General features: G+C 43.5%; 3 protein-coding genes and 2 long non-coding RNA genes across 9 annotated transcripts in view; 2 read left to right on the forward strand and 3 right to left on the reverse strand.

Annotated features, from left to right (window-relative positions):
• The window catches only part of LOC126990959 (glutathione S-transferase 1-like), a 7785-nt gene extending 456 nt beyond the window's left edge, over positions 1-7329 (reverse strand). Inside the window, exons 1-4 of the mRNA XM_050849588.1 lie at positions 7173-7329; positions 4967-5188; positions 4416-4554; positions 1-58 (exon numbers count right to left, since the gene is read on the reverse strand). The exon at positions 1-58 is cut by the window's left edge and continues 456 nt beyond it. Coding sequence (XP_050705545.1) covers positions 1-58; positions 4416-4554; positions 4967-5166 — 397 coding nt within the window. The 5' untranslated portion in view covers positions 5167-5188; positions 7173-7329. The remainder of the gene's footprint in view (positions 59-4415; positions 4555-4966; positions 5189-7172) is intronic.
• Positions 7330-13657: 6328 nt separating this feature from the next.
• On the reverse strand, positions 13658-27329 carry LOC126990994 (alkylated DNA repair protein alkB homolog 8-like). 3 transcript variants are annotated; one of them, XM_050849643.1, is made up of 11 exons: positions 27189-27329; positions 24342-24487; positions 23149-23383; positions 22712-22849; positions 22386-22583; positions 21399-21600; positions 19658-19842; positions 17779-17942; positions 17269-17358; positions 16900-17049; positions 13658-16780 (listed from the first exon to the last, which is right to left on the reverse strand). In XM_050849643.1, exons 2-11 carry the CDS (start codon positions 24450-24452, stop codon positions 16130-16132), a joined length of 2124 nt encoding a protein of 707 aa, XP_050705600.1. In that variant the 5' UTR covers positions 24453-24487; positions 27189-27329; the 3' UTR covers positions 13658-16129. The 3 variants fall into 3 exon arrangements, with proteins under 3 accessions (XP_050705600.1, XP_050705598.1, XP_050705599.1); XM_050849641.1 differs by having other exon boundaries at positions 19649-19842; XM_050849642.1 differs by having other exon boundaries at positions 19649-19842; positions 24342-24501; positions 27189-27271.
• A 2543-nt stretch (positions 27330-29872) lies between these two features.
• On the forward strand, positions 29873-41460 carry LOC126990988 (protein phosphatase inhibitor 2-like). Of its 3 annotated transcripts, none has more exons than XM_050849635.1 (5): positions 29873-30021; positions 32981-33148; positions 33881-33975; positions 34625-34765; positions 40915-41460. In XM_050849635.1, the coding sequence occupies exons 1-5, from the start codon at positions 29939-29941 to the stop codon at positions 40935-40937; spliced, it is 510 nt and encodes a 169-aa protein (XP_050705592.1). In that variant the 5' UTR covers positions 29873-29938; the 3' UTR covers positions 40938-41460. The 3 variants fall into 3 exon arrangements, with proteins under 3 accessions (XP_050705592.1, XP_050705593.1, XP_050705591.1); XM_050849636.1 differs by lacking the exon at positions 40915-41460 and adding an exon at positions 37328-37523; XM_050849634.1 differs by lacking the exon at positions 40915-41460 and having other exon boundaries at positions 34625-36591.
• On the forward strand, positions 37658-40744 carry LOC126990989 (uncharacterized). The gene is made up of 2 exons (XR_007744959.1): positions 37658-40315; positions 40414-40744. It is a non-coding gene; the product is annotated as an uncharacterized LOC126990989 (long non-coding RNA).
• On the reverse strand, positions 40374-40908 carry LOC126990990 (uncharacterized). The gene is made up of 2 exons (XR_007744960.1): positions 40597-40908; positions 40374-40515 (listed from the first exon to the last, which is right to left on the reverse strand). It is a non-coding gene; the product is annotated as an uncharacterized LOC126990990 (long non-coding RNA).
• Positions 41461-72089: the final 30629 nt, after the last annotated feature.

Below are 72089 nucleotides of genomic sequence, written 5' to 3' on the forward strand. Positions count from 1 at the left end.
CCACGAACTTCTCCAGTCTCTTGGGGTCCAGCTCCTGCCCGCCGAATATGAACGGGTACTGAGGGCAAGACGGGAAAGGGGAAGGGATTATTACGAAGTGGATATATCGGCGAAATCATAATCACCGGCGTTATACATTACCATTCTTGTTGCGGCGCCATGAATTTTGTTGAATCAGTCTAGAAATAACTATCACACCACAAGGATCAAGGCGCTATACCAATACGCAGCAACAAAACGAATCCTTCGTTTTCACATCGAGTAGAGAAAGTGGAGGGGAAAAGTACAGACGAGAAGGAGAGGAAGGAAAGGAATGGAATAAAGAGATTAGAGATAACGTGTGTGGGGTAGGGGAGGGAGTGTTGCTGAGATATGTCGCGCTGGTTGGCTGGCTTATCAAGGCTTATCAGGAGCCATCGCAGCCATCTTGACACCTCTCCGTGTATCAGCAAAACACGCATAGGCTTCTTTATCCCCACTGAGTTGGCTAATGACTTGTTTCGTTGCCTCCACGCGAGAAGCAATATGTTAACATTTTCTACCGTAACATAAAGATCAAAGTTGGACACCTGAATGAATAACTGACGCTAATATCGGTATAGAAAATGTTGTAATTGTTACTTTATTATCATCGCCATTAGTACAGTGGGATAGGAGGATCAGAATGAGACTCACGGGGTTCGCAATACGGGTATAAGAAGAACAAATCTATGTGTGGCTGGAGTAGGTAGGAAGACACCTACCGAACGGGCGCAAGCCACTCCCGGTGAGGTATATATGGGAGGTGAGAAGGGAGCTGAAGCCCTCCAAAGACCCTTCCCATGTCCTCACTAACCGTTTCCCTATTGTCTCACCAACACCGGAGAGTAGTTCAGCATGCTCTCTAAAGACAGATCCTCTCTTTATCCACACCACACTACATTCACACAACATAGGTATACACCTTTTCCCAAAATTAAAATTTCAAAATGGCGCACATACACCAAGCCTCGGAGTCCCCGCCTGGGGGGGGGACCACAAACTCCCCCAGGGAGGACTCCCCTTCTGGCTGCCGACCCGAGAGGTGTCTTGATAACTCCTCGAACCTCTTTCTTCTCAATTTCTGCAACATTCGCGGTCTTCGCTCTAATTTTCATTTTGTGGAACATCATCTCTCCTCCTCTAAACCTCACCTTCTCTTCCTTACCGAAACACAGGTTTCTGAGGCTACTGACAGCGATCTCTACTCTGTTCCCTCCTACTATCTCTATCCTATATATCAATCCAAAGCTGGATGTTGCGCCTACGTGCGCAACGACATCACTTGCTCTCGTGCCCACGACCTTAATTGACTCTTCTGAATTTTCCACCATCTGGCTAAGACTTCATTGTCACTCTATTACTAAATACATCTGTGCTGTTTATCTCTCACTTAACTCTACCAACTATGTAAAATTCTTTGACTATTTGAATTCTAAAGTGGAGCACATCTTGACCCACTCTCCCTTCGCTGAAATCTCCATCCTCGGAGATTTCAATGTTCACCACCAGCTTTGGCTTTCATCCTCTTTCACTGACCATCCTGGTGAACAAGCCTACAACTTTGCTATCCTCAACGACCTAGAGCAGTTGGTCCAGCACCCTACACGTATTCCTGACCGTCTTGGAGATCGGCCCAACATTCTAGACCTCTTCCTTACCTCAAACCCTTCTGCTTATTCTGTCAAACTGTTCTCTCCGTTGGGCTCCTCCGATCACAATCTTATTTATGCATCCTGTCCTATCGCTCCTGTACACCCTCTGGACCCACCGAAGAGGCGATGCTTCTGGCATTTTGCTTCAGTTCGGTGGGACGACCTGAGGATGTACTTTTCCGATTTCCCGTGGAATGATTATTGCTTCCAGGATAGAGACCCCTCTGTGTGTGCTCAGCGCATCACAGAGGTGATTGTCTCTGGAATGGAGGCATACATTCCTCGTTCTTTCTCTACTCCTCACGCTAAAAAGCCTTGGTTTAATCACGCTTGTTCTCGTGCTGTCAATGATAGACAGGTAGCTCACAAAAGGTACCAGAGCCTTCAAACTAATGCTAATTATGAACTTTACATTTCTGCCCGAAATCGGGCCAAATCTATTCTCCGACTAACCAAAAATTCTTTCATTAATAGAAAATGTCAAAACCTTGCTTTCTCTAACTCTTCCCGTGACTTCTGGCATCTAGCCAAAAACATCTCCTCCAACTTCACTTCTTCATCTTTCCTCCACTCTCAGTCCTGACGGCAACACTGCCGTCTCATCTATCTCTAAGGCTGAACTCTTCTCTCAAACTTTTCTAATAACTCCACTATGGATGATTCTGGGCATATTCCTCCTACTCATCCCCACTCTTACTGCACTATGTTTGTTATTTATTAAGATTCTTAAGAATGATGTTTTCTACGCCCTCTCTGGCCTCAATCCTCAAAAGGCTTATGGGCCTGTTGGAGTGCCTTCTATTGTCCTTAAAACTGTGCCTCCGTGCTGTCACCCTGCCTGGTCAAACTCTTTCGCCTCTGCCTGTCAACATCTACCTTTCCTTCTTGCTGGAAGTATGCCTTCATACAGCCTGTGCCTAAGAAGGGTGACCGCTCCAATCCCTCAAACTACCGTCCTATAGCTTTACTTTCTTGTCTATCTAAAGCTTTTGAATCAATCTCAACCGGAAGATTCAAAAGCACCTTTCCACTTCTGACCTTCTATCTGATCGCCAGTATGGGTTCCGCAAGGGCGTTCTACTGGTGATCTCCTAGCCTTCTTAACTGACTCTTGGTCATCCTCTCTACCCGTTTCGGTGAAACTTTGCTATTGCGCTGACATATCAAAAGCTTTTGATAGGGTCTGGCACAAATCTTTGCTTTCTAAACTACCCTCCTACGGTTTCTATCCTTCTCTCTGTACCTTTATCTCCAGTTTCCTTTCTGACCGTTCTATTTTTGCCGTGGTAGACGGTCACTGTTCTTCCCCTAAATCTATTAACAGTGGTGTCCCACAGGGTTCTGTCCTATCTCCCACTCTTTTTCTGTTGTTCATTGATGATCTTTCCAAAACGAACTGTCCTATCCATTCCTACGCCGATGATTCCACTCTGCATTACTCAACTTCTTTTAATAGAAGACCCACCCTTCAGGAACTTAACGACTCAAGGCTGGAGGCTGCAGAACGCTTAGCCTCAGACCTTATACTATTATTTCCGATTGGGGCAAGAAGAACCTGGTGTCCTTCAACGCCTCAAAAACACAGTTTCTCCACCTATCCACTCGACACAATCTTCCAAACAACTATCCCCTATTCTTTGACAACACCCAGCTATCACCTTCCTCAACACTAAACATCCTCGGTCTATCCTTAACTCAAAATCTCAACTGGAAACTTCATATCTCATCTCTTACTAAATCAGCTTCCTCGAGGCTGGGCGTTCTGTACCGTCTCCGCCAGTTCTTCTCCCCTGCACAGTTGCTGTCCATATACAGGGGACTTGTCCGCCCTCGTATGGAGTATGCATCTCATGTGTGGGGGGCTCCACTCACACAGCTCTTCTGGACAGAGTGGAGGCTAAGGCTCTTCGTCTCATCAGCTCTCCTCCTCATACTGATAGTCTTCTACCTCTTAAATTCCGCCGCAATGTTGCCTCTCTATCTTCTATCGACATTTCCACGCTGACTGCTCTTCTGAACTTGCTAACTGCATGCCTCCCCCCCTCCCGCGGCCCCGCTGCACTCGACTTTCTACTCATGCTCATCCCTATACTGTCCAAACCCCTTATGCAAGAGTTAACCAGCATCTTCACTCTTTCATCCCTCACGCTGGTAAACTCTGGAACAATCTTCCTTCATCTGTATTTCCTCCTGCCTACGACTTGAACTCTTTCAAGAGGAGGGTATCAGGACACCTCTCCTCCCGTATTTGATCTTCCTTTCGGCCACCTCTTTTGTTTCTTTATTAGGAGCAGCGAGTAGCGGGCTTTTTTTTATTATTGTTTTCTTTTTTTGTGTGCCCTTGAGCTGCCTCCTTTGTTGTAAAAAAAAAAAAAATGCAGACAGAACAGCCTTTGTTGAGTGGAAGGAAAAGTCGGAGAAGAGAGATAAGGATGCTAAAGACAGAAAGATGAAGTAGTGGAAGAGTAACAGCTGATGAAGACTCTGATACCAGGTTCCTCGTAATTTCGGGGGAGGGGGGCGAGTGGGGCTAAAAGCTCCCCTCAAAGTTATCTACATCGGCCTCAAAATGCTCATAAAAGTACTATTAAAAAAAAAATCCCAAAACTGCGTATGCTCGCTCCGCTCGCCACCCTTCCCCTCACCTCATGAACCTATGATGCCCTCTACCCCCCACCCCCCCACCCCCAGAAATCTGCCAAAATTACAGGCCTGTAGATAGACCCTTTGCGCTGCACTCACCACGTAGAGGCCGAACCTATCGTAGAGCGTCACATCGAAGTAGAGCATCCTGTCCACCTTGGCCCTGGCCTTGGGGTCGTTCGGGTACAGGCTGTCGTCCTTGCCGTACTGGGAGGCGAGGTAGGAGCAGATGGCGCGGCTGGAAGGCAAGAGTTAGGTGAGGCTCTGAAGGTTCAGGTTAGGTTAGGGTAGGTGAGGAGAGTTTCTGAAGGTTAAGTTATAGGTCCTGAAGACTAGAGGACGGAAGGGGGTGAACTCTGTGTGTGTGTGTGTGTGTGTGTGCGCTCGTTCATTACCATCATGGGCGTGGGACTATGAGAGCGAAAATTAAGGGATGCGAGGAGAAGAATAAGAGGAAATTTAATAAGTTCAGAGGATATGGTAGGGCGCAGGGAAGAGTATATGGAAAACAGATAATAGGTAAGGGAACACATCAACCATAATATATTTAAAGATTTACCACCACAGGCTCACAATTAAGTTATTGCGACGGAGATGAGCATCGAAATCACGAGCAGCAACACCATATACGATACGACTAATTAACTCACCTCTCCCACAGCACAAAGTCGTCGTCCACGAGGGTTGGGACGCAGTGCTGGGGGTTGAGAGCCACGAACTCAGGCTTCATCTGCTCCCCGGCCATCAGGTTGATTTCTTTGAGGTTGAGTTCGACCCCCACGGCCTTGGCGGTGAGGAGGGCCGAGCGGCACGGGGACGAGGCCGGCATCCAGTAGAAATCCAAAGGCATCTTCGTGGCGCGGCGTGAAGACCTGGCGAGATACAGAGAACATGAAGTGAACTGAACTGGGTAATGCAAACCCAGCGCCAAGGCAACAATGACCCATGTGGCACTAAGTTACGATGGAGAGTTACTGTAGTTATATTAAATGTAACATGAGAAGGCTGGAACTGATCTATACCAAGAGCTACCAAAGGAGACTATATGAAAGTATTATGTCTCCTTGGTAACGACAGTCCGCGTTGCTAGGTAGCCAAGGACACTTATTTTTGTTCCATGGCGCCGTCTGCTTCAAGGAATAATGAATTTGTTTAACATGTATAGATAATATAAATCGAGCAGCTGAGAGAAAAAAATTCATGTACTTATAATTCTGGTACTTTTAGTTGTGCAGGAGTTTGTTCAGCCATCAAATAATCTCGACTATTGCTACATGATAGTAACTATAGTCGAAACTCTTAACCCGTGCGGTAAACTTTGTGATTCAGCAGGCCCGGATACGGACGCGTCAACCGCCACGACACCCTTGCAGTAACCTCGCAGCACAGAGCCGTGAACGCGCACATATCGACCACCTTGTAGTGGAAAGGGCAATCATAATAATAAATTCACTGCTTCTGGGAATGTCTTGAATTATCCCCGAGTTAATCGATGGCTGTATTGTGTGTGCGGCCCACGCCTCACGCCTGCCTGGCAGGGATGTAGCCTTGAACACTCCCCCTAGGCACCCTGTGGTCAGCATGACTTGCACGACTTGCACAAGGACGCTCACATTCCCGAAGGACGGAAGGACATAACCTATCCTCATGGGAGAGTGGTGGGGGCAGGCATGACCAAGGAAAAAATGACATTTCTTTTATCGTTGGGCCTGACTGCATTCACTTGTAACTGTTGACGGGTATTGCAATGAATGTTAAAATGTAAACTCGATTCACTTCGCCATGGTGACAATTAAAGCAATGGATGACTGTATTTCGAGCACCATTCAATAAGGTGCTGCCATATAAGCCAATTTACAGCAAAACCGTACAATTAAAGCATCTTTTTTATTATTATTATCATTCTACGGTTCATTGTAATAAGTTCATAGCTCCCACAAACCATAGCTGGTACTATTTTTACATCAATTCAAAACACAGCAGCATAAATTCAAAACACAGCAGCATAGTACTACACAATCCCAGGAGGCCGCTACTCGTGTGTAACTCAAGCTCTGCCGTGAAGGCTGTCTGGCTTCATTTCCTTCCCCGGGAACAAAGCCTCTCCCCGGCCCCTACACTTGACCGCGTGCCTTCCTTCCCTCCGCCCCTTGCCACCCTAACACACGACCACCTTCCTGATAATCTACCATGCGTGGGAGAAAGTCAGAAATCGATGCCTATAATAAAAGAAAATAATCATGCTTCTACGTACACCTAAGCAATGACTCCTAGAAGTAACACACCCCAAAATTACCTTTACTCAACAGGGATATCAGAAAGGTGGGAGTTGGGTTACCGAGATAGAAACAACGACATTACGTTACTATGAACAGCGGTCGAGGTGTGAAGCCAGCCAGGAAACTACGTCAATATATTGCGAACAACAGTCAAGGTGTGAAGCCAAGGAGGAAATTTTACTACCATGAACAACAATCTAGATGTGAAACCAGGTTCGAAAATATACCTGTAGGCCTATACATTATGTTCCTTATAACATAGGCCTAAGGTGTTAATCCAGGTAAAAAGAATACCTGAATACATTTAACAGGTATCAACATCCACGTCAAGTAAGGAAGCATACCTACACTGCGTTTTTAAACCAGGTAACAAGCTATACACACAAACACTCCTTCCACCACCAAAAAGTAAGCCACTCCAAGTAAATCTACCCAAATACTCTGTAACCAGATGGGTCCACAGGTATTATCATCCAGGTAAAGGCAGATGAGGACACATACCTAGCCTACCTACACAATGCTTCTAAGATGATAAGCCAGGTAACTAATCCTACGAGCATCACTGACACTTAATTACCAACAACGAGGAGGAGAGCAGAGCGGAGTGCTGGTGCAGGCGCTTGTGACTGGCGAGGATGCGACTGATCAGGGCCGGCGCGGAAAGGGAAGTGGCGTTGTGGTGGCGATTCGCCGGCTCGGGGCTCTCCGCCAAGGGTTATATAAGCAAAACAAGAATGACGCTTTTTCCCGGTAGCAAGGTTGGGAGGTATTACACAACGCCCAGTCATCCAGCGTCAGCGAGTCGGTCGGTCGGTAGATAGGTAGGTGGTAGGGTGACAGGGAAGATGTGTCACCGCCTTGAGACTCGCTTCGCTCACCACCGTTTCGCTGTAATGTGGTTGTTTTCCTGTTTGTTGATTTATATTCTTACTTTACAGTCACGGTCTTTTGCTGTACGTATCCGTGTCAAGGGGACTCTGGGTCTATGGAGAATAATTCTTATATGTAAACATTTCGACGGCCAAGCACACAATATTTGACAAGGCTTTCGTAAAGCCGTTTTGGGCATTTCCATGGGTATTTTTATAACCCCAGCGATAGTTTGACCTTTCTTCTGTACCATGAACGTGAAAACAACACTCATGAAAGCCTGATTAATCTCCTTTCCGGCCTTTGGAAATAGTTGATGTGAGAGGCGAAGCTTTGAAAAATACCGACCTATACTATGTAACTTGTTCTCTTTTCCCTTTTTTTACAACAACGGAGACGGATCAAGGGCACCAAAATGAGAGAGAGAGAAAAAAAGCCCCTGATGTCCTCTCGTGAATGATAATAATAATAGTAATAATAATAATAATAATAATAATAATAATAATAATAATAATAATAATAATAATAATAATAATAATAATAATAATAAAAGTAATAATAATAATAATAATAATAATAATAATAATAATAATAATAATAATAATAATAATAATAATAATAATAATAACAATAATAGTAATGATAATAATAATAATCAATGACCTACCAACCGTTGTATAAGAAAAAATGTATGCAGAAATTAAAAAGAAAAAAGTAGTTCTTTATCTCCCTTTTTAAGTCTCGGCAACCTTCTTTTTTTCAACTCTCACGATGATTCTCTCAACAAAGTCATTCAAGATGGAAACCCAAGTCATGGTAACTTATTGTGTAGTTATATACGTGGGTGACAGCCGGATCGAAGTACGTGTGACCAAGTGCTCTCTATCTATATATCATTCCTCTATTAAGGATACAAAAATCTTTCCTGAAGGGGTAACTTAGGCATAACCCCCAGGTAGCTATTTCATTATATATCAATTCATCATTCGACACTAAGATCATTTTGCCGCACAAGACAGCACTCCATCCTCATGCATGCACCCTTTACCTTCATAGTTCTTATGTAAACTGTAGAAAATATTATATTGGGATCACCTTGCTCTGATACCCTATAAGCGACGATCATCAAGGCGAGTTGTACTGCTTCCACGAATTCACTGTACACATGGCTTTGAAATTTTGATGATGCGTAACTGCTGATAGTTTGGGATGCAGTGCGATTCACCACGTCCTGATCACGATCGAGCTGGACTCGTCATCGCCAGCAAATAATATATCTCCTGGTTAGAGAAAGCTCATTGTAGTCGATTTCTGGGTACTGCTGGGACCTTTACACACCATACACCCCATCCTTCTTGCTCAAATGATAATACTTGGTGGGGGACAGTAACCACTACCTCAGCATGCCAGACCGGAGCCCGACAGAACAGAGCTTTATCCACTGGGCTGTCGGAGTATTTATAGTGATCCTCCCCCCATTATCCCTTTATAGAATGACCTTGACCTACACCAGTGTACCATGATGCAACCGACCACCCTTCCCCCCTCCACCCCCACACGGTACGGCACCGATGTGTGTGTGTGTGTCTTTTGGTTTTTAAAATGTAAATCAGCACTCTCTCTCTCTCTCTCTCTCTCTCTCTCTCTCTCTCTCTCTCTCTCTCTCTCACACACACACACACACATGCAGCATTAGTGTGGTCACCTAGACTGAAGAAAGAAATTAGAAAGTTGGAAAGAAAACAAAGAGCAGCGACTAAATTACCAGAAACTCAGAGAGAACATACTAATGAAGAAAGACTGGAAAAATTGGGACTAACAACACTGGAGAGCAGAAGAGAGAGAGGGGACCTAATAGCATTGTACAGGATACAAGAGGGACTGGAGAAATTGGACAGGGAAGACCTAGCTAGTGGAACGTGACAGAAGTGTGACAAGAGGCAATGGTGAGAAACTGAAGAAGAGCGACTGTAGGAGACATCAAGAAATACAGTTTTCCATACAGAAGCATAACAACATGTCTCACTAGCACAAGGGAAGGTACCAAGAGACTGGAAAAGGGCTAACATCGTCCCAATACATAGAGGAGGACGTAAGGAAGACCCGTTGAACTATAGGCCAGTGTCATTAACAAGTGTAGTAGCAAAGATGTGTGAGAAAATTATAAATAACAGATGGGTGGAGTATTTAGATTACAGCGGTTCTTAACCTGGGGGGCGTCAGTAATTTCTTAGGAAAACTTGGAATTTCTCTGGTTATATTTTGTTATTCTTAACAACAACATAGGCTATTTTTTTTCACAGCACAGGAAGCAGCTCAAGGGCAACAAAAGAAAGTATAGATAAAAAGGCTGCTAATCGTTGCCCACAAAGCGAAAAGTAGAGTGGCCAAAAGAGAGGTCAATTTCGGTGGAGAGGTCCTGATACCCTCTCCTTGAAAGAGGTCAAGTCATAGGCAGGAGGAAATACAGATGAAGGAAAATTGTTCCAGAGTTTACCAGTGAAGGGGATGAAAGAATGGAGATGCTGGTTAACTCTTGCATATAGGAGTTTGGACAGTATAGGGATGAGTATGAGAAGAAAGTCGTGTGCAGCGTGGCCGCGGGACGGGGAAGACATGCAGTTAGCAGGTTCAGAAGAGCAGTCAGCGTGAAAATATCGATAGAAGATAGAAAGAGAGGCAACATGACGGCGGAATTTAAAGGTATAAGACTGCCCCACACGTGAGATGCATACTCCATACGAGGGCGGACAAGCCCTTATATATGGAAAGCATCTGTGCGGGGGAGAAGAACTGGCGGAGACGATACAGAACGCCCACGAAACAATAGAAAAGTATCGCCTTCGTGGCCAAACTCAACCTCTGGAAGTGTTGAATTCAGCAGGGAAATACAGCCAGTTTTAGTAACTTGGAATCTGCTCTCAATCACGGTAACCTTGACTCTGAAACAAATAATCACTTATCTAACTGGCTTGAAAACAATTCATCAGACACTTCTTATATACAGATGAGAAGCATGAAGCCTGGAAATTCATCAGGAACCTATTTCAATGTGAAGTAGCTGATGTTTCGAATGGAGTGCAAGACGAGTTTCTTGAGTTAAAGTTCATCTCTACATTTAAAGAAGACTACAAAGAACTGGATCTTGGGACATTCTGGGTCAAGTACCTTCCTGTTTACTCTGATCTCACATCAGGCTCTTCGGATTCTAGCTATGTTCAGATCCATGTATCTTTGTGAAGCTGCACTTTCCTCGCTCGTTGCTTTCAAGACCAAGTACTGAAAGACTGAACTTTGAAGGGAACTTACATTGTGCACTCTCTCGCATTCAACTACGCATTCAAGATCTAGTAGCTAAGAAGCAGTGTCAAGTATCTCACTAATGACTAGGTAATTCATACTCAATAAAGAGACTAAAATCTTTTTTTTTTCATTTTTCTTTAAAATCTGTGAGGAAATTTTAGTCAGAGATGCAAGGGGGGCGTGGAGGGAAGGACCAATTCCTAGAGGGGGCATGGTAGTAAAAAGGTTAAGAACCACTGATTTAGAAGAAAACAGTATATTAACAAATAGCCAATTCGGATTCAGAGAAGGACGGTCTTGTGTATATAACTAATCTGATCAGCTTCTATTCAAGAGTAATTGATATAATACAGGAAAGAGGCGGTTGGGCAGATTGTGTGTATCTGGACTTAAAGAAGGCGTTTGATAAAGTACCACACAAGCGATTAATATGGAAACTTAATCATGTTGGAGGTCTGAGTGGTTCAATATTGGAATGGATTGTGGACTTTTTGACGAAGAGAGAAATGAGAACAGTAATCAGGAATAAAAAATCAAGCTGGATGGAAGTGACGAGTGGAGTCCCCCAAGGATCAGTGCTGGCTCCGATTATGTTTGTAACTTATATTAATGACATGACAGAAGGGGTGACAAGCTATATGAATATGTTTGCTGATGATGCTAAAATAATGAGGAGGGTGGCTAATGAAGATGACTGTATAGCCCTGAGCCAAGATTTCGATAGAATAAGTGAATGGTCATGCAAATGGGAAATGACATTCAATACAGAGAAGTGTAGCGTGATGGAGTTTGGTAAGAGCAGTAGACGAATATTGGGGAACTACTCTGAGTAATGAAAGAATCATGAAAAAAAATGAAGAAAAAGATCTGGGAATGATCATAACAGACAAGTTATCCTTTGTAAAACATATAGACCAGATAACTGGGGAAACATACAATCTTCTTAGAAACATAAAAGCAGCATTTACATATTTAGATGAAGAAATGGTGAAGAAACTAATAACATCGATGATACGTCCAAGACTGGAATATGCAGCATTGGTGTGGTCACCTAGATTGAAGAAAGAAATTAGAAAGTTGGAAAGAATACAAAGAGCAGCGACTAAATTACCAGAAACTCTGAGAGAACATACTTATGAAGAAAGACTGGAGAAATTGGGACTAACAACACTGGAGAGCAGAAGAGAGAGAGGGGACCTAATAGCATTGTACAGGATGCAAGAGGGATTGGAGAAATTGGACAGGGAAGACCTAGTGGAACATGACAGAAGTGTGACAAGAGGCAATGGTAAGAAATTGAAGAAGAACGACTGTAGGAGAGACATCAAGAAATACAGTTTTCCATACAGAAGCATAACAACATGGAACGGACTTGACAAGGAGACTGTGTGCAAAAACGATTCATGAATTTAAAGCCAAACTGGATAATAAGCGTACGTTATGGAGACGGGACAGCACGAGGCTAGTACGGCTCTTTTCCTGTGTTTCACAACTAGGTAAATACACACACACCGGAAAAAGTTCTGTGAGTTTGTGAAACGTTTTCTGGGGGCGCGCAAACCTATGATCGTGAATGAGCCCTGAAAACGACCATTTTTGTAAACAAAAAATCGCTCAAAGAACGTTTTACAAACGTTCGTGAGTGCTTCCAACAAACCTGAAACAAACCTTTCTGAATGCTTCCAACAAACCTGAAACACATATCTTTCCCCTAATAACCTGTATATATACGGGTATTGAGAGCAAGTGATTGCAAAATGCTGAGGTATATGGCGGGAATCAGGTGGCAAGACAGGGTGTACCTACAGTACAGACCTAGCTAACAGATGTGGAGTAGAGCAGTGGTGCTCAACCTTTTTGGTTGGCAGGGCCACATTAGAATTTAGATAGGCAATGTGTGATGAGGGCCTCATATTGACTGCAGTGTGAATAAGCATAGTAATTGATATATTCTACACACTGATAACACTTATTATGTTGTGTACCTATAATTATAATGTGTATGCATGAATCAGAATAAAGGTGATCATTCTATATTATGTCCAGATTCTGATTTCTGAGTGTTGTTCACTGTTCAGACGGTGTTTACAGTTGTACAAGTAAAGACGTGTACGTGACTCGCTAGTGTCCTTGATTTTCGTCAGTCAGCTCGCTATAATTATAGCCTACAGTCTACTACACATTATTACAAGCCTTGTCACTTGTGTAATAACCCTGCTAATTCATGGGTGTCGATTGTGAGGGGGACGGGGGGATATATATATATATATATATATATATATATATATATATATATATATATATATATATATATATATATATATATATATATATATATATATCCCCCTCACTTTTCACTCATGAAGCTGAAATGTGTCAATTCAAGTATACATTATACACGTAAGATCTTTAATATGCGATGACTAACTCAATAATAAAAAAAAAAGTGCAGTGCCCACCCACTAAATTATTTTTAGTTTCGCCCTGTATCTGCCTGTGCCCATCAAGAAGGCTGTTTGGGTCTATCATTTTTTTTTTTTTTTTTTTTTTTTTTAGGAAGGCGGTGCATGCCGCGCAACCACCCAGACGGCGGGTAGAGGGATGCCCAATGCCCAGTTTCAAGTGGAGGAGGCCCAACAACGGGGCTGGGGGTGTCGGAAAGAGCCCACCTTTCCACTCCCAATGGCACCGGATAGGACTCGAACCTATACACTCCAGCACCTAACCGGAGCGCAAGGCGGAAACTCTACCACTGTACCACGGGAACCTCCCCCACCCCACCCTTTTTTACTTCTATTTTCCTTGATGCCTCCTCGTGGTCTCAAACCTACTACTACTACTACTAATAATAATAATAGTGGTAATGGTTTGAGAATGAAAGAATCTCAATATCCAACGAATGTCTTTAATCTTCTATGACAAGACAGGATCGCCTCATAAAGACATGCTACTCACCAAGGTTTATTTATTGTCCACATTATAACAAGCAACAGAAATAGTCCTCTTCTATTCAGTCTACTACACCTAGAGAGGGGTCATGCAACAACATTATGCATGATCTCTCTCTCTCTCTCTCCTTACACACACACACATACATACATACACACACACACACACACACACACACACACACACACATTAGATGTATTTAGACTAACCTAAAATGACTAGAGCATAGTGACCAACCACTCAGATGACAAACAATATTTATTAATGGGTTCATAAGTTTGGAAATCTTAAAATATGCAACATGACAACATATACAACAACATACTGAGTAGCATAACGAATCAGTTCTGCGCACACACACACACACACACACTTCATAAAAAAGAAAGCTAATGGTATACATCACAGTGCCTCTTTGGTGTAGCTATTATCATGCCTTTATAGCTAAGAGTCTGTAGGCCTAAGTTTGATCCCAACCAGGGCAGTCAATACCCAGCCTACCTTTTGGGCTGGTCAATAAATAGGTACTTGGGGAATGTAATTATTAGTAGCCCTATCTCACCCTTGCCCTGTGTCCTGGGTAATGGTTCCTTGCCCCACACAGGCTCTAGGGTTACTGAGACTCACAGCTTGGCCTACATCCCCAACTTAACCTTTCCCATCATGCAGCAGACACCAGAACACTATGAGCCAACAAGAAACACTTGGGATCTCTTGTATATACCTTGTGCACTCAAGCAGCTTCCCTCACCATACACCAAGGTCACCACACGCACATACACATACACAATATTACGGAAACGTTAATCAGTTGTCTCTCTCTCTCATAAGTAATACAAAATCCACAGCCAGGAGTGGTATGATTCCTGTAACGTGTCCCCTACGCATACACCAATGAGGTCCCCCCCCCCCCCCACACACACACACACAACACTATGGAAATGTTACCAAATGGCCTCACTCTCCCATAAGTAATAAGTCCACAGCCAGGAATCCCTCTGGGCCGGGAGTCACATCAGCCTTGGCGTCACCAGGCTTGAGCATTTTGCAAGGTTGCCATGAGATTGCAATTCTTGCATTGCTTTGTCAGTGGTTAATTCAGTTTTGGCAAGTATCTCTACAAATGACTGGTATAAAAATGCTAAAAAGACTTCAGGCTACACTGTACAAGGATGGCAGTGCTGTGTTGGCAGTGAAAGGTGAGTTGATTAAACCTAGTTATCACAACAGGATCAAAATGTATGTACGTAGTATCCCATTTCATGATATATATTAAATGCTGAAGCTCACAGTTGAAGGCATTATGTTGAGCCGGGACTGCACCAGTTTTATTCTGCGGAGCGATTCTATCGGTGCCTCAGAACACTTTACTTCCACACAGTGATACCGCTCGAGTGCTGCTTTGTGGTGCCATTCCTTGAAGCTGCCATTTGCTCTATTATGGCCTGAAGCACACCACATTATTGAGGTTGTGTATCTCCTCCTAAGTGTCTGTCTTATAGCAGTCCCTCAGCTTTTCATATGAGCATGGACAGTGTTATTGGATCACTGTTTTCTTCTTCCAAGCAGCCTTGCAAGACCATGATATATACTGTTCAGTGTCTGACACACCTCATGGTCAGTAGAAATATATGTGGCTGTTCAGTATTATGCCAGACTCTTACCTTTGTCTTTTGAGATCAGCCAGAGCATGTTGGTGCCATGCATTAGCCTGAGATTTATTCTTCTCTTCTAAAACTGTTCAAGTTGACAAGTGCGCATTGTGATCAATACATTGCTAATGTGATTTTTCTATTTGACTAAATTCCTACAGCTATGATGGCATTTCTTGTGATGTCTACCCTCAGGAGTAGATCACCATAACAAATCTCCATCAGTACCTTATCAAACATGTGAGGCAGTGGGGGAAGGATCAGTGTATTGACCAATGATGTGACTCTCCAGCTTCTGTGTCCCTTGAATCTCCACAGGATTGTGTGGTTGCTGTGAACATCACAGTGTTGCTTAACTGGATAAATTAGTCTGAAAATTGTCACGATGGAGACAAAGAATGTTTTAAACAGATGCATAGCCTCATTGAAGGGTCATTATATGAGCTCACTGGGTGTAAATTATATACTTTTTCTGATAATATATAGATTTCTTCACCTTTTGCCAGCAAAATGAAAGAAATCATAAGGTTGGTTGCTGAGTAACAGGCAAATAAAAATGACAAACTTTGAGAGGCTCTTGGCTGCACTATTCTGGCCCTGCCATGATGCCTTCCCCCACTGCACCACTGTTCCCTGTGTGCTGCACCCCAGACAACTATCAGTTACCTCTTTCTCTCACTTGAAGTTTCACTATTCATTACTACACTAGAGTTGTTTGACATTGTAAAACGTTAATTACTGCAATACTAAAGAGTTTATTTCAACTTACTTTCTGGAAGATCACACACCAATTCCCTTCATCATAAAAAGACTTAGTAATTCTTACATTGAGTTGACTGCACAGTAGCTCCAGCTCTCCCTGCTTGAAGACATGATAGTATCTGTGGAAGACTTGATCAGCTCTGTTCTCAGCACAGGCAGCTTTTTTCCTGGATTTGGAGTGACAGTTATCGCAGCGCACGTTCTCCTGTGCTGCCAGAACGCCACAATTGCTTGTTATCTGCAGTGTGTCTACGCCCGGGTCACAGGTGTCTTGAGCCTTTTTGTTTCTGCAGCTGTGACTCACACCACAGCCTCGGTCACACCTCCTTCTCTCACACTTTGCCTCATACTTCCTGGGAGGCTTCAGCTTCCAGGGCACCAGCATGTCTTGCTGCACAAACTCTGTGCGGTTCACGTGGACAGGGAGGGAGGCAGCGCCCGTTTTGCCCGCATCAGCTCTGTCTTGAGGCTTGTTGGAGGACATACTTTCCTCATTGTTATCATCCTTGGCAATGTCTTCCTTGTTTTGCTTGAGGTAGGTTGACTTCTTGTCCCCATGCCGCTGCTCCATGGCCCACACGTAGATCAGGCCGCGGCCCCCGACACTCAGAACACGCACCATCTCCCTCACAGCTGCCAGGCGCCGGCCCTGAGGGCAACACTCTCAACACATGTCTCCAGACAGATGGTTACATTTGTCAAGGCCACAGAGTGCACAAGTATTGGCAAGTGAGTTTTAAATGATTATCTAAAATATTGAATTCTTACCTCAGTTGCCAGGTGATGAATGACGGCGATGCACACGACGGCATCAAATATTGAGTCACGGTACGGCAAGTGCAAGCAGTTACACGTCAAGACTTCAAAACCCCGCCCATTGCAGATCTTCATCAGCTCAAAGCTCGTATCACAACCAGCCTGGAGGGACAAGACAGATACAGGAACTTTACATGCATACAGGAATTGTTAAACTCTAAAATGAAAATATTCACAACATAAAATAACTGTAGACTTAGGTTGCAGAGGACACAGTTGACTGATAACCATAATGCTTCCTCCTTCTCTCACATTGCATGGCCACAAACTGAAGGTGAGAGAAGTGACAAAGCATGAAGTGTGACCTTTCTACAGTCTTACCTGGAACACCTGCTTGTTGTGGCCCATGTACTTGCCATTGCCACACCCAACATCCAGCAGCATGGACCCCAGAGGCAGCGACAATACAAACTGCAAAGATACAACACATGGATATACATTCCAAAGTGACTTCAATATCTCTATGTGTATATAAGAAAGTCATCGCAATCATCAATGTACTCTTTCTCTGGTTCTTTTCCTACACCCTAGTCATCAGTATTCTTTCTCTGGCTCTGTTCCTACAACTCAAACAGGTCATCATTATATTTTCTCTGCCCCTGTTTCTATAATTCACTCTAGTCATCCATGTATTCTTTCTCTGGCCCTGTTCCTATAATCTACTCCAGTCATCAGTATTCCTTCTCTGGCTCTGTTCCTACAATTCAAACTAGTCATTGATATATTTTCTCTGCCTCTGTTCCTATAATCCACCCTATATTCTTTCTCTGGCTCTGTTCCTACACTTTACACTAGTCATCCATGTAGGCTTCCTCTGGCTTTCTTCCTCACCTCCAGCACCTGCGGCCAAGGCTTGTGGCGCGTGACGCTGAAGTGCTCCGCTATCTGGTCATACACCTCCAAGACGTGTTCCTTTTCCAGGCGTGCGGCAGACCTGTCAGTGGGTGCCTCGCCAGGGGTAGTGGGGCAGCCCTTGCTCTCTCCCTTACTGCAGCCTGGCAAAAAGAAGACTCATATTGCCAAACGTTTCAGGCTCTTGTCAGTGATTAATTCAATTTTGGCAAGTATTTCTACAAATGACTGGTATAAAAATGCTAAAAAGACTGTAGGCTACACTGTACATAGCTGGGCAGGATAACAGAAAACCTTATTCCCGATAACCAATAACTGATAATGAAAAACCTTAACGGCGATAACCGATATTCGTTAACTAGAGACAAAAATATAGGCGATAACCGATAACCGATACCTGATATAAATCCACAATTCCGATACTAGCTAGCGATAAGTCCGATAGGCGAAAACGATACTATATTGATATTTCAGATAGAACAACATTGATGAATTCAAATTTTCATTATCTGTATTTTAGGAAACTTACAAAACCTTAAAACCACACGTTGACACGCATATATGGACATTAATACTAGAAATGTTTGAACTGGTGTGTTATTTGGCGTCCCCACCGTCAAAATTGTTTACAAACATTGGTCTCAGTGAACGGTGCATGCTCAGACCAGCAAGCGTGAACCTGTACAGTCTCACAAAGCTTTTAAACCGTAATTAAGAGTTGGTGGAAGGCTGAATCAGACATATAGTACAACTATCACATCCTCGCTGTTTCTAGGACGACACTCTGTACGAGTTGTATTTATATGTACAGAGTGTCGTTCTATAAACAGCGAGGATGGTGGTACTGTATGTTTGATTCAGCTTTCCAGCAACTCTTAATGTGTTAAAAAAGCATTGTGAGACTGTACAGGTCTACACTTAATGGTCTGAGCATGCGCAGTTCACGAGAGACCAGTGTTTGTACACAAGCTTTTGACGATGGGACACCATATAACACAACAGCGGGTGCCTTCAATACCATGACATGCTCACAAACGAATATGGAATATCAAATTTGAGGCAGTGAATAATCATTTTTGATGCAAAGTTAAATGATTTTTCTCTATGATATATTGAATTTTGAGTAGCATAAAAAAAATAACCTAGTATTTTAATTTTCATGACCTAAGTATGAAATCTCATCACCGAAGATATTTCATACCCCGAAGTTTTTTCATACAACACCGGGCCACGCATGCGCAGTAGGGAGACAACATTTTTTTCCTGAGAGGCGGAAAAAAAGTAGCGATTATCGCTAGTTTGGTTACAAAAGTAACGAAGATACTGAAATATATTTAAATAAGTAGCAGATGGTCGATAATCCGATTTTGTTATCAGCGATAAAGTATCGCGATAACTTATCGCGATAACGCCCAGCTATGACACTGTAAAGGATGGCAGTGCTATGTTGGCAGTGAAAGGTGACTTGACTAAACCTAGTTATCACAACAGAATCAAAATGTATGTACGTAGTATCCTATTTCATGATATATGTTAAATGCTGAAGCTCACACAGAGAAGATAGTCTGGTTGTCAAGAGTGTTTTTCCCAATCACATCACAGAAGCCTTCCAAAACTACTGCTTTCTCTTTTCGTTCTTTCTTTTTTTTTTTTTTTTACAATAGAGGAAACAGTTCAAGGGAAAAAAAAAAAAAAAGGAAACTAATGAAAAAAAATATATATATAAAAAAAAAAGCCTGCTGCTCACTGCTCCTACGAAAGTCAAGAGGAGTGGCCGAAAAATAGGTCAGTTTCGGGAGGAGAGGTGTCAAGGTCAAGGTACTGGGGTCAAGAAACCAACAACACGCACCAAACTCACTCTTCTGTTTCTTGCTGTAAGAGTCGCAGATGTTGGCGTTGTTGCACGTACACTCCCCCTGCCGGATCTTCCTGAAGGTGAAGGAGATGCGTTCCCGGCGTGGCAGCAGCTGGAGCCCCGTGGCGCTGTTCCTGCTGGCCACGACGTCTGTCATGCGCGGACAGATGCCATGCGACCACTCATACCTTGGTGGATAAAATAGTGAAGGTAGAAATTATGAGTCATGCCTCACCCTTGTTGTTGCACCTAAGTTTATGAATAGACCACCTAATGTGTGATTTGAATATCTGAATATCCTACAAAAAATTTCGCTAGACGCTTCTCCAACAAAAGAAAAATAACGCGAGGTCAATTTCTAAGTAAATCCTGCACTGAAACAAGCACTTAAAGGATGACAAAGGCACAGGAGGATGTTCATTTGAGCATGTATATATGAGGCATTTAGCGTAACAGGGGCGACCAGATCAATGAAGGCAGCATATTCTGTTTTTGGCGGCATCTGGTAACTGAAATCTTACTGCATAATGTGGGGAGGCAAGTTAAGGTAAAAACGACCTTATAGTGGGTGATTCAAAGGCCTATATTTGCGTGATCTTATTGTCAAACTCGGCTGGAGTGGAACGTGTAGCTTGGCTTCACTTTAACCCCTTGACTGCAGATTTCCTACAAGAAGACATCACCAAGCTACAGGAATGGAACAAAAAGTGGCGGCTACAATTCATTGAAGGAAAATGTAAAGTCATGCACCTTGGGAGGGGATATCCAGCATACCAATACCAAATGGGAAAAAATCCACTATCCACCACAGAAGCAGAGAAAGACCTCGGAGTATAAGTTACCAGGGCCCATATACATAAATCTTGTTACCACTAGCAAACAGCTGTTAAGACTAACATATTCCTGTTAGCCGTAACATTTTTCTGTTAAGCACTAACAGATATTCACAAAGCTTGTTAAGGCCTTAACAGCACTGTTAGGGTAACAGAGGCAGGGAGCACTTTTACCGCTTAGCAAACAGCTGTTAGCAGGATGGCTTATGTTCTTATTGTAACTCCTCCTTATTTGTTGACCATTTTTCTGAATTCAAAAAGCATTTTAATCAGGAAAGATAGGAAATTAAGGCTTGTGCGGATACATAGATGTGTTTGTTGGATTTACGAAGAAAATTATGATATAGTTCCTCGTGGATAGATACAATATGTTAGTGAATGCTAAAACATTTCCCGTTTTCTACTGTAGCAGCGCGAGAGAAAGGTGAAGTTTCATGAGACAAAAGAATACCTAAGATAAAAACAAGTTGAAAACATCTATTGCAGCCAGTAATTCCACGGAAACTCATGACAGGACTCGGGTGGCGAACATGTTTTTTTTTTTTATTAATATTGACATTGAAATCAACAGATTAATGCATATAAACACTTGAGATTGTTGAGAGTATAGTACAGTTGATGCCCCTGAGCCGAAACTTAACAAACAGCTGTTTGCTAGCTAACAGTTGCCAAGTTCTGCTTTGTGTATACCTGTTGGCGTTTTACTGTTAACTAGCAGAAATTGTTAAGGCTAACAGAAAAGCTTTATTTATACCGGCCCAGGCAACCAGTGAAAGGCAAATCCGTGTTAATCGCAGCGGATGGATTAAAACACAATATGCTCAAAACTATAAAAACAGCAAGTGGCACGTCTTATACTACACGCCTCATATGCCCCACTATAGTATTTTGAAACGGCAATCGATTCTCACCGTGCCGGGCCAGTCATAACACAGAGTGACCTCGAGGGAAGGTACACCACATAATGAGGCGGCTTGTCTTTGCTTCCCTCGCCGTTTCCGTTGCCTCCACTGCCACCAATGTACCGGAAGTCCATGTTGACGCCGCCGCCCAGACTGAGAGAGAGCAGCTCGTCCGTGAAGGAGCTGTGGGTGTCAACGTGGGGGGGGATGCCTGCCAGGGGGTGGGAGTACTGAATTAGTCTCGGGATGCTTATATGTTGTAGAGCTATGGTAAATTTTATTTCGTCACCCTCATAAAATAATTGCCTAAGTCAGTTTTCAGCGATTTTCAGGTTTTTGTCTACATCAATTTTCCAACATGTGATGCCCATTTTTGTACAGTTGTCTTTGTCATTCAGGGTTTGACTGTTCTAGAATCGACCTTTTCATTTCTGCCTAGATCTTTAGCCAAATGAGATAATGACATTTTTTTCTGATTTCCTGTAAAGTAGAAAAAAATAACTTTGGCGGTTTGTTTACGAAGGTGATGATTTATTAATTTTTTAACAGCAAGAAAGGCAGCTCAGGGGCAAAACAAACAACAAGAAAAAACACTAGGCACTGCTCTGATATGAAAGAAAAAACAAGTGGCCAGAAGAGAGGTCAATTTCAGAGGAAGAAGTGTCTTGATACTCTCCATAGTTAGTGATGTTGAGAGGAAATAGGAAAAATAAACTAATCATATTATCCATCATCTCTCATGTAATGTTGATTTTCACTGAATATCTATCAACAAAATTTAGTTACCATGGAAGTGACATTCCTGTGCTGTTATGCAATATTTCCTTCTAAATGGATTGGTAGTATTTATTAATCAACCCTCCATGAGACAAAGGCACCAATAATTAGCAACCCTTTCATGCGACTGTTTAGTGTTTGAGAAGTTTCACTATTATAAAGCGCTATTATAAAGAGCTATTACAAAGAGTTATTATACAGAGCCCTTCCTCTCCTTACCCTGGCCGGGCAGGTATCTGTTGATGGTGAGCTGGTCGGGTACGGACGGCATGCAGCCACGCTCCACAATCCTCCACAGCAGGTAGTCAATGGCCGGGGGCAGCCCCTGGGCCAGCGGCCGCCCCTTGTCCACGCGGTTGGTGCTGTACTGGAACTCGTACCCAAAGTGACGAACCTGACGGTGCTTCATGACGCTCCCTTGAGGCGGGTGGGAAGGTATGCCTTAGATGTGTGATCAAAGTTACCAGATGTTACTTCAATGCATATAATGACCGGACCCCAAACAACTGCCCCATGAGATGGAGAAAGGGAGGGCTCATGCCTACCTTGAGCTGTACAAGAGGGTGTGGCTCCCCAGTCCACCAAGTTCATCAGCTGTAGCTCCTCCTTTGGGGAGACGAAGTCCTCTATTACAGACAGGCCCGGCGGGAACCTGAACTTGATGGGTGATGGGTCCAGAGGTACTGTTGGGGAACAATAGGAGCTTAGCCCTTGTCTCTGACCAAAGCAAGGCAGCTCTGGAAGGTTAGTAAGAGAACTCTACAGTACAGTATTCTTTATAAGGGTTCTGCCCAAAGCAAGACAGTTCTGGAAGGTTAGTAAGAGAACTCTACAGCACAGTAATCTTTATATGTTCTAGCATTTTAATTTGATTTGTCTTGTTATAAAGCAAACAGCTTCATGTGGTGCCTTGAGTGCCTGGGCAAGAAAATGTGCTAGTGTTACTTTTCAGCTCCTGTGTGCATGTGGTATTGGTCCTCACCTTTGTCCACATAAGCCATGTACACGGGGGAGGTGGAGCCACGCACAGCCAGATGGCCATGAGCTGCCACTATCACTGTCCTGGCCTGCTCAGGGGTGGTGAAGGAGGCAAAGCTGTACTGCTTCCCTGGCAGCAGCGTGAGGGCCTCCAGGCCGCACCCAACAGACGTGATCAGCTCCACCAAGGAAGATTCATCTGCATTTGTGGTCAGTCCTGCATTGCCTATGAAGATGTGCTGGAAGAGGGACATGGGGAGGCAATGAATGAGTGAGCAAGACTGATGGCAACCTATGTAACATCCTTCCTCATGGGGTGATGAAACCATAGTGTTGAAGAGACATCGAGATTAAAGGAAGTAGAAGCAAATACATTTCCTTGGTGCATTAATGACCAAATATAATATATATATATATATATATATATATATATATATATATATATATATATATATATATATATATATATATATATATATATATATATATATATATATATATATAATGATTGCACCTCTGACATATAAGCCATTCTTCCACTATCTGGCTAAGTTTTGGATGGGTTAAAAAAAAGCTTACTGGTATGAGTGACCAACCTACATCTCCAACAGATATCTATAGGTCTTAAATCAGAAAATTCATGAGTGCTTCCTTACTAATGAAACTGTCAATACAACAAAGTGAGGTCATTTTTTGTTGATTCATACCATATGGGGCTGGCTATCATGTGTATGAAGATACCTAAACTTAACCTAACCTAACAAAACCTAAACGGTTACTATAGGTCTTGACTCAGAAAATTCATATATGTTTCATTAATAATGAGACTTTCTATACAACAAAGTGAGGTTATCCTTTCTTGATTTATACCATAAGGTGCTGGTTATCATGTGTTTTAAGATACACTAAACTTAACCTAACCAAACCTCAAATAGTTACTATAGGTCTTGACTCAGATAATTCATTTTTACTTCCTTACTAATGAGACTTTCTATACAACTAAGTGAGGTCATTCTTTGTTAATTTATACCATAAGGTGCTGGCTATGTGTTTTAACCTAACCCAAGTTCAATATGCGCGCATCAACCATTAATAATGCTAACACCTGGACACGTATGCCTGCAATGCAAAAACTCTTTCCTATCGACTAGGGTGCAGACATACTCCCATCCTGCTGTGACCTGAGCTCTCCCTCACCTTGGTTGGGTGCTCTGAAGTGTAGATATCTGGGAGGTCCCTCTGGAGGATAGCGATACATCTTGTTATTTTCTTCTTTACCTTGTTCCAGTCCCGTCTGCAGCCCTCCATCCTCAGAAACCATGCAAACAAAAATCTTTTCTGGACTGAAAAAGAACAACTGGAATATTGTATTACAATGAACTCTCTTTCCAAAACCATCCTAAACTGACCTAACAAAACACAAAACAGCTACCGGTACTATAGGTCTTGACTCAGAAAATTCATATATGCTTGCTTACTAATGAGACTTCCTATACAACAAAGTGAGGTCATTCTTTCTTGATTTATACCATAAGGTGCTGGCTATTATGTGTTTGAAGATACCCTAAACTTAACCTAACAAAACATCAAACAGTTACTATAGGTCCTGACTCAGAAAATTCATACATGCATCCTTACTAATGAGACTTCCTATAAAACAAAGTGAGGTCATTCTTTGTTGATTTATACCATAAGGTGCTGGCTATCAGTATCATGTTTGAAGATACCCTAAACTTACCCTAACCTAAGTTCAATATGTAATTTGCAGGTCATGTGTTGAAGTTGGATATACATTATGCAATACGTACATCCTTCATCATAATTAGGCTGATCCTTCTTGGTATCCTAATCAGCATATGCAAGGGTGCCAAAAGACATATAAGTTGTTGGCTATATACTTCTCACCCTAGTGGTCAATCAAATTTCGAGGATAGCAACCAGAAATCTGTCTCTTGGGTCGATGTTTTTGGTATGGTACAGCAAAGAAAGATTCACACAACAAAGAAATATCTATCCATCTGTCCATCCTGATACCACCCATTCCTTAAAACTCCTTTGCTATATTCCAGGATAACGTTCTCAGTAAACAATGAACCAGGCCACTTATTCTTTTTGTTTGAGCAGAGCTTAGCAGGCTCTTTTGTTGTTTCTTTGTCACATAAAAACTGACAGAATTAAAAAAATTTATGCCATTGAGCAAGTGAAGTTACAAATATTTATTATAAGCAAAAGCAGAATTATTGGGGTACACTGGGGTATCAGAAGAAGCAGAAGCAGAATTATTGAGGTACATTGGGGTATTGGAAGAAGCAGAAGCAGAATTACTGGGGTACATTAGGGTATCACAAGAAGCAGGGCCCGAATTCACAAAGGCTTAGTTCATAGTTTTGGGCCCATAGTGCGTAGTTTTGAGAACACTGAGATTCACAAAGCTCGCGTGGTAATAACTACCAACTAATCGATGACGTCACGGGTTAGCGCGCGGATTTACAAAGCTTTACTGTGCTCTGTGTGACGCTAAATATGTTGTTAATTAACTACTGCTTCGGGGGTGTAGTAAACGCTAACAATATTATCATATTTACGTATAAATGCTTATAAATCGCGTTTTTCAACTTGAAATATAACTTTGCGAGTAGAGGAAGCCCATTTCTTTATAAAATGATGAGATATACACCCTTAGAGAGGTATATGATAAGTGTGGGCGGTATGGCAACACCGACGCACAGCCAGGGGATTGCCAGACCTCCCTCCTCCTTCATCTTCCTACCTCCTCATCCATTCATCCATCCATCTCTAGATTTGTCCCTCCGTGGAAGGACCATGGACCTTTGTCGGGTGACAGCTGGCCCGTGAGTTGGGCTGCAGATATGGCAAAGACAGTATTAATTTTCCCTCGTTTCTTCCTTCCATCTTTTGTTCCTGTCTGCCTCGATATCTGTCCCATATTTCTATTTGTTTTCTTCCTGCCTCAATCTCCTCCATATCTTCTTTTTCTTCATCTTAAGCATGTTCATAGGTAACAAGACATCGAACAGCAAAGTTACCTAGACGTAAATGTGCAGCAAACAACGAAATAATTAAATTCGTAGATTACGATTTAGTACAGTTTGCCTTAAAAGGAAGAAAAATGGGAAAAGAGAATGGGTTTCTTGAACCAGCAGCTGGAGGGGGCTCCCTAGGATTGGCTGACGGTTCTGTAAACGTGCTTGCAATTCGCTGCAAGGCCAATGATGTCATCAACCAATCAGCGGCCTCACTGACTTAGCGCGCCTCTAACTACCATCTAAGGTTTGCTTCGTGAATCTGACGCTAACGTCGGTCACTAAATCAATAGTGCGTAGTTATGTTAGTTCGTAGTTAGTGAGTATGTTTGTGAATTCCGCCCCAGAAGCAGAATTATTGTGGTACATTGGGGTATCCGAAGAAACAGAAGCAGAATTACTGGGGTACATTGGTTAATTGTCCTTGAGCTGTCTGCCTTGCTGTAATATAAAGAAAACAAAGTGATCAAGGCTGAGGGTGTCCTAAATTTGTGTCTGAAGAAAGAGATGGTTAGGTTTAGCAGCAAAGGGGTTGATAAAATTACACGCTTGCTAAGTCTTCACCAGGGACCAGGCTCTTCTTTAGAACCACTTATAATAGGTGCGGTAGGTTATATTTACAGAACAGCAGAAATGAAGATATATTAGAACCTTACTATGTGCATAGCCTGTAAGGTCATGGGGTACATATCATACATGAAATATTAAAAAAGGGTATCCATGGTGATTCAGACATAGGAATTACACTGAGTACACATGTTAACTTCAGCCTCTCGTATTGTCTCCCTAATAAATTATCTTCCTTGTATTTAGTGTAAAAGACATTCCAGCAAAAATTAAAGGGTATGTTTCAAAGCTAATAACAAAGAAACCAACCAACTTGACAACGATATTTCCCCCTAAAGCTGCTAATATGATCAAGAAACTACTCCTGTTAAACTCTAGCGAACACAACCGCCGGGACAAAGGCGTGGGGCTGCTTTATAGAGAAAATACTTACGTCCAACACTCAGCTGCTGTCCTCCCTCCGTCTGATCTTGATCTTGATGTCACAGGTGGCGTGAGATTTCTCCCCAGCCCTGACAGGCCTTTGTATCGGCAGCTCCTGCGAAGGAAAGCAAAACATAATTATACAGAAGGTCGGTGTTCAACTACTCGGGGCAAGATATCATTGCCTAGATTTTGCACGCCACATGCTCTCCAAGAACTTTTTCACTGTCTCAATCACTCGTCCATTCGTCTCTCCATCCACTCCACTCGATCCCTTCCAGTCCTCCCATTCACTTCACGTCCCATCTCACTCAGAAACACCTGCATCGATCATCTTCGTTCTCTTTCCACAACATGCTTTACAGTCTCATCCACACACGTGTCACACATCTGGCACACTTTGCTGCGGGATTCAGACCATGTTCCTTGCATTCACATTCAGACATTGCGCTCCACGAAAGAGATCACCTCCCAGGCTTCCCTCATACCACACGTACCTTTGCCTCACACTTTGGGGCCTCTTTCTCCCTGTTTCAGTCTAGGATTTCCTTTCTTTCCATTTCATTCTTCCACCTGTTCAGTCCCTCATCTTTTACTCACACACACACACACACACACACATATATATATATATATATATATATATATATATATATATATATATATATATATATATATATATATATATATATATATATATATATATATATTATACATTCCTCCACTTTCTTACATCCCACTCAAACCCCTCTCCATTTATGTTTGTTATTTTCCATTCAAACACATTCTGCCTATCTAAATGGGTCGATACATCCACCTACTTAGCAAAATATTCCTGTTTATCATTTGCCCACATTTATTCGCCCATTTGCCATCTCTTATACATTCCATAAGTATAGCATACCTTTCATGCTATCTTAAATTGCAGATATCCTCCATTCTCTCAAGTCTCACTTTAAATTATATCTCAAGGTTAACTGCCTTCACTAGTCTTTCCCTAATTTCAATTCAATTAATTTCACTAACCGTACATATCTTCCCTTCATAAACAAGTAATAACAATAATTATAAGTATTACGTAATCATATATCCTCCCCACAGCACACAGCAGTTGAGTTTCGGGTTCTGTATAAAGCCACGAAGAATATGAGTGAAGTTAGAGAGCGAAAATGAAGATACAAGTGGATGCTGCTCCGTGTTTTATCTCTCCCTGTCCCACCTAGCGCAGTACGGTACAGTGTCTTCTATGGATGTACGTAGCCTACAGAGTGAAGGAATGAAGTCGTATTGAAAGAAGAGGGGAAATGAAGAGAAAAGATGTATTGCAACCTAATGTTACATTTCCCTAGCTGTCCCACACAGCACAGTGCGCTACAGCTTCAATTCAGTGGATGTGCGCGTAGCTTATGAATATATTATCAGCCTATACCGAGTGAATGGATGAAGTTATGGTGAGAGAACAAGGGAAATGAAGAAAAAAGATGCCTATTTTTCTTCTTGTTTGTACATGGAACACTGAAGAAGAAAAATCAGTCTATATCAATCAATCAATGGGAGCATACGCCGGGGGGCGCATCGCCTCGTCCACCCTACGTCGCCAACTCAGGGGGCCCCTACGGGGGAGTCTCCATGCAAGCCCCCTTCCCATCCTGAGTACCTCCCGACACTCTATAAAGTTGCTCAAGCCACGAACTCCATAGGCGTCCCTTGGCCTCCTCCACTCAGGATTGTCTCTTAAAGAGACAACCCGGTGACCAGGGTTGGCTTCTGCATGGGTAACTTGCCCATATATATAGCCGGAGTCAGCATTGACGGACTATATGGTACAAGATCGAAGTTATTTCGATCATGACGGGTAATTATGTCGAATCAGTCTCACAGAGTATAGTCGCGCCGGTTTGACATGCAGTCGTTCTAACGATATCCCATGATTCTGCGTAGATATTTATTACCAAAGGCTCCATAACACCGTGGGCCAAGCCAATTCGCCGTAAGACTTCTTGGCGAGACTCACCGTTGTTCTAAACTATATGCTACCATATGGCAAGGTGTGTGGAATTTTCTGAGATCTCAATGTCCTCGCCACACGCATGAACAGACTGTATATTTTTTTTAACCTACTGTTTCATCGAGCAAGCCTCCAATAAACACTTGTCCTTGCATAGTCTTGTCCCAGGACAGGCAGGAAGTCCCAGGGCTTCGCCTCCTCGTGCAGTGCCTCGATCGAGAGCCATAACCAAAACTTCCCGCGACTGATTATACTCTCTCTCTCTCTCTCTCTCTCTCTCTCTCTCTCTCTCTCTCTCTCTCTCTCTCTCTCTCTCTCTCTCTCTCTCTCTCTCTCTCTCTCTCTAATTAAGTCATGAGAAACCCATATGGTTGCACAAACATCCCCTGATAACTCTATTTATTTTGGGAAAAAATACCTTTACAATAACTGTAGTACATTTCGGGCCGTTAATTACGTACAGCAGGAGATCCCAGATCCGAGTGCCTTGCGATGCACTGCAGAGTCAACAAAACGCCTTCTTGAGATTGACATAAATAGACTGCAAGCATCCCCTGTCGAAACTCACAGAAGAAGAATTAAAGGGTAAACAATTCACAACATCTGTCACCAGAAAAACATGAACCACGTGAGAAAATCGTTGGTTGGGTGAAACTGCAAATTGTCCTCCATGTCCATTCCTCCATGCCACACACAACAGTTGCTCTTCTTCTTCTTCTTCAGTGTCCGAGGCTCAGCAGTGGTAGCACATCATGGCAGACAACCTCAGCAAGCAGCCACGGAAGGGCATACTCAAGAATTCCTCGAGTTTTGAAGGGAACGAGAGACAAAGAGAGTGAGTGGCCCCTCTATGGTCTTAGATCCTGAAATATATTACACGAAGTTCACCTCGTGACTCATATATCACCTCAAGTGTTTATAACCACTTAACAGTTTCACCTTTATTTAGCTTAATGATTATAGTTTGTTTGTTTTTTACCCCATTTTCATGACCCCAATTCCCTTTCAAGATAGGATCTTGGATATCCGGGAATCTTACATATATGAAGCTTGTATTTATTTTTACCTTCACATTTTCGCCTTTTTTTCCTGTCATGATCTAAATCCCCTCCTTTTTAACTCATATAGGATCATGATAGGGCCATTAAGAGCTGTTGATTATAGGGGGTACTTAAATATATGGACCCCATTTGCCTGTATAATAACCTAAATTCAGTTTCGCCTTTTTTGCTGTCATGACCTAAATACCTTCTTTTTATAACTTAGATAGGATCATAATAGGACCACTAGTAGCTGCTTTTTGTATGGGAATCCTACTTCTATGGATTCTGTGTGTGTGTGTCCAGCAACCTTGACAATTTCTCCTTTTTACCTGTCATGACCCAAATCCTTTCCTCTTTAACTCCACTAGGACTATGACAGGACCACTAGGATTTCTTGGGTGTAAAGTAATCCTGCTAAATGAATGTATGAATCCTATGCTTCTGGGTGGAGTGTGTAGGAAGGTCACCAAGACTTAAAAGGCAGTACTGGTAAAGGTTAATCAGGGGTCATGACCTTAACTATTGGCTGACTCACTCCCTGTCTGTCTGTCTGTCTTTTAGTAAGAGTAGCAGCAGATTAACAAGTATTACATTAGGATAAAGTATATATTCACAGCATCTAATAGCAATTGTTGGGAAAGATGCCAGAATAATGGTTGGGGGTTCTGAGAGTGATTCTACGCATGTAACTAGTGGAGTTCCCCAGGGGTCTGTCCTTGGACCAACCCTTTTTCTCATTTATATTAACTTTGTGGCTCACGGTCTGACCTGTAAATACAAAATTTTTGCTGATGATCTGAAAATATACCAAAAGATAAATAAGACTATGCTTTCTCTTACATTCCGCACTGGTGTCATGTGCGGAATCGTGGGGGCTCAGGCTCAACTCGGACAAGACCCGTGTTCTTAGGTTCTGCCAAGGATCTGCTCCAAATCTTGGCCCGTACTCTGACTACTATATTCAAGGAAATCCTTTACAGTTTGTGCAGTCTGCATCAGATTTAGGGGTTCAAGTTGATACTTCATTGAAGTTTCATCTCCACACGCCTCTCTTGGAAATAAAGCTGCAGGAATTTCGTCGAATTTACTTAAGAGCACAGTTAACCGTGGGCCTGAGTTTATGAAATCTCTTCTCACCTCTCATATCCGTCCTGTGCTGGAATTTTGTTCAGTTGTATGGCACACAGGGTATGTAGGTGATACCGACATGCTTGAGAGAGTCCAACGACAATAGACCAAGGAGATTGTTGGACTTTCGCATCTTGACTATGCCTCCCGACTGGATGCCTTGGGTCTCTTTTCTGTGCATGGCAGACTGCTTAGAGCTGACATAGTCAAGGTCTGGAAGATTCTCAATGGCCTGTCTCCTGTGCAACCCTCTGAGTTATTTTCCCTCCAGACATCATCTAGGACCCGTGGAAATTCACACAATATTTCTACCCCACAGCAACACAGAAATACGTAGGCGATACTTCTCAGTCCGAGTGATTGCTTTGTGGAATAGCCTGCCAGACACAGTTATCCTGTCAACATCCTTAACTGTGCTTAAGAGAAAACTAGCAGAGTACCTTGGTCAAAGGCGATACGAATTTTAACCCCTACATACTAATACCAATGTTTTCTCATATATAAATTTCATATGATCTCACTTTAACTATAGTCCCTAGACACTCTGGACTCAGGATGACAGGTGGCAGTGAGGTGTGGGTGCAGTAAGGTGACGGGGTACTGGATGCGTGCCTAGTTCCGCCAGTATAACGAGGATCAAGCCTCTACCTGTAACCCCTGAAACTACACCTCACTCATCGTGAGTAGTGGGGGGGATTCTGGAGCTGCCCTGTGTAGGCCACCCGGCCTCTTGCAGTTTCTCTATGTTCTTATGTTATGTTCAAAGGACATATTAACTCTAAATTACTTTATTCTACTCACAGCAATATAAATATAAATACTTATTTCACTTATATACATATAAGTCATTATATTTTATAACTAGTCTTTACTTAGTGCAATCAACACACATTCCAGCAGCGGCTCAATAGTTTTAGTGTTAAGAGTAACTACACAAATATGTATTCTGCTGGTGTGTTGGCACATGTGGGCTTCCCTTCTCGTGGAACCCGTCTAGGTAAGGTGTATAGGTACCAATTTTTTTCTTTTTTTCTGAACTTTTTCTTTTTTTTCTTGTTGTTCTTCACATATAACATCCTTATTTTCCTGATGGGGATGGGCAGGCAATGAATATTGTCCTGTTTTTGGTATTACTATTCTTATTATTGAGATCCATGAAAGGGTATTAAAGGAAAATAAAACTGAGGATGTTTACCCAGAACAGAGTGCCGGCGATGAGCAGACGTGGGTGTGGAAAAGAAATGAAAGAGACAGTGAAAGTAAAGAAATGAGGAGAGAATAAAAAGGAGAAAAAAAGTGGGGGGCCCAAAAACATACTTATATATCCAGAAATATGACCATAGGGTGGTGGTCTGAGTTGAATTTTTTTATATATATCGTAATTATTGTCATTTTTATTGTTGTAACCGAGATCCACAAAAGCGCATCAATGGGAAATGAAAAAGAAAATTACCTAGAGTGTAACATAGTTTCCTTGGTGAGCTGATAAAGTAAGGAGAATAATAATAAAAAAAAAAGAAGAAAGGGGGGACAAAAACATTCTTGTCCAGAAATGTGATGAAATGGGGCGGTGGGGCACACTATAGTAACTTTTTTTTTAATATCTTCATGCCCACTCTACAGGAAGGGTACAAAATGGGACGAAATGAACATCTTGGCGACGCTCCACCCCAAGGACAAAGACTACGGCCACATGAAGATCGAGGAGCCCAAGACGCCCTACGCCAAGTACAGCGAAGGGGACTCCGGGGACGAACATGAAGGGCTTGACGCTGACCTGCTAGCCAGAAAGTTAGTGGAGGGAATAGGAGTTAGTTGTTTGGGTCCTCGGAACTGAAAGAAATTATGAGCCTCTTACTTGTAAGTTGTATATACTCCTACCTTCAGTGAGGCTTACCTTTAGTGATAGTTTAAAAGGCAAAGGGAGTGTGCATAAGAGTGTTCTCAGAGTGGTTTTGGCTTTAATGCATGAGAAGAGAATTAGTTAGGGAATAGGAGTTATTTGTTTGAGGTCACTGAGCTTGAAGAATATATATATGAACCTTTTGCTTGTATATGTTCTCAGAGTGTTTTTTGGTTTGATTAATGTGAAGACAATTATGCACAGAAGTTTACGCATCACCTGATTATTTTGTGTGATAGTAAAAGTAATAGTAATGAGCACAAGAGTACTAAATGGATTATAAGTGTCTTCATTCTAGTTCGTGCTTGTGTCATAAGAATTGACTGAAGGGACAGTTGGTTCAGGAGATTGAGGTTAAAAACTAGACTGCCACCTCAACTGCTTCTTCAATCACATTTGTTGTATTGAAGGTCTTCTTGATGTCTCATGGTGGTGCAGCAAACAGGGTCAGTGTGAGGGATGTAAATGGGATGTATCATGTAAGGTAAAGGCAAAGTTGGGAGTATACACTTAAGCTGTGTTTGACCTTGGTGCTCATCTCTGTCACATTGGCCCTAGAGTCTGTGGCAAGAAATAACCCATGAATGTAATGTGATAAAATTTAAATGTGTCATTCACAGAATTCAACTGGGAGGCAATGAACTTCCCAAGGCACTGGTTGAGCCTGAAGATGAGGACTCGAGTGATGATGAAGACATCAGCCCTGAAGAAAGAGGTAAGTTGAGCATGTTAAAAGGAAAAGTTGTCCTTGATTAGACCCGGAGCAGGGGAGAGGAATCTTAAATCAGTGCGCAAGAAATTGGTGTTTTCTGTTTAGTGACATTTATATTAATTAACCAGAATGTTGTTGTCCATAGAATCTGAAATCTTAAAAAAATTGTGTCTGTAAAATCCAGTCTACTGTAATGGGCATTGTTAGCATGAAGGGATTAACAGCCGTTCCACACTGGAGGATTTTGAGATTTGTTATGCACAGAGAGGAACCAGGATGATTTGTCTCCTTGCTAGCCTTACTAATGTCACAGGAAAAAATGGATGTGATAATCAGGTTGTGGGTGCTTTCCATGAATAACAGAATATTGCAGCTATTAATAGTGTCTTGCTAGGGATATAGTGATGCTGAAGAATTCCCAAGCTTGGTCCATGCCTCAGCCTGTTGTGTTAAAGAGGGTTTGGTAACATTGGGCGTAGGAGGCTGAGGCATTGGATGGAAATAGTTGGTTGTGTAATCGATCATCTAATGGAAGATGGGGATGGTGATGGGTATGATACAAACTGGGCAGGAGGGAAGGAGGAGGAGTCTTAGTACCATGTGTCAAAGTAGGTAAACATTTCAGTCGTACTGATGTTTTGTTTGGTTTCAGAAAAGAGGAAAATATTTGAAATGAAGAGAAAGCAGCACTACAATGAGTACTACGCCGTGAAACTCGCCCGGAAGCTAATGGAAGACGATGATGAGGAGGACGAAGACGATTGCGAAGAGGACGAGAGCAAAAAGTCCACAGGTAAAGATGAGGGAGTGAGTACAAATGATGAGAAAGACACAAACATGGAGGAGGTGATAGAGGGTGACGATGCAAGGTCAGGAGGTCACAGTGAAAAGATGGCAGTGGTGGGGGAGGAGCAGGAGGTCAGCGAGTTAGGCTCCTAAAGCCATGTACAGAAGGGAAGAAGACAAGCTGTAAAACCTGAAATATTTGTAGCACTTCCTCCTTCGGCAGAAATGGCAATCCCTGCAGTTCGACAGTTACCATTATGAATACTACTGCTCATATATATAGTCTAGTTTCCATCAAGGTAGAAGAGAGTAGACAAACCCAACTATCATTTGATACCGTGTCTATCTAGTATATTTTTTCTCTTATTCATAGGTCTCAGCAAAAGGATCCGCTGTGTGATTTTATAAAGTTTCTCTTCCCATAGTCTGCATAAACTCTTGAGCGAACTGTTCACCCAGCATCCATGACAGTGAATCACATACATTTGGAACACAGCCAGTCGTCAGTTTACACCTTTTTGGGTTTTTGTCTGTGTTTTAATTGAATGTTTGTCATTGTCATTATGCTCTGTTTTTCCTCCTCATCACTTGTCGCCTTGATTCCTGTCCCTGCTGAAAGGAACGTTTCCTAATGATCGGCACCAAACCATATCAGTTGAATGTAATCAGTGTTATCAGAATAGTTAAATTCCGTTTACTTAACTTGCCTAAGGTATGTTTGCTGCTACCTAGCTGCGTCTCCGAAATGCACGAGAGTAAGACAAGTTGAACAGTCAGTGTACATAGTGCGTGTAGGCTGCAAGCTTGAGGATCACAGTATTCAGTGTAGATTGGCGACTCGCTGTGCACCAGAGCCTCAGATCTATTTTAGTTTTTTTAGTGTTTGTTATTTTCTTGTCAGAGTACTTCTCATTAGCGAAGACTTTTGTGTGTTAAAGATGTATGGCAGACTGCATTTTGCCAAAATTTTCATCAGGGATCTCATCTGAAGACAGGAGTACCTTCCAATCATGTTGGAAAGTGTCACAAAGCTATGTTGGTCTAGCTTGTTGCTGAGTGCTGAAACTAATTTTAGATGGTTAGTGAAAGTATTTTTGTCAAAGTTTTATAGAGCCATTGCATGTAGTGATGTAAGTTTAGATTTTTTGGTTTATTTATTTATCTGAAAATAAACCTGCAGTGTTGCCACTGGTGAGTCATCACCAGTGTTGCCATATATTGTTCCAGAGTGTTCCATGTTATAACCACATATCACCTGAGCACAGCTTGTTTGGGTTACAAATGTTTTTTGTTACCTGGCATTGAAATGTTGATTCATTTCACTTCAGTGCTGGCTTTACCCATTCAATTGATTTCAGCACACTTATAATGCTATCTAACAATTGAGGCGTCTAGTGCTCAAGGGGCGAACAAGCCAATTACCTAGTTTTGAGCTACAGGAACGTTAAAAAAAAATCAAGCATTGCAACAACATAATGAAAAACACACATAGCAATATCATCGTACATCAATATAAAGTTTTCAGTTAGACATATTCAATGGAATGAGTGTTTGCGTGAAAATGTGTTAATTATTAAAAAAAAACATGTAAGGGTGTTTTTTTATTAATGCATGTTTAATATCTGATTTAATCCAAACTCAGAAAATTAAAAGAACATGATGTAACTAACAGCCAGTTTAAATTTCAAAACAATTTCCATATTTAGGTGTTTTATGAGTGTTTTACTAGTAGCTGATGTTTAACTGAGTTTCATTAAAGCAGAATAACTTGCACAAACTTCAAAGTGTACTGTATCAAAATTTGAAAGCTTTTAAATTAAATAATAACATGGGCTGATTTTTTTTTCACATCTGCCATTTATAGGAGAAAAACGGCAAATAACACGTAATGGTGTTTTTTTTATGTATGAGTAATTATTGACCGATTTACTTTAAACGTGGCACGCTGTGATAACTCATTATAGTTAAAATTATATGTTAAAAGTTAAAGTTTCCCACTGATATTATAATTTGGTGCATAGTCTATGTTTGGTGGCAAATCTGCTCATCATCATGAGAGGGGGGAGGTTACTTTAATAATCCAGGATATCATCAGTGGGGTCGTCCACACATATGGCGTGACTGCTGTAAGGGTTGTGGGCGAGGAGCTGATTGGCTGAGTCTTGTGAATGTAGACACACAGACTAGTAGCAACACTGCCATTAGTCAGCCATGTTGTGCCTCCGCCCTTAGAGCCCTAATACAGCCGACTTCATACACTGCAGACAGGCAAAAACACACACACTACTTTCACCACCCTTTTACTGGACCATAGAGACCAATTTCCCATTTTCACATTCACAGAGGGTTGCACAGTGCTTACATCTAGTGGAAACTGAAGGAAACTCAAAATTCGCCATGTTGGCATGTTTGCCCCTCAAGCTCTAGAAGCCTCAATTGTTATAATGCAAAGATGCCGTGCTATTGTTTCAGCAAAGTTTTTACCTTGTGGCCTGGTTATTCACTGATTAGGTTATTCCTTTGTGCATTTTGTCATGTTTCCAATGAAACCGTGCCTCCTAATCAACAGAAGCAGAAGGTTAAGGCAGCACGCTTTGCCCCAGAGTAATATCCTCATACATAATGGGAAAAGAGAAGAAGGAGGAGACGAACATTCAAGTAAGCCTGTCCAACATGTCTCACTGACTCTTCTCTGTCAAAAAAAGTTTGCTGTGATGAGCAAAACATTCTCCAGTAAATACATTGCCAACCATTGTTTATGAAAATATATATATATATATATATATATATATATATATATATATATATATATATATATATATATATATATATATATATATATATATATATATCACACACACACACATACAGTCGTCCCTCAAATAGTACGGTTTCCAATAGTACGGTTTCAGTTTAATACGGATTGTCATGGAAGAATTTTTTTAGGATTTTTAAATTTCCCGCTCGTCGCACCAAGTAGTTTTGGCGTGAGTGGCAACACTGTTGTACCAAAACGCCTGCTGATAGCACCCCAAAAGTGTTCAAGCTAGGTGTTCACCTTGCAGAAGAATTCAGATTTAGGAGAAGTTACGTTTTGGGATGAGTTACGTTGCCGTAGGGAGAGCATACCACGTGAATGAGAGCAGTGTTCGCTGTATCTATGATCTTGATTTTGGTCTTGATGTCACAGGTGGCCTGGGATTTCTCTCTTGGTCTTGATCTTGGTTCGGGAGGTAGTTGTCCCTTTCGGTCCCAACTACAGCCTTTGAAACGGCTTACTCCCTCAGGGCCAACACCCTGAAAATCATAGTGTAAAAGAAATTCTTGCTGGGCAGCCATATTTGCTGATGATGTCATCACAGCATGAAGGCGCTCCACCTCTCAAAGCCGGGAGCCGGGAGCCGGGAGCCAGCAGACGTGCCGAGTTGGCAACTCGTGCTGCCGCATCACGCGTTTGAGAGCACTTGGGATGTTCTGAGAGTCCCGATTCCCTCTCTCAAACACAGCCCAGGAGTGTTTCTAAGGGGAGCACTAATTTTACGGATTTTCGAATAGTACGGGAATCCTGGGTCCCTAACCCCCGTACTATTTGAGGGATGACTATATATATATATATATATATATATATATATATATATATATATATATATATATATATATATATATATATATATATATATGACACACACACACACACACACACACACACACACACACCTAGTTACTACTAGGTAAACACACACACACACACATGTACATTCTTGGGTGGGTGTGAAAGTATGGGGATTCAAAATGCTCTTCAGTGGAAAAGACCTTTGAAGCAAATTCATAGTGCCAATTTAGCAAACAAGGTTGGTTTCCTTTGAGCTCTTCTGCAGTCCTTCACCTTCATCAGTCTGGTACACTGAGTCAAATTTTCTGTGATGAGTATTAACGATTGGTTAGATTACTGTAAGATATGAAATTATAATTAGGTACTTAATTAGATGGCTAATGAAGGTTTCCTGTGTTCACATAACAAATCTCTTTTAGCAGTAGTTTGATTTAGACATCTGAGCCATGGCTCACTTCATTATCATCTTTGTGTTGGAGAGAATGACATGTTCTTTGCAGGAATGAAGATGAGCCCCTTAATCAAGCAGCACTTGCAAATTGTCTTGTATCATAACAGCATTTTACACAAATTTTTGCTTGATATTTTTTTTAACACAAATTGTTACTGTTGGCATTAATTTGTACAGGAAAGTAAGTGTGTGACTGATGCCTAATATTTTCACAATACATGTAATATTTTAGAAAATACTAACGATGCACATAGAAAATTTGTGAATACATCTGTGGTAGTGTAATGTTGCTGATATTGTATTTGATAATGATGAATTTTATCATATGGATTTTATAATGTACACATAGTTTGAGCCATTCATTGTACTGTTTCCTCGTAGTGTTGAGGAGAGCTTCTGTCAGTTTTCACCACATGTCCGACAGGTTGCCAAAACGCTGCTGTTCCGTGGCCCACATAGAGGGTGGAGCAGTCACAACAGTGAGCAAAAGTGTAATATTGATCATTTACTGGGGAAGTCTTTGCTTCAATGAACTGATTTGTGCAGCTTTGTATTTTATCAAGCAAGTAAAAATTGTAAATATTAGAATCAAAATGAAGTGATACTGTTTTGGTGAGGAAGAATTAGGTTCTGTTGATTTTGTATTGATTTGAAATACATCTCCTAGTGTATGTCCATCCTAGTCCCTTGATACTGTAGGAGTTTCACTTGGGAATCATTGCCGCTGAAGTGGAATTTGAGTATCTAGTAGGTAACTTTCCATAGTATTATATATAACTTATTCATGGGGATGAGTGTCGAGAAATGCAACTTGGTTAAGGCTATATACATTAAGGTACATTGTGCAAGTGAAGGAATGACAACCCAACAATTGAGAACCCAACCAGATGAATTAACGGTTGTATGGTGTAGTAGTGCAAAGACTACTACATATTATGAAATCTATCTTACAACTCTAACATGCTTATCATCACCCTCGTAAACAAACTGCCTGAGTAATTTTTCATCGATTTTCCAGGTTTTGGGCTAAATCAATCATCTTGTGACACTTTGGCATAGTAGCCTTTGTCATTCAAGGTCTGAGTGTTCTAAAATTTGCCTTTGTGTTTCTGCCAATGTTAAGAGTCGAATGAGAAAATTAGAGTAGGAAAACCATAGGAAAAGTAGGAAAAATGACTTAGGCCGTTCGTTTAGGAAGGTGATGTTATTATAGCGATGTCAAACACAGGCAAGTATTTTAATTACGCATTGGTGATTATAGTCTCGTCTTTTGAAGGCTTTGCGTATGTGTGTATATACAGGTTTGTAACATAAAATCAATAATTGGTACAATGTGCTAACGAACATCAATAATTTTTGTACTAGTATTGTGTATGTGTGTGAGAGAAATGTTCCTCACACAAGTTTAAGACTGTGATTTTTAAAGATATATGCAGAGGGTATGTGACATCAGCATTGTGTATTAGTGTGTGTGTGTGTGTGTGTGTGTTTGTGTGTGTAGACGAACAAGTTTGTATGTAAAATACTAGATACATTTGGGTATGTGCTTGCTTTTGTGTGTGTGTGTGTGTGTGTGTGTGTGTGTGTGTAGACGAACAAGTTTGTATGTAAAATACTAGATACATTTGGGTATGTGCTTGCTTTTGTGTGTGTGTGTGTGAATAAGATTGTATGTAAAATAAAATTAAATAACCTAAACACTTGGACAGTGCTTGCTTTTGTGTGTGTGTGTGTGTGTGTGAATAAGATTGTATGTAAAGTAAAATGAAATAACTTAAACACTTGGACATGTGCTTGCTTTTGTGTGTGTGTGTGTGTGTGTGTGTGTGTGTGTGTGTGTGTGTGTGCTTTGGGCAAATCAATTGTAATAAAATTTTCTCATGGACAAGAGCTCTACAAATAAAATGTATTTAATTTTCTCATTTATAATTTCAAACTTTCATGATAATTGGTTTAAGTGGCAATCCCCAAATTACTTTGTGTTTAGATAATTTCATAATGATTCAGTAAAAGGTGGAATAAGATAGGATGAATTTGAGTGCTTATTAACATGTCCATATTACATCAGGGTTGCCATATCTTTTCTTCCCAGGTACCCATTTATCGACCATCTAAGGAAAGATGAACAAATGGCTGGGCTGCACGTGCACCTACTACCCAGGCCGAGATTCGAACCCAGGCCCGCAGGTTCGTATATACAAGGTAAAGAGAACCCCTTCTCTTTACCTTGCGTATATATAGGTAGTGACCCACCGCGTAGTAGCCACCCATAGATTTCTTAGGGCAGGGGAAACAAAGAAACGGGTGGAAAGGTAAAATTAGACCACTTTCTAAAGCGAGCAGGATGAAATACGTTATCTGGTTTCTGAATGTTTTCCATGGTGATTAGCTAGCTTATCATACCACTTTGTAACTGGCAGAAACCTCATCAATGGTAACGGTAGATAAAAGGTAATGATTTAGAAAGGCAGTAGTCAGAGCCACATGAAAACATTCTTGGAAGCAGAAAATGAAGAAGGCTGCAAAGGAAGGACGTTCAAAAGAGGGATCGGACCAAAACCAAGCCATCAAGCCCAAGACATCTTGGCTATAGCTAAAGAATATGGACTAGAAGTAAATAAACAGAAAAGCAATATTATCATTTTTAATATGGAAAACAAACCCTCACTGTCCCTGTCAGTCATGCACCTATATAGGTGTATGACTGACAGGGTACAAGGAAAAGGAAGCCCCGCAGTGTGTCAGCTGGTATGATGGAAGCCTGGGTGGTGATCTCTTCCAAGCTCGAGCGCAGTGTATGAATGTGAATGCAAGAAATTACAGGTGGTCTGAGTCCCGCAGCAAAGTGTGTTGGATGTGTGGATGAAACTGTCGCGCATGTGGCCACTGGGCCTGACAACGTTAGCCCACATGTGCTGCGTCACTGCTCCAGTGAGCTGGCAGGACCCCTCTCGGAGTTGTTCGGGGCCTGTATCCGGGAGAACACCTCTATATGGAAGGAGGCTCACGTGGTGCCGGTCCTCAAAAAGCGGGCCAGATCTGACCCTGCCAACTACAGACCCATCTCTCTCCTGTCTGTAGTTGGAAAAATCCTCGAAAAAAGAGTGGTGGAGGCCATCACCCGCCACCTCGAGAAAAACGCCCTCATCACTGACCACCAATTGGGGTTCAGATCTGGCTCAACTTCAAACCTCCTGCTGCTCCTCTCCAGAGCTTGGCAGAGGGAGACTCTAGATACTGGCCTAGATATCCTTGTCGTCGCTCTCGACATCGCAGGTGCTTTAGACCGGGTGTGGCAAGCGGGCTTGCTGGAGAAGCTTCGTGCCAAAGGCATCCAAGGACACCTGCTGTTGCTGATGAGCGACTATCCTTCAAGGAAGAAGCTTCCACGTCGTTGTTGGTGGGCAGCAGTCCAGGGACCTCCCAGTGGGTGCCTCAGTCCCCCAGGGATTTGTGGTGGGCCCTGTCCTCTGGAATCTGTACATCGATGACCTTCTCAGGAGTCTGCCAGCAGTCTCTGCATACGCTGACGACTGCATGCTCTCCCTCTCCTACTCTCGTCAAGAAAGCCAGCAAGTGGTTGCTGACATCAACCAGCAACTACGCTTGATACGGGAGTCGGGGGAGCTCTGGCAGGTGAACTTTGCTCCTGAGAAGACCCAGACGATGGTGATCTCTCGGTCCCCGGCAACCACACAAGCTGTCGAAAAAAGGGTGATGTTTGGCACCGGTACCCTCCCGCTCTAGGATTACATCAGGATCCTCGGAGTAGACTTGGACTGAGAGCTGCGCTTCGACCGCCATCTGAAACACGTCGCCCACCAAGCCTCCCTCCGTGTTTCTGTCCTTCGTAAAGTAGCTATTAATTTCCTTGACAAGCGAGGAATTATGCTCCTCTACAAGGTCCAGGTAAGACCTTACCTGGAGTACGGGGGTCTGACCTGGATGTCCAGCGCGGCCACACACCTGCAGAGACTGGACAAGGTGGAACAACGTGTAAAGCGACTGTTAAAGGAGAACAACCCCCAGCCGCTCCCTCAGGATATGACACCCCTGGACACTCTGGAGCACCGCCGAGACGTCGCTGCGCTGGTAGTTTTCCACACGGCCCAGGTACAAGGGGTACCACACCTGGCGAAGCTGAGGCTCCTCCTGCGTGAGGCTGTGAGAGATACGAGAACGGTACTCTCCAGCCACGAGCAGGTCAGGGTGCCGAGGTCACGCGCCAGCCAGCACCTGAGGACCTTCACCTCCAGAGTGTCCCGCCTGTGGAACACGTTCACCGCAGCAGTGTCAACAGTGAGGGATATGTCCAGCCAGCAGCTGAAAGTGGCAGCTCACAGGTGGCGAGGAACATGCCCCACACCACTAGTGCTCATAAATATATAGTGAATGTGTGTAGGCTTTTGAAATAATGTACTACGAGAAAAAGTGTCATTTTAAACCTGAAAAAGTGCACAATCGGACATCAGTTTCTCGTTCATGTTCGATCGGCTGAATGTCTGTGAAATAAGCTCGATGTGTACTGCAAATGTGTTTAAAAAGAGAGAGAGAGAGAGAGAGAGAGAGAGAGAGAGAGAGAGAGAGAGAGAGAGAGAGAGAGAGAGAGAGAGAAAAATGAGAATGAAGGGGAATGATAATTAGAATAAGAGAGAGGTAATGAGAATGAGAGAGAATAAGAATGAGAAAGAGAATGAGAATTAGAGAACAAGAATGAGAGAATGAGTGCCCATGGGTTGAATCAACCTGGTAACTTGCCCAAGTTTACACTCTTATTTTACATGTTTTGCAAAAAACTATGTGTTCATTGTAGTTCTGGTAATACCCAGTAATGTGACCTCTTTTGTAAAAGCCATGGGAGATGAATTACAGATGATTTCCTTGAAATTTCCACCAAGGAATCATTCGCATTCTTTTGTGTCGCTCTTTTTCAAGCTCAGTTTTCTCACCTCCTATATAATGTTTCACCACAAATATCATTTTGTCTTACCGATGAAACGTTATGCTGCCATCCCCGCCACTGTGGGCACAACCAAAGGCAGAGCAAGCCGGCATGAAGGCAAAATGTTGAGGTGTGTGGGTGTCGCGCGTCCGGCCAGCCGGGCAATGTTATGAGTGGACTTGAGGAAGAGGGCGGAGAAATGTCAAGACTGCTTCATTTCTGTGACGTCATGCCCTCTCATTCCATTCTTCCTCCAATGTTGAGAACCACTGCCCTAGACGGACGACGACAGTCGATAATCATACTAGCTGACACCAAGACACCAAGAAATCTCTCCCATCATTGGAACGTGGGAGCCGAGTTGTCAAATCCAAAAGTTGCTGGGTTGTCGTGGCCCAGAGTCAGCACAGTATGAAGGGGGTCTTTAGTGAGCTGTGGTACCACACCGGGCGTTGATAGCCACCCCACTCTACTTCCCGGAACCATTGATCATCCATAGTTCAGTCGCCGCGGTCACCGACAGAAGTACATAATACACACCCTGACTTATTTTTGGTCTTGACCTGTTGCCGATGGTCGACCAAGACACCCCCTCAAAGTGGTTGGCATTTGATCAGCATAGTGACAGACCCTTTATCCGGCACCTCTGATTCCCTGCGATTGCTGGATACCATACAAGAGGTTTTACTGTAGGGTGATGTGGGGGAATACCGTACAAGGGGGTGGACCGAATAATCGTCGTTAAAAAGAGAGAACTTATAGCAGATCTGTATAAGCAACACTGCGAGTGGAGTCCCTTGATCTAGAGAGTCCCGACAACCTAAGATTTGGACGCCATTATTGGCCCTGTTTTCGCCGCGCTTTTCAAACGCTCTCATTTGTATTTCTGTTTCACAGCCATACGGGTCGTCCGTTGAAACTAGCACACTTGTGTCAGACCTGCACATCTTCCTCTAACAGCCAGCTGGGAGGCAGTAGCCAACGAGCTCTGGGAAAATAAAAAAGTTTGTGTCTACATCAAAAGGTATCGCCAACCCACCATTACGCCCTTATACTTTACCGTCATTTGATCACTAGCCGTTGGAATGTGCCGTAAGAAGGTGACAGGGGATTATTATTAGCCTTACGATCAGCCACTGTCTCAGTATAGGCACTCAGTAACCCACGCAGCCTGTGTGATATAGGCGTGTCACGGCGGGCTGCTGACGACCTTGAGAGGCGGCAGTGCTCACAGGGTATTGAGAGACTTCACACAAGTCTGGGTGCTTCTCTTTGAGTGTTGCTGCTATGATGGATGGATTTAACAATAATTATCGCTGTAAAACATTATCAGCAGCAGTTGGGGAAGCCTTTCTATTACCTACCTATCCTTTCATCGCCTGACCCTTGCCTGCAGGGAGGGACGCTGCCTCCTGAACGTCATGAGCCTTGATATACTTGTCATGGGCCACGTGGCTGACACACTACCCAAGCTCAATCAATGCAAAGGCACTTTGCTTCCTCTCCGTTACCTGCTTGCAGTAAACTCTAGCATATGGAGAGAAAATTAGTGTAAACCAATTATCTGGGGGTGGAGGGGGCACTGATACCATTACTTGCCGTGCAGGGGCGGGATTCATCAAACCCTTTACCGGACCTCTGTCTGGTAAGTTTCGCGGTATCTCCGCCCACAAGGTAAATCTGCATTCATCAACCACTTACCGGAGCCGTGATAAGGCCAAAAGTTACCGCGGCTCCGAGCACCCGTAACTGAGTTACCGCAGGCATGGTGAGTGGGTAGACACTGCCCAGGCTCGTGTTCGGAGGCGATTTTGAGCCTATGAATATTTTTACCTCGTGACGTGCCCTACACCACCAGAAGCAGCAAAGCATACAGATTTAGGATCTGGGCTTATAAAAGCGATGTTACGAAAACCAGCTGAGTACGAAGGAGTTGAAGAGAAATAAATGCAAGAAAATGTGTACTCCCTATTCGTTTAACTCTGATTTTCGTATGTGTATTTACACATTATTGTTACAATTTTATGCTAGTGTGATGCAGAATTTTCTCAGGAAGATGATGGTGGTCTCCAATTTTTCTCAAATATGAATGTTGGGGTCAGGAAACGGGGTGGGAGTGAGGTGTGTGAAGTCGTCGGTTTGGGATGAACTGGGCACACCCGTGCACGGCCTCAGGCGGGCTTCACTTGCAGGCTGCACTCTATAGTATTGTTATGCCGGACGTGTTACTTGGGTTCCGTGTCGCCGTCAGGAGACTCCGTGGGAGGGAGATATGTAAACACTTTGCACAGCTTCTGTAGTTTAATATTCTTCCTTAGTAGTACACTTCACTCTGACTCTTCACTTACCACTAGCTTACTATGACTGGGACTGTCCCCTCTCGCCCTCTTCTCCTATATATATCCAGAACAGTACAGTTTAGAACGTTACAGTATATTTTCTTGGGGTGTCTCTGGAACATCTGCCGAAGCCGGGAGGTTATCTGCCTCGGCTGAAAGGTCCAGAAGGCCTATGTCGTCTTCGACCTCCTCTCGGTCCTGGACGTCCCTGGCGTTTTCGTCGGCTGCTGGGTGTCTAGTTGTTCCAGGTTTAGTTTCCCGGACCGTGGTACCTCCTTAGCCGGTTGACGTGGACAACTTTCGCCTTGGTCCTTTCCGTTCTCCGGATTTGGTAAGTCACGTCGGAGAGGCGTTCTAGCACAGTATAAGGGCCTTCCCAGGGGCTCTGTAACTTCGGAGACTGTCCTTTCTTCCTCTGCGGGTTGTAAAGCCAGACTTGGTCTCCTTCCTTGAAGTCAACGTGGCTTGCCCTCATATTGTAACCGCGCTTCATGGCCTCCCCGGAGAACTTCAAGGCACCACGGACTTGATGGTGCACCTCTTCCAGCCGTTCCTCTAGTTGACGGGCAAAACTGGAGGCGTCCCTTGGAAGGCTTTCCCCAGGAGGCCTTCCTGTCAGTAGGTCCACCGGCAATCGCAGTTCACGTCCAAACATCAGCTTTGCCGGTGAATACCCCGTAGTCTCGTGGGCGGCAGCCCTGTAGGCCATGAGGAGTGCAGGCAGCTTCTGATCCCATGAAGACTGATCATTGTTGCACTGCTTGGCCAACTCCTGGCCCAGCGTCCAATTAAACCTCTCCACCATTCCATCTGACTGTGGGTGCAGAGGAGTGGTCCGTGTCTTCTTGACACCCAGGAGCTTGCAGCACTCAGCAAGGACTGTTGACTCAAAATCCCTTCCCTGGTCGGAATGGAGCTCGTTAGGCACACCGAAGCGACAGAAGAACTCCTCCACCAATACCTTAGCGATGGTATTGGCTTCCTGGTCAGGGATGGAGTAGGCTTCCGGCCACTTGGTGAAGTAATCCACGCAGATGTACCTATTTCCGTTCGTCGTCAGAGGCAAGGGTCCTGCTATATCCACTGCCACCCGTTCCATGGGGGCTCCAACCTGGTATAGTTGCAATGGGGCACGGTGACGCTTCTTGGGGCCCTTCTTTGCACAGCACACCTCACACGCGTGACACCATTCTTCCACGTCCTTCCTCATGCCAACCCAGTAGAACCATTGGCGCAGGCGACTCACTGTCTTCTTTACCCCAAGGTGTCCGCTGGTGATGCTGTCGTGCATTTCTTTCAGGACGCCTTCCCGGGACTTCATAGGTAGCACCGTGGACCAGTAGTGGTCAAGACCATCATGAGAGACCCAGCGTCGCTGCAACACCCCGTTGTCCATCCGAAGACTGTGAGTCCAGTAATTCTTGGTGGTAGGGCTTTCTCTCGAGATCACTTCCCACCCAGGTCGCGTTGCCGATTGACTCAGCCACTCCATAATTGGTCTCAGATCTCGGTCCTCCTGCTGCAGTTTTCCCAAGTCTTCCCATGGCACTTCCGCTGTCTGTTCCACTGTAGTGCGGCGGCACATATTCTGGACGCTTTCCCTCTGGAGGCAATGTTGACACTCAGGTAGGCAGGGGCGCCGTCTCAAGCTGTCCGCGTTACCGTGTGTTAGCCCAGATCGGTGCACAATAGTGTAGTGATGCTGCTCTAGTTTACCTATCCAGCAAGCAAGCTGGCCCTCAGGGTTTTTCAGTGACTTCAACCACCGCAGTGCAGCGGGATCCGAGCGGATGGTGAAAGTTGCACCGTACAGGTAAGCATGGAAAAAGTCAAGGCTCTTGACTACTGCCAGGAGTTCTTTCCGGGTCACGCAATAGTTTTTCTCGGCTGGGGTGAGCTTCTTGCTGAAGTAGGCCACAATCCGTTCCATGTCGGCACATGCCTGGGACAGCACTCCACCAATCCCCTCATCACTGGCATCACAATCCAGTATAAAAGGCTTAGAGGGGTCTGGGTAGGTGAGTACGGGCGAACTGATGAGGGCCTCCTTGAGCTTCTCAAAGGCAACCTGAGTTTCCGCTGTCCACTCAAACTTGCGCCCCTTCTTCGTCAGGAGGTGCAGAGGTGCAGCAATCGTAGCGAAGCCTTTTACAAACCTGCGGTAGTATGAGCACAACCCGAGGAAGCTCCGCAGCTTCTTCACGTTGGTGGGTGTCGGCCAGTCCCTTACCGCAGCCACCTTCTCAGGATCAGTGCGTACTCCAGCCTCGCTCACGATGTGTCCCAAGTATTGGACCTCCCTTTGGAATAGGCAGCATTTCTTCGGGCTGAGCTTAAGGTGTGCAGCTCTAAACCGGGCGAAAACCTCTGATAGCCTTTTCATCTCCTGCTCGAAGGTCTGGCCAAAGACAATCACGTCGTCGAGGTAAATGAGTGCCGTCTTCCAGTGAAGTCCCTCCAGCACCCTCTCCATCAGCCGCTCGAACGTAACCGGCGCGTTGCAGAGGCCAAAGGGCATAACCTTAAACTGCCACAGGCCTTAACCGTAGGAGAAGGCTGTTTTCTCTTTGTCCTGGTCCACCATTTTGACTTGGTGATACCCAGACTTCATATACAGTGTTGAAAACCACTTGGAGCCCACCAAAGCGTCGAGCGTGTCGTCGATCCGTGGGAGTGGGTAATCCTTGATGGTGAGATCGTTGAGGGCTCGGTAGTCCACGCAGCACCTGAGGGAACCGTCCTTTTTCCTGACAAGCACTACAGCAGACGCCCACGGGCTGCTGGACCGCTCGATTAACCCCTGTTGCCGGAGATCATCCATTACCTCATCCATCTCCTTGCGACGGGCTGGTGCCATCCTTCGAGGAGCTTGCTTCACTGGGCGGTGGCTACCTGTGTCGATGTGGTGCTCTACCAGGTCCGTACACCCCAAGTCCAGGTGTCCTGTGGAAAAAACATCTGCATTCCGTACGAGAAGCTCCCTGAGCTGTTCCACTTGGGGCTCCTCTAGACACTTGGAGCTCCTGTGAAACAGGTCGCGCAGGTAGTCGGACAGCTCCTCCTGGGGCTTCGTCAGGGTTCTCCTGCAGACACAGGTTCTTGGTTCCTGGTCGATCTCTTGGCACAACCCCTCCATGTGTAGTGCGGCGACGGCCTGATGAACGAGCCTCCCATAACCCACTTAGCCAGTGGGGTACCTCTTTGGCCGACTCGGTAAGGAGTGGCTCTCCCGTCACGCTGGTCGCGGGTTCAATCCCAGGCAGCCGGGGAATACCCTCACTTTGATTAATTTCTCGTGTTATTTCGATACACGCAGAGGCCGTGTTGAGAAAGATAGAAAAGAAGCTCTCGCGGGGCATTACAGTGGTGGCATAGCGGTGGGCATCCTCTCCTGCAGTTCTGTTGAGTTTCCCCGAAGGGGTAACAGGTAGGATGGCCCATGCTCCGAGGGTAATAGAAAATGGGAAGAGTTGGAGGTATGTCTCAAAGGGACATTGTGGAGTTATGTCTCAAAGGGACATTGTCAACACACAGAAATTAATCTACATAGGGGGGAAAGCCGTGTAGTGCGGCGACGGCCTGATGAACGAGCCTCCCATAACCCACTGAGCCAGTGGGGTACCTCTTTGGCCGACTCGGTAAGGAGTGGCTCTCCCGTCACGCTGGTCGCGGGTTCAATCCCAGGCAGCCGGGGAATACCCTCACTTTGATTAATTTCTCGTGTTATTTCGATACACGCAGAGGCCGTGTTGAGAAATAGGAAGGATGGAAAAAGAAGCTCGTCGGGGCATTACACATGGTCCCTTGTTCTATTTTCTTTGGGCTGAAGGAGACATTGGCCACGACGACAGGCACTTCCGCTGCAGCAGGGTTTACTAAAGTACTGCCTACAATCACCTCGTTTTCTACCGGGCATCGACTTCCACTCTCTACCACACAGGCTAGCATGGCGGCATGGCGGTTCGAAAACGTAAACAATCACAACGGAGAAAAAAACAAGAATTTAACGAAAACGACAGCACACAGCGGCGTGAAAGGAGAAGTAAGACACAAACACTCAGGGAGCAGGAGGAGGACCCGAGAAGCGGATAATAACGCCGGTAACAGTCACGAGGAGCACGAGACCATGCCGGGGGAGCAGGGCGGCATGGCGGTTTGAAAACGTAAACAATCACAACGGAGAAAAACAAGAATTTAACGAAAACGACAGCACATAGCGGAGTGAAAGAAGTAAGGCACAAACACTCAGGGAGCAGGAGGAGGACGCGAGAAGCGGATAATAACGCCGGTAACAGTCACGAGGAGCACGAGACCATGCCGGAAAGACCTGGCAGCAGAGGGGAAGGGGCTAAAAAGAAGAGATGCTGCCAGTGTGACTTCACAGGGAAGCTCAGTCATGAAGGTATGTGTGCAAGCTGTGAGGAGGAGGCGAGGAGGAAGAAGCTAGGTGTGCCGTGCATGTGAGAAGAAAGTAAAAGAAGGAGACAAAGGCCTACAGTGTGATGGGTGTGAGAGCTGGGTCCATATTACATGTGAGGAGGTGAAAATAGAGTTATATGAAGGGCTTGAAAAATCTAAAGAGGAGCTATGGTTCTGTAGAAAATGCAAACCAGTGGTGAAAAGAAGTATAAATAAGGTGGGCCTACTTGAAGAGGAACTAGTGAGAAAAAAGAAAGAAATGGAACTGCAAACACAAGAATTGGAGGACATGAAGGAGTGGTTAAGAGCTTTAGAGGTAGAAAATAGAAGCATGGCAGAGCAGCTGAGAAACCTTGGGGGAGGAGGCGTGACCCAGGGACCTCAGGCACCTGAGATGCTGAAGATGCCAGCTGTGGACAACAGAAAGGAGGCAACAGCGCAGAAGAGGGAAATCAAGGTGGACTCTGGAGTGATGGGGGCTGCCGCTGTGGGGAAAGACTGTGTCGTGGAGAGTCAGTGTGAGGTGGTAGTGTCAAGTGTAGAGTCAGAGGGTAAGGCTAGCAATGAAACTAATGCTAGCAAAGGGGAAAAAATGGGGGTAGAAGAAGCCAAAGGTAATAAAAATAAAAAACCAGAAAGAAAAAGACAGAACAAGACCACACATACAACAAAGAAGAAGAAGAAAATAAACATCAGGAGAAGGACAAGCAGCCACGGAAGGACCAGATAACAGAAAAGCCACCAAGCAAACCAGTCGGAGGAGGAGGAATGGAAAGCAACAAAGAACAACAACCCCCAGCGACGACTGAAACCCAGCTGGAGGAGAGGCAATGAAAAAGGAGGACGAGACAACACAGGATGCTGTAACATGGACAGGGGTGGGAACCCAAGCATGGATGAAAGTGAAGCATTGGGAGCAGTTAAAGATGAAGAAATCTGGTAAGCTATTGAAAAAACTTTGGTTGTTCGGAGACAGTGTACTGCAGGGAGTTGGGAGGGAAATCCATTTCCTGTCGGACGGTTACTACAAACTTATGTACAGAACCGAAGGAGGAGCCAGCATGGAGGCAATACGCACAACAGTGAGAGACCACCTGGAAGAGATTGGGCAGGAGGACTTAGTGGTGGTGGAAGGAGGGGGAAACAAACTGGAGGAAGTGGGCGAGTGGAGAACTCTAAGAATGATAAGAGAAGTGGTAGAAATGCTAAAAGAGAAAGTTATAAACAAGCCATTGATCATCGGCCTGACAAAGAGGTGGGGAAAGGAGAGAACAAGATACGAAGAACAGAGACAGTGGATAAACAAGAAACTGATAGAGAAACAAGAGGACTGGAGCTGTGATGGCCTACAACTGTGGGAAGGAATGCCTTGGGGAGAAGTGTGGGGATGGGACGGCATTCACCTCCTACCTGGGAAAAAGGTGGATGGGGTGGAACATTGTGGAATGGGCCCAGCAGAGGGAAGGAATAAGAGGAAGACTGAGATAGGAGAAGGCGCAGAAAGGACAGATGCTATTGGCCTTCATTAATACAAGGGGTTGGAACGAAGGAAAATGGAGAACTGTATTGAAGGAAGGAGAGGAGTATGATGTTGTCGGAGTAGGAGAGACAGGTTGGCACAATAGCATCAAATGGGAAGAAGGAGGATGGACATGCATAGGAAAAGGAAGGAAGGTTGGAGAAAAGAAAGGTGGTGGCGTGGGAGTAATAATGAAGGAGAAAGAAGGCAGGAGTATGTCAGAAGTGCAGTTATGCAAAGAAATGGAAAACAGGCTGACCCATGGAAAAGGGGACATTATCACAGTAAAAATCAAGGATGTGAAAGAAGTGTGGTGGATCACAGTGGTGTATATGGGAGTGGAGGGACCAGAAAACTATGAAGAAAACAAGAAACTATATGATCTAATGACAGAAATCAGCATGGCAATAGGCAAGGAGAAGTGGGTGATTATGGGAGATCTAAACGGACACATTGGACTCAATAATGAGAGAACTAACACAAATGGGATGATGATCCTGGATTTTGCAGAAAATAGAAAATTAAGAATTAAAAACTGGGAACTGGAAAACACTATTACATGGAGAGACAGAGGTGCAGAGTCAGCCATAGATTACATTTTAGTGAATGAAGAAGTGATGAAAAAGAAGTGCTTGATCTGGAAAAATGAAGAAATTGACATCTCAGACCATGTGCTGATAGGGGTAACCTGTGGTGAAGGGAGGAAAGAAAGGGGAGAAAAAAAGACCCAATGGAGAGAAAAGTGGAATTTATCAGAAGCTGACTGGGAGACATATAGCAGGAGACTGGATGAAGAAATACAGGGATGCAGTGAGAAAGGGGAGGCAACAATAACCCAGTGGGAACAAAGAATAAAAAGAACAATACTTAAAGAAGCAAAGAAAAATGTGGGAAACAAAAGATTCAAAGAAGGGAAGACAAGGCTAAAAGGATGGTGGGACAAAGAGGTGGAAGAAGCATGGAGCACCAGGAAAAAAGAGAACAGGAAGCAGAGAGACCTGAGCAAAATGATGACGAAGCAAGGGGAACAGTACAGACAAAAATGGCAAGAGGCATGGGACACCTATAAGAAGGAGAAAAAAAAGAAAAAAAAACACAGATACTGATGAGTAAGAAGATAGCAATATGGTAGGAGGAGCAGGCTCAGAAACTGAACAAGATGCCTCCAAGAGAAAAAGAGAAAGAGGGATGGAAAAGACTGCGGAGGAACCTGAGAGGTAGAGAAACGAACCAGGAAGTGAAGCTGAGGATAGAGGGAAAAGAAACCAGCAATGATGAAGAGATAAGAACGGCAATAGAGGGATACTGGAGGAGCATAGTGCAGACCAACACTGAGAAAGACCAAACGGGAGATCCAACAATATACAGTGACAAAAAAGAAATGGGTAGTGTTACAATTGAACTGAAGGATTTGGAAAAAGCATTAAAAGATATAAAGAATGGAAAAGCAGGCGGAGCGGATGGAGTGCTCGGTGAATTTATAAAATATGGAGGAGAAAGACTCAACATATCCTCCATGAAATGTTCCAAATAATACTGGAGGAGGGTGTGATCCCACAAGACTGGAAAAGAAGCAGAGTAACACTGATTCACAAAGGAGGAGGGAAACCTAAGGAGGAAATAGAAAATTATAGGCCCATTTCAGTCATGAACATCATGGCAAAGATATTTGGAAAAATCTTGAATGAAAAGCTGAAAATGTGGGCAGAGGAATCCAAGGCTTGGGGAGAAGAACAGAGTGGATTCAGAGAAGGAAGAGGAGGGCTGGAAAATGTGTTGGTTCTTAAGGAAATAATAAACAGAAATAAGAAGCACGGAAAAGAGCTGTACCTGATATTTATAGACATTGAAAAGGCATATGACACAGTGGACAGAAGCAAGTTAATGAAATTGTTAAAGCACATTGGAATAGATAGCAAAGTGGCAGAGGTGATAAAGGAGATGTACAATGAAAATAGGGTAAAATTCACTTTGGGAGACACCACCACGGACTGGATGGAGAACAATGTTGGAGTGAGACAGGGATGTGTGACGTCACCAACATTGTTTAACTTTTATGTAGAAGAACTCCTAGTGAAAATCAGAAAATCAGAAAAAGGAGTAGGAGTTGGAGACAGAGAACTTGGGTGCTTAGCTTACGCAGATGACATTGTACTCACGGCAGAAAACAAGGCAGATATGGAGGAGCTACTGAGGATTACCAACGAGTATGGGAGGGAGTGGAAGATGAAATTCAGTGCCAGGAAATGTAAGGCCATAGAATTTAACAATGCCAATAGCCAGTGGGTCCTGGGAAACATCATAATAGAGGGAGTGGAGAAGTAAATTCATACTTGGGGTTGGAAGTCAGCAAAGAAGGAGTAGGAGGAGAGAAACAAAGGAAAATAAACGAAGGAAAAGCCAGGAGGATGGTGGGCATGATCATGAACGCAGGCAGCAGGACTCTTAATAAATACGAGGTAGGCAGGAGTATGTGGAAGGGGATAGCGGTGCCATACTGCCTGTACGGGTCAGAAATAACAGAGTACAGGGAAGGTGACCTGGCAAGATTAGAAAAGGTGCAGAACACCATGGGCAGATGGGGACTGGGTGCTCCTAGATGCACAGCCGTAGAGGCCTTAAGGGGAGAAATGGGATGGAGTACATTTAAGGAGAGAATTATAAAGGGCAAGATGGGATTTATGAAGAAAATCGAAGGACTAAGTGAAGAAAGATGGGTAAAAAAGGTGATAACAGAGGACAGAACAACATCCTCATGGAAAAAAGAAATAGCTAGATGGAAGAGGAGAAAATCTTGAAAATGAGTGGACGAGCATGAGGGTTAAGGACATCAAGAAATGCATTGCAACCAATGGCCTGGAAAAATGGCAAGCAGGAGCAGCAGAAAAGTCAACTTTAAAATGGTACAAGAGAAAACAAAAGCCTGAAAGAGAAAATTGGTACTGGGGAGACTGGGGGAGTAAGCTGCTGTTCAAGGCAAGGTCTGGAACTCTAGAAGTAAAGGGGAGAAGCAGAGACGAGCAGGACCAAAACTGTAGCTTGTGTATAGGGGAAAAGGAAACAATAGAGCACTCGATAGTGGCCTGTGACAGGTATGAAGAGGAGAGGCAAAGGCTATTGGCATCAGTAGTGGAAATTATTGGGGAAGAGGAGTGGCATAGCAGATTGGAGGAGGAAGACTGAGGAGTAAGTACCGTGTTAGGACTATATGGCAGTAAGGAGGAAGCAGTGAAATTAATACCTCACACAAAAATTTTCTTGACATGTGTTTGGGAAAAAAGATCTGAGCAGTAAAAGTGGAGTGAAAAGTGTACTAGTGGAAAATAGCAAAGCACATAGGCAAATAAATCTGGAAGAGAAAAGGACAGAAAACCTAAGTTTCAGGATGAAGTGCTTAAGAAAGTGATGTATACTGAAAAGAAAAGTGTGTAGAAGTGAAAAAGAAGAAAAGAGGAATGAAAGAAGGAGGACCTAAGAAGCGATACAAAGCGGCACAGGTCAAAAGAATAATAATAAGAAGGCTAGCCGGGGGGGCACCCGTAATTTGACAGGGTAACAGCATCTCCGACCTCGGAGGAATAATGGTGGTGCGCTTGACCGTCACTGGCAGGTCTTCCTTGTTCACAGTCGTCAGTGGCACCCTCCTTCCTCCTACAATCAGCTGCTTAGCGCGGAAGTCCAGCTCGCACCTGTGGGAGACAAGATAATCCATACCTAGGATGCAGGGGTCTTCCATGTCAGCCACGTAGACAGAGAGGAACTCTTCCTTTCCTCCGAGCTCAAACTTCACGTCCACTGGGCCTCTGAGCTCTGCGTAGTGTCCTGTGACTTCGCACAGTCGATGCGGCGTTAGGAAGTCGACGATGACTCACCACGTCAGGCCGCACCAATGTGCGTTCCGAGCCTGTGTCGACGACCACAGGCCACAGCACTCCGTCAACCTTGCCCTCCACTTGGCAGCTTGTCATGGTGGTTCTCCTGCACACTGATATCTTCGGGGCATGTACAGGACAGACTGGTCGTTGCCCCCATGAACCAGTCCTTCTTAGTTTCCCGAGTGGTGGTCCCTCGTTGGGGGCACATTTTCCCGACACTCATTATTCCAGTGCCCTTTATCTCCACAGGTCCAGCACTTGGGTCCTTCCCTGGGCTTTTTCTTAGCGCCACCTTCATATTCCTTCTTCCTCTTATAGCATTCGTTCTCCTTGTGCCCAACCTTCTCGCAGTACCAGCACGTTCCTTGGAACCTGTCTTGTGTCGCTGACAGCGCCCTTTCGTGCCCTAAAGCCAGAAGTCGAGTCATCCCTGTAGCTTGACAATTAAGCTAGACCTAACAAAGGACTCAAACTCCATGGCACGTGCCAGAGCTTCCTGCATTGATGTTAGCTTTGCATGGTTCACTTGTATCTTCAGCTGAGGGCGGTCCAGGGCATCGATGAATTGATCACGCAGCAAAACCGTCAGCAGGTCAGGGGTGGCACCTGGGTATGCCTTGTGCGCCATGCTCTCAAGGTCCTGAACGAGTTCCTGAAGAGACTCGCCGCGCCTCCTGTTGCGGGTTCTGAACCTAACCCTGAAGAGCTCGTTCTGGTGCTTGGTCCCATATCGTTGCTCCAGCGCCTGTGCCAGCCCGCTGTAGCTGCCCTTTGTCGCATTGTCGAGCTGAGCAAGGACCTCCAGCGCCGCCCCTTTCAGGCTAGTGGCCAGCTGTACCGCCCACTCTTGGTCATCCCATCCGTTCCGGGCTGCCAACAGCTCAAACTGAGCGCGGTAAGCCTCCCAGGAGACCTTGCCATCAAACTCCTGAGACTTCTTTCTAACAGGCGAGCCCAGCAGACTCATGGGGCTGGCGAAACTTCTTGCGGGGATAAACTCAGGCGAAACAGGGCTCAAACTACCCCGGACTTGCGTAGGAGAAGCATCTTGGGTACAACTAGCCCTTGCAGGCACTGACTGTCCGTTTTCAGCCAAGCAGTCTTCAAGGGCCTTCACTCTGTCACTTACGTCACAAACTGCCTGTTCAGTACGGTTCACCTTTCCCTGCACTTCTAATATTTCTTTGTGTGTCGTCTCCCGTACCACCTCCATCTCTTGTTGAAGATTTGTGTGTTCTTTCTCCACTTCTATCAGGCGTTGTCCTAACTTCGTGGTCACATCAGTCATTTCTCTTCGTACTGACTCACTTCCATCTTGTACTGCTTGTAGCTGTTGCTGTAATCCCGTGAAGCGATCTCCTAGCTGCTCTTTGAGTTCTTGGAGTGTTCCTTCTTGTTGTTGCTGTGCTCTTTTTTGTTCTTTGAGTTTTTGGAGTGTTCCTTCTTGTTGTTGCTGTGCTCTTTCTTGTTGTTCTTTGAGATCGTGGAGTGCTCTTTCTTGTTTCTCCCCCTGTAGTCTCAAGGCTTCCAAAAGTTCAATCAACACGTCGTCCCTCTGGGCAGCTTGGGAACGAGTCTCCATGGCGAAAAAACAAATGCCTATACTCCTGACGCCAATGTTATACCGGACTTGGGTTCCGTGTCGCCGTCAGGAGACTCCGTGGGAGGGAGATATGTAAACACTTTGCACAGCTTCTGTAGTTTAATATTCTTCCTTAGTAGTACACTTCACTCAGACTCTTCACTTACCACTAGCTTACTATGACTGGGACTGTCCCATCTCGCCCTCTTCTCCTATATATATCCAAAACGTTACATTATATTTTAGATCATACAAGAACATGTAGCAAAAATATGTGCGAGTTGGCAACACTTCCCGCCTGGCGCCTGGCCGCCAGCCCCGCGGAGCGCGGGCGGGGCCTTGCTCCCCGCCCCCCTGCTCGCTCCTCCCGGAGCCTTCTAGAGACCCATGGACGCCGGGGGAAGCTTCCAGCACAACAGTATGTAAGTCTGTGGAACTGTCCAACCACATGACTTTTCCCTGCTTGTTAAAACACTGCAGAGGGAATAATGTTCTCATCTGTGACAGTCACCTCCCGTCTCAAGTCTCCAATATTCTTACTGTGGAATTTAACGTCGTAGAATTTTGCTCTGACCTCTTCCACACTACTCACGAAGCCACTCACGCATTTCACCTCAGCAGCCACAGCTTCCCACGCCCACACCCATTGCTTGGCTGCACCAGTGAGGCATGATGACAATGGCCCCCTAGCCAATTTTGGTTGCGAGGGGTGAGTATGGGCAAACACTAGAATAATACCCAATCTTGTGATAGCGAGGCACACAGCTGACGTTAGCGACGGAAAACTATGAAGGTAACATACAAAAATGTTCAGAATATAGCTAGGCTATATAAGCGAGTATATTTTTATTTCAAGGATAAATATACAAGTAACGTGCATTCATTCGTAAAAAAAACGCATCCAATTGAGGAATTACCACGCTAATTATTTGTTTTAAGGCAGAATTTACCCCTGTACAATACACGTCTTGATTTTGAAGTGTGTATTAGTAAACAAACGACACGTGAAAGCTGAAATACAGCATCAAAGGTCGCACGTGATTGGCTATCCAGCCCAACCAGTCGTTGCTAGGGTGCGAGTTACCGGAGCGTTACCATACCGGTGATGAATGCCGTGTTTGAAAGATGCCGCAGCTCTGGTAGCGCTCCGGTAAATGTGAGAGATACCGGAGACGTGGCTGGTAAGGTTGATGGATCCGGACCCTGGTGTCAGCCTATGCCGCGATTCGTGGCATCGAGACCATTTTTGCCAAGTTCAGAGCAGATGCGGAGAATCATTTCCACGACGTGTTCATGAAAGCGGAAGAGCTGTTGGTCGAGGTGGGGTCATCCCATGACACCATCCCTGTGCCACGACTCTGTGGACGACAGACCCAGCGATCAAATGTTCCGTGCGAGAATGCTGAGGAGTACTACCGCCGGGCGGTGTACATTCCGTTCGTGTACCACGTCCTGGCTGAGTTGAAGAGTCGGTTCGGCGACGACACAGTGTCTGTCGCACTTCGATCAGCTCAAGCAACTCCTCAAAGGCCCCGAAACGGATGTTGCGGCTGTGCTTCATGCGGCGAAGCTCTACGAGCTCGACATCGAAGCCCTGACACTCGTGACGGCGGAAGCGGAGCGCTGGGTATTATCTGTTCCGGTCTTCCAAACTATCAAAGAAGCCCAGCCACACGCCAGCACCAGCATGTTCCCCAATCTCGCCATTCTCTTGAAAACTCTGTTAACGCTTCCACTCTCCCACGCGGAAGCCGAGAGGTCTTTATCAGCATTGAAAAGGCTTAAAACCTATTTTGAGGAGTACCGTCGGCCAAGAGCGCCTGAACAGACTTGCCCTCCTCTGTGTCCACTATGATATCCCCATTTCAGTCGAGAGAGTGATAAGCAAATTCGGCGAAAAAAACCGCCGACTACTCTTTGCTTAGTGAGGCACTTGTTGAATACTTGGGAATTTGTAAATATATTTCTTTAGATCAGCCAATCTTTGCAAATGTGTTACCTCAATCCCATGTAAAAAAAAGCCCTATAAGAATTCCTTTTTATCTTCAGCTGTGTCTAATTTTACATATTAACTCTTTTTTGTAAAGGTTAGGTTTGTAATTTATATATGACCTGTATTATGATCACCCTTGCTGCTTACATATCGAAATAAACGTTTAGTTTTCTTCGAATGCTCGTATGGTGATGATTTCTACCTGTTCAGATCTGCCTTTTCACTGGTCGGATGTACAATTTGAATTGTTTCTTGTTATTGCTTGCCAGCTTAAATATTGAGTGCGCTTCACACACACACACACACACACACACACACACACACACACACACATATATATATATATATATATATATATATATATATATATATATATATATATATATATATATATATATATATATATATATATATATATATATATATATACAAAACAAATCATTTGTCACGGGAGCTGCGGATTTTAAGCAAAGAACCGCCAACACTATCCATTGGTCTTCACTGTTTTGAGGCTGTCGCTAACTTACTTGTTACTTGTGTTTCTTGTTTATCTGGTCCCACCTCCCCTCTGCAGGACCCATATATTCTAATTCATTACATTTTCAGTATTGATCACAACTTATATGCCATGTAGATTGTCAATGTTTCCATGTCCCAGCAGTCAGAGATCAGAAAAGTTTTTAGTTCTTTCTTATATTTGGAGAGATCCTTTTCTTCTAATGTCAGAAGGGAGCTTATTGCACAGTCTTGGTGCGGCAGAACTGAAAGCGCGCAATCCAGCATTTGAAGAGTACCGCAGCTCATGAAGTGTGATTCCAGAAGTGTCTCGGCGAGTGTTAATGCCTTCACCTGGCTGTATTTCGTGTAATAATTCTCTCAAATACGGTGGACGGCCAGTAATCAAAGCTTGGTGTGTCAAAACACATAACTTAAATACTATCCTTGCTTTTATTGGCAACCAGTGGAGCTCTATCAGAACAGGAGTAATTCCCTCTCGTGGTGGAATTCCTTTGATTAATCTCGCTGCTCCATTTAAGACCATCTGTAATTTCCTTAATTGGAGCTTTGGCAGGTTATAGTAGATCGAGTTGCAATAATCCACTCTTGATATAATATTATTAATCACCAGTTTCTTGATAGAATCTTCATCCAGGTATTTCTTGATAAAAGCAATATTTCTAAGGTGATATCCAGCTCTCCTTACGACATTATTTATCTGAGATTTCAGTGTCAAATTGGAATCCAACAACACTCCCAAGTCACTAACACTTTCAACAATATGAATTTCATTACCACCTATAATCATGTTACCATCACCAAAATAACGTAGAGTGTCCTTCTTCCCCACAAACATGAATTCAGTCTTATCATCGTTTAATTTCAATTGCTTATAATGCATCCAGTCCTTGACTGAATTAGTAACACTATTGATCTTAGCACTTGTATTTTCAATATCAGTGATGGAAAAGTAGAACTGGGTGTCATCAGCAAATAACTTGAATCCTACACCATGCTGTTGTAGTATCTTGGATAAACTAATCGTGTATATACAAAATAAAATAGGTCCCAGCACACTTCCTTGTGGAACTCCTCTTGTCAGAGCTTCATATGAAGAAAAACAATTTCCAATTTGCACACAATAAATTCTAGTTTGTAAATAACTCTCAAGATACTTTAACGCATTGTTTACCACTCCAATGTTCCTTAAGTCTTTTATAAGCAATTCATGAACAACCGTATCAAATGCTGCACTAAGATCTAGAAGAATTTTAAGAATTTTAAGAATTTTACCATCGGGCCCCCCAAGTTGATTTTCTGGATCCGCCTCTGTATAACACCGAGTCGGCCAAAGACGTACCCCAGTGGCTAAGCAGGTTATGGGAGGCTCGTTCATCAGGCATAGTCGCCACACTACACAACATCAACAACAACAACATGTCCTTTCTCTTGTCTCTCCCTCCGCACCACCATGCTTACAGACCCAAGGCACTTAACTCACTATATAACATCCTCCGGCCATTTATTCAACATTATTTTTGCATTCTTTTTCACATTCAATTCCCAGCCTCTATCAATCCCACTCTATAAGCCTAAGGACATACAAAACCCACAGCCTCCCTTCTCAGGACTCCTGTGACATCAAGATCAAGGTCAAGATCAACGGAAGTAAACAGACGCCGCCCACGCCCACACAGTGCCCCCACGCCTCCACGCCCACACAGTGTCCCCACGCCCACGCAGTGCCTCCACGCCCACACAGTGCCCCCACGCCCACCCACTTCCCCCACGCCTCCACGCCCACCCAGTGCCTCCACGCCTACCCAGTGCCCCCACGCCCACCCACTTCCCCCACGCCCACCCAGTGCCCCCACGCCCACACAGTGCCTCCACGCCCACACAGTGCCCCCATGCCCACACAGTGCCCCCATGTCTCCACGCCCACCCACTGCCCCCATGCCTCCACGCCCACCCAGTGCCTCCACGCCCACCCACTGCCCCCATGCCTCCACGCCCACCCAGTGCCTCCATGCCCACCCGGTGCCCCCACGCTTCCACGCCCATCCAGTGCGTATTGCAAGGTTATCTATTTCAAGCTTACCTATTACAAGCTTTTTTGGGGAGGTTCAGGTGATGGGTCAGTAATATTCCAGAATCACACCCAAGCTTACCCATGTCAAGTTTACCTGTTTCAAGCTTTTTGTGGCTGAGGTGACAGCTTGGTAATATTCCAGAATCGGCAAAACTTAAGAATAACCACTCCTAACCAATATTTGTAGTAATTTAGCACGTGAAAGAATTATCTTTATAATGCATTTTTGTATACGTTTTACCTTGGGGAGGGGCCAGGGGGGCAAGCCTCTTTAATTATAGAGTTAGGTGGCTTGGATTTTCTAAGTCCATTGTTATTGTTTCACAACCGCCTCTATACACAGACTGAGCCTCATACCTGCCTTGCAGTGCACCCTACAAACTAGTTCCTAAGTCAGTAATATCCAAAATGCGCATGGATTATAACTATTTCGGACAAAAAAACGGTCTTTTAAGAGTTTTACGTTATTTTTTTCTCTATATTAAAGCAACTAATGCCGCAGCTATTTGTATTTTCTAATACATTCGTAAAATACTACTACACGAGGGTATCAGCGGTGGCACCTAACAGCGGGTTCCTGAAGTCAGTTGTTTTCAAGCCGCCATAATGGATGGAAGGCCCGACACTCACTCCCTCAAAATATCAGTCTACTTTACCTTCGGTGAGTGTTAACTGAGTATTTTAACCTCTTTCTTGGTGTGCATGTAGGTTGACAAAGGACCGATTACTATCCCTGTACAGGTAACTCTCGATTTACGCTGAGTGTTGCGTTCTTGAAGAGGTCGTAATTCAGAAACAATGTAAATCAAACAAGAGGTAGGTTTCTGTCGAAAAATAAATAATGTAATTTTCTGTGTATAGCGCATTTTTCACAAAAAATGCCTGAAAGTTTAGCCCCGCGTTATACGCTAAATGTACAAATTTTAATGATTTTTTCTTCTTTGGGATGTTTTAAGGGTCTGTTTTTCATCTTATCCAATAACAACGGCAAACTTACCTTTATTATTGTTTATAATCCTTCATAGTGACTCCGTAGCTGTCCTATAATATGTTACCATAGAATACAGGGCAATCTAATAACTACGATACAAAGACTAAATCGGTGGAAGATCGTCCATGCCTTGCTGTTATCCCGATTTCCGTCACGCCATTTGTATGATCTTGATCTTGATGTCACAGGTGGCTTAATTAATTAAGATTGTATGACTAAGGAGCAGTACAAGCTACATAAAAAATCATATTGGAAAAAAATGTCCATGTGTTCATTATTAATTATTAATATTAGTGAGAATAATGGGGTGAATATGATATCAGAAACTGTACATAATGAGTCTTGTACGAGGAGTTATTTCACGCAATCCCAGCCCGGCCGCCATTTACATTGTTTACAAACCACACAACCACACCCACACAACAAACAGCTGCATGCCGCGTGTCACCAGAACCGAGATATCCACTCGGGCACTCATTCTCAGCCTCTCTCGTGTGAGGAAGAAATGAGGGACACCATGAGGGGCTGGCTAGTATTGGTACCGGTACCGAGCAGTCTGGTACCAGTACCGTACCGTATTGCTGGTACCGGTACCTGCCCACCCCTATTGCTGAGTAGCGTGGCAGCGTAGGTACTGTATTGTTGTTCAAGTGGCGCGCGGGAAAAACTGAGCTCAGCTGTGTGGCCGTGTGAGTTCAGTTGCGTGAGACATCTGGTGGCCACTCCATAAAATATCGCGTATAAGTGAAAAAAACGCCTAAATTAAACATTTATTTGGATTTTGGACCCCGCGTTATTTCAAAAATGCGTAAACCAAACTCGCGTAAATCGAGAGTTACCTGTACCGGGTCCAACAAAGACACGGGTGTGTCAAGTGTCACATGGTGTGACATGCACGTGTCAGAAACAAACGGATATTGTTCAATGCGCGATACTTATAGTGGAGTTTGAGTAAAATGGAGGCCAGGGTCATACGTAGCAGTCGGTAGGTCACTCCTGCGTCAGTTAACAGCAGGAGCATCAGTTTGATCTGGATGACAGCTGTCACAAATCTGTTTTATTTTGTACCTTAAACTACTCGGTAAAAATTATCTAGCATCAACTTACAAGAAGTGGATGGGTTAACCGTCAGTATTGTACCATATGTAATTATGAAACATGACATTTCCCAAGAGTTGCTCGACTACGATTGGGGTGGTGGGGTGGGGGTTCAACTACGCTGACCATCCAATTACACGCCCTACACTCGTCAACAGACCTGCTGCGGCGGCTGCTACGTTATGTAGGAATAGATTACAAGAGTATACGTTACGGAATTTCCTTTCTTTAGAGACTAGAGATTTTTCCCGATTTTGGGGATTTTTGTAGGGACATTTTGAAACCCCATTTTTCAGTGATTTGGCCGTCCACCACCAAAACCACTGTTCCCTACAGGGATTAATCGAGCTAACGACCACCAAAACCACAGCTCCCTAAAGGGATTAATCGAGCTAACGCCGCCGCCGCCGCAAAATAGCTCGCATTCATTACCTACCGTATGAAGCATCACTAGGTCTTCATATACTTTTTTTCTTCAAACGTTTGGTTAGCAACGGTACGCTTGGTTAGTAACGATACACTTCATTAGCGTTGGTATGCTTGGTTAGCGATGGTACGCTTGGTTAGCGATGGTATGCTTGGTCAGCGACTAGCCCACGCATGTGAAACCAGGTCCACCACGCGTGGTTATTTTTTTTTTAGAACACGGAGGCCAACAGCTGCCAAATTTGTGGCTTTACCATGTAGCAGCGACGGGCCAAATTTGTGGCTTTACCATGTAGCAGCGACGGGCCAAATTTGTGGCTTTACCATGTAGCAGCAACGGGCCATATTTGTGGCTTTACCGTGTAGCAGCGACGGGCCAAATTTGTGGCTTTACCATGTAGCAGCGACGGGCCAAATTTGTGGCTTTACCATGTAGCAGCGACAGGCCATATTTGTGGCTTTACCATGTAGCAGCGATGGGCCAAATTTGTGGCTTTACCATGTCGCAGCGACGGGCCAAATTTGTGGCTTTACCGTGTAGCAGCAGCTGGCCAAATTTGTGGCTTTACCATGTAGCAGCGACGGGCCAAATTTGTGGCTTTACCATGTAGCAGCGACGGGCCAAATTTGTGCCATGATTTAAACCCCCCAAAATAGATGATACATAATTTGATCACAAATGCTTTGATATATATTATGAAATGGTTTGTGTGAAGGGTGATTTTTTCTCATTTTTCTCGCTTGGGGGGACCATTAAGAAACATGATCCCCGCTGCTACCGGGTTAAGAGCGGCAGGGATGGATAGATCGGATTTGTTATTTAAATTATTTTTATTGCAATAATCCTTTTTTTTTCCACTTGTTATTTGTTTCAGTCTTATGAGGCCATTTTCTTGTATTAAACTTGGCAATGTTAAATGAAACCATAGTTTAATATACATTACCCAAGATTAGTTATTCACTTAAAAATAAGTATGGTAGGTCTAATAATTTATTTTTTTATGCATTTAAATATTTTTCTCGTTAGAGATGGCAATGATTCTCTGGTGCCTGACTTGCTACAGGATCAGTGCAGGACAATTAGACTTGATACTTTTCCTGTATAACTGATTCACATGTTGTTCCTTCTTTATTTATATATATATATATATATATATATATATATATATATATATATATATATATATATATATATATATATATATATATATATATATATATATATATATATATCAGAGCTGGGCGTTACTGGATTCGGGTAGTCCGCTCCTCCGCACCTGAAACACATATAGTCCGTACCTGTACTCGCCTAAATTTTTTTCACGTTCGGTGCCGCACCTCCGCACCTCCGTACTGCACCCAAAACTATTAAAGCGCGCCTGAAAAATCTAGTCCGTACCTTAAAAAAAAAAATACAAGGCAATACTGCAGCAGCATTATTATTATCATTATTATTATTATTATTATTACCATTATTTTTGTTATCATTATTGTCATTTTAACGCATAGAATCTCCACCACCTGAAGTAAAGTAACTACTTTTACACTCATCATAATTATCATACCTCAGTACACATGCAACACAGAAAATTCCGGTTAATATCATTCAAAAGAGGAAGAAAAGATATGGGAATAAGGAAAGATATGTTGCTGATTCAGTTTACTATATGTATCTTTCACAAATGACTAGGTATAAAAATGATTCACAAGTTTACAAGTTCATTATAGCGCGGACTGTTTGTCGTTTTCATTTTTTTTATCCTTGAAAACCTCAGGTGCGGAGGTACGGACTTAAAATACTGCCGTTCCGCACCTGTTACTTCCGCACTTTTGAAAAACTTTCCGCACGGACCTCCGCACTGCTTTAAAGGTCCGCAGGTCCGAGGAGCGGAGGTGCGGACAGAAATGGAAGTGCCCAGCTCTGATATATATATATATATATATATATATATATATATATATATATATATATATATATATATATATATATAGATATATATATATCAGTGGTGGGCACCGATCACTTTTTTGATGTTTCGATCCCCGATCATCCAATCAGTTTGGGCAACTGATCCGATTCTGATCATCCGATCATTTTTTTAAGTACTGCTTTTCCGATCACCATTCCGATCATCCGATCATTAAAACTTATAATAATTACTATTATTTTTTTAAAATAATAATTACAAGAAACACCTATTTTAGGCGTTCTTTAAGTAACAATTTCAAATAAGTAATAACTTAATTAATTGCTTATAAGAACATAGGAACATAAGAACATAGGGAAACTGCAAGAGGCCGAGTGGCCTACACAGGGCAGCTCCAGAATCCCCCCCACTACTCATGATGGGTGAGGAGGTGTAGTTTAAGGGGTTACAGGTAGAGGCTTGATCCTCGTTTACCTTCGGTACGGGCGTATGCTCCAGTACCCTGTCTCCTTACTGCACCCACACCTCACTGCCACCTGTCATCCTCGTCCATGTAGTTATCCAGTCTACTCTTAAGGGGCGCGTAGTCTTAGAAAGCATATGAAGTTTCACATTTTTGGCTGTAAATTTTACACAATAAAGTAGATCATAATCTAACATCTCTGGCAAAGTTTGAGCCTGATTGACCAAAAACTTTATTTTTTTTTGGGTGGGGGGGGGAATTTTTTTGACCGAATTTGAGTTCTAAATAACTTTTTTTTTATATGGGTTTTCAGCTTTTTTGTTCATTGGACAATGTAAAGTAACCTCAGTGCTTACATTTGGCCAATATGTATATGTATATGTATATGTATTTTTTTCCATATATATAATAATATTTTTTTTATTACGTAACCAAACACATATTGCTGTTTCGGTGTAAAATATATGAAAAAAATATTCTGTGTCACTTAGAAGAGTTTTGTCTTGATGGAAATATAGTCTTGCCATTACCCTATTGAATGAACTTATCCAATTGGAAATGTCTTTTATAGGCTATCAGAATTATAACCAAAAATGCCAATAACTTACATTTCAAGAAATCATTGTTTTTACATTTCGTTACCATAATATGTTTGATATGGTATTTCTGCAATGTATTTTTTATTCTACAGATATTTCTGAGTTATGGTACCTGGTCCCCTCCTTTTCTAAGGATATTATACACTCGATGGTGTGGGTATCATGGGGCACCACCCCACTCATTGGAGATAGGTTTTTCTCAGAAGCCTCCAGGCTTATAATTTTTTTTCTGCTGCCTTGCTGGCTTGTTTTCTTGTCTTTTTCTTCTTCCTCTTCTCGTTCTTGGTTCTGCTTGTCCTCTTTTCCTTCCGCTCAAGAGAATCTATGAAGTTGGAGGACCTCTTGAACCCAAGCGAGGTCAGGAGGTTGGCTTCACTGTGCCCGATGTCATGCTCCAGGATTTGATATATATATATATATATATATATATATATATATATATATATATATATATATATATATATATATATATATATATATATATATATATATATATATATATATATATATATATATATATATATATATATATATATATATATATATATATATATATATATATATATATATATATATATATATATATATATATATATATATATATATATATATATATATATATATATATATATATATATATATATATATATATATCCCCTCCCAAGGTGCAGGACTACAGTTTTCTTCATTTAATTGTAGCAGCCACTGTTTGCTCCATTCCTGTAGCGGGGGGATGTCTTCTGGTCGGAAATCCGGAGTCAAGGGGTTAAATGTATGCAATGTTGGTAATAGTTGAACTTGATTTGGCACAGAATTCCAAATTTTAGGACCAGAATAAGCTGGAGGGTGTTGGAAGACTGACAGGTCATGTTGTGGAGCACGGAGGTATTCACTGGTGTGGGAGGGATAACTGTGTTGTGCTAATGAGACTGAGAGGCAGGAGGGCAGGTGGCCAAACGCTGCTGTACTTACCGGGCGCTGTTCATTCAAAAAACATTCTCAGTCGCTGTGAATGTGGGCCCAGCACGCTACCACTCAGCCACCGCCTACCCTATTGGTGAAGTAGCATCAATTGTGCATCCTCTCAGCCTTCAATGTGTCACTAACTGGTAACTTTGCACAAGTCGTACTTGCGCTGCCCACACTCCATGCAGGCCGAGGCAAGGCTGGCCAGCCATGTGTTGCTGTCTGTGCCTTGGCAAGATGGCGCCACTATAAACACTTGCCTGCGCCATGACGGGCTGGGGTTGACTTCCATCCAGGCCGGGGACTCTGCTCACGATCGAGAGAGCCCGGGTTTGATTCCCGGGCAGAGTGGAAAAATTTGGGCAGCTTTTCCGATACCCTACACCCCTGTCCACCCAGCAGTGAATGGGTACCAGGTATTAATCGGGGGTTGTGTCCCGTCTCCTGGGGGTCTGTTCCCTTCTCCTATAATTCCTTCCCCTTCTGTCGCTCCGGCATATGACCACAGATGTTACGCCCACTAAACCAAACTTTCCATCCAGGCCCCTCAAGAGAGCCTACTGGCGCTACAGGCGTACATGTAAAAAATAAATGAATAAATAAATAAAAACATGTCAGGTCCCTATGACACGCTGTGCTGGCTCCGGCTCTGCTCGCATTACTACCATTAGATTTGCATTGCTGGCGTGAGGTAAACTCTTCATTACACACACACCCGCATATGTACATGTGTGTGTGTGTGTGTGTGTGCCTTCATTAACCTGGTGGTGGCAGCAGTGGGGACCATGTTTCTTAATGGTCCCTCCAAGCGAGAAAAATGAGAAAAAATCACCCCTCGCACAAACCATTCCATAATATATATCAAAGCATTTATGATTAGATTATGTACCATCTATTTTTGGGGGGTTTATATCATGGCACAAATTTGGCCCGTTGCTGCTGCACGATAAAGCCACAAATTTGGCCCATCGCTGCTACACGGTAAAGACACAAATTTGGCCCGTCACTGCTACACAGTAAAGACACAAATTTGGCCCGTCGCTGCTACACGGTAAAGCCACAAATTTGGCCTGTCTCTCCTACATGGTAAAGACACAAATTTGACCCGTCGCTGTTACACGGTAAAGCCACAAATTTGGCCTGTCTCTCCTACACGGTAAAGACACAAATTTGACCCGTCGCTGCTACACGGTAAAGCCACAAATTTGGCCCGTCGCTGCTACGCGGTAAAGCCACAAATTTGGCCCGTCGCTGGTACACGGCAAAGCTACAAATTTGGCCCGTCGCTGCTACACGGTTAATTATTGATACACATGACCACAAAATCCTGCTGAGTTATCTTTAATATTTTTAGAGCTAGCTCACAAGATGTCCAATCATTTCCATGCATATTTCCTATTTTTTTCATACTGTCCCTGATATTCATGTTTGTTTGTGTGTGTTTTTCTCCATTTGTATTTCATGTGCGTCAATGGGATTTTGTGTGTACGTGTGGCAACAAGTCACGCGCACACACCAAACCCCGTAGAGCTATCTTTGATATTTTTAGAGCTAGCTCACAAGACGTCCAAACCTTTTCAGACCTGGCGGCTGTCAAGTTTTACCTTCCTGAGCTGCCGGTGTTGGTAGTGCCCAGGCTGGAACACTCCCCGCCCAGGGCTACGACAACCTGAGAAGGCACAGCAAGACTCTGCCCCTGGCTTATAAGGTATTGGTGATCATGGTAGTAGTAGTAGTAGTAGTAGTAGTAGTTGTAAGCCAAGACGTATAATAACTGTTTGTGGTTTTGTTAGGGTAGGTTAGGTTAAGGGTATCTTCTAACACAGGACAGCCAGCACCTTAGGGTATAAATCAACACAAAATGACCTCACTTTGTTGCATAGAAAGTCTCATTAGCAAGGAAGCATAGATGAATTTTCTGAGTCAAGACCTGTAACAACTGTTTAGGGTTTTGTTAGGTTAGGTTAAGTTTAAGGTATCTTGAAGTATATAAATCAACACAGAATGACCTCACTGTGTTGTATAGAAAATCTCATTAGCAAGGAAGTATGTATGAATTTTCTGAGTCAAGACCTATAGTAACTGTTTAGGGTTTTGTTAGGCTAGTTAAGTTTAGGGTATCTTCTAACACATGACAGCCAGCACCTTAGGGTATAAATCAACACAGAATGACCTCACTTTGTTGTATAAAATGTCTCGTTAGTAAGGAAGCATGTATGAATTTTCTGAATCAAGACCTGTAGTAACTGTTTAGGGTTTTGTTAGGTTAGATAAGTTTAGGGTATCTTGAAGTGTATAAATCAACACAGAATGATCTCACTTTGTTGTATAAAATGTCTTGTTCGTAAGGAAGCATGTATGAATTTTCTGAGTCAAGACTTATAGTAACTGTTTAGGGTTTTGTTAGGTTAGATCAGGTTAAGTTTAGGGTGTCTTCAAACACAAGACAGCCAGAAATCTATAACACACATCAACACAGAATGACCTCACTTTGTTGTATAGGAAGTCTCATTAGCAAGGAAGCATGTATGAGTTTTCTGAGTCAAGACCTGTAGTGACTGTTTAGGGTATTGTTCGGGTAGATCAGGGTAAGTTTAGGGTGTCTGCAAAAAGAAGATAGCCAGAAACCTATAGCACAGACCAGCACAGAATGACCTCACCTTGTTGTATAAAATGTCTCATTAGTAAGGAAGCATATATGAATTTTCTGAGTCAAGACTTATAGTAACTTCAAAACACACAAGACAGCCAGAAACCTATAGCACAGATCAACACAGAATGACCTCACTATGCTGTACAGAAAGTCTCATTAGTAAAGAAGCATTGATGAATTTTCTGTCTGCCTTAACCCGAGAACGTCGGCAGACACTTTTCAGGGCTTTCACGAGTCGTGGCTCTGGTACGGTGGACCCTAAAAAGGGCTCGCCATAAAACCCCTAATTCGAGCTAATTGTAGGCGGTGGTGGCATAGCGCAGCCCACCATGAATGTCCTAGATCATTGTGGTGAGTGAGTGATCTTGAGATTGGCTTTTTTGTCATAGGTGGTGCTGTAAGGTCATGGCAGACTGAATTAGCTATCCACACAGTAATCACTTGTCAAATTCTCTAAAGTAGACAACAAGTGACTCTAGGCTAGATGCCATGCATCACCAGACTGTTTATTTTGTAACAAACACCACCTAAAAAAAAAGGAGTTTGAGTAAAAGTAAATATTTTTAACAGCTTTATGGTTGAGAGGAGTACTCTGATGTACGTTCCATGCTCTTTTCTTAGTCTCAAAATGCAGTGTAATTTTGCCGTTTCTCGGCCACTTCTCGGCTTTCACACAGCTGAAGCCCATGGGTTAAGCTGTGTAGGATTCCATAACCTTGAGGGGAGAGTACGCCAAGGGGTGGTGGTGTCTTTTGTCTGCCGCATGTTTAAATGCCCCAGCGAAGGGATTTAAATAGCCTGTGTTTGGGCGTGGCATACTGGGGGCAGGGTGTTTAGTATGTTGGTATGATATTACGGTACGGTTATTTTAGTGCCAAAAGTAC

This window comes from Eriocheir sinensis, unplaced genomic scaffold (genome assembly GCF_024679095.1).
Source record: "Eriocheir sinensis breed Jianghai 21 unplaced genomic scaffold, ASM2467909v1 Scaffold23, whole genome shotgun sequence".
In the NCBI taxonomy this organism is placed as follows: Eukaryota; Metazoa; Arthropoda; class Malacostraca; order Decapoda; family Varunidae; genus Eriocheir; species Eriocheir sinensis.

Bases quoted from the DNA above. Each gene is read 5' to 3' on its own strand.
- LOC126990994 (XM_050849641.1), bottom strand. From the start codon at position 24,452: ATGGAGGGCTGCAGACGGGACTGGAACAAGGTAAAGAAGAAAATAACA. The intron at 23,384-24,341 runs GTGAGGGAGAGC...TCCCTCTTCCAG, and splicing joins CTTCAGAGCACCCAACCAAG to CACATCTTCATAGGCAATGC. The intron at 19,843-21,398 runs GTGAGAATCGAT...TTATCCACCAAG, and splicing joins GTTATGACTGGCCCGGCACG to GTATGAGTGGTCGCATGGCA.
- LOC126990988 (XM_050849634.1), top strand. From the start codon at position 29,939: ATGGCAGACAACCTCAGCAAGCAGCCACGGAAGGGCATACTCAAGAAT. The intron at 33,149-33,880 runs GTTAGTGGAGGG...TGTCATTCACAG, and splicing joins GCTGACCTGCTAGCCAGAAA to AATTCAACTGGGAGGCAATG. The intron at 33,976-34,624 runs GTAAGTTGAGCA...GTTTGGTTTCAG, and splicing joins CATCAGCCCTGAAGAAAGAG to AAAAGAGGAAAATATTTGAA.